General features: G+C 44.2%; 3 protein-coding genes across 5 annotated transcripts in view; all 3 read left to right on the top strand.

The window, feature by feature from the left end:
- LOC129865231 (caprin-2-like) overlaps window positions 1-6,264 on the top strand; it is a 7,515-nt gene extending 1,251 nt beyond the window's left edge. Inside the window, 18 exon segments of the mRNA XM_055937836.1 lie at window positions 72-158; window positions 752-981; window positions 1,129-1,211; window positions 1,359-1,499; window positions 1,615-1,655; window positions 1,796-2,029; window positions 2,179-2,217; window positions 2,298-2,426; window positions 2,625-2,709; window positions 2,802-2,854; window positions 2,979-3,107; window positions 3,219-3,338; window positions 3,441-3,578; window positions 3,706-3,856; window positions 4,134-4,310; window positions 4,582-4,622; window positions 4,744-4,810; window positions 4,916-6,264. Coding sequence (XP_055793811.1) covers window positions 72-158; window positions 752-981; window positions 1,129-1,211; window positions 1,359-1,499; window positions 1,615-1,655; window positions 1,796-2,029; window positions 2,179-2,217; window positions 2,298-2,426; window positions 2,625-2,709; window positions 2,802-2,854; window positions 2,979-3,107; window positions 3,219-3,338; window positions 3,441-3,578; window positions 3,706-3,856; window positions 4,134-4,310; window positions 4,582-4,622; window positions 4,744-4,810; window positions 4,916-5,496 — 2,526 coding nt within the window. The 3' untranslated portion in view covers window positions 5,497-6,264.
- A 26,813-nt stretch (window positions 6,265-33,077) lies between these two features.
- On the top strand, window positions 33,078-45,263 carry LOC129865230 (importin-8-like). 3 transcript variants are annotated; one of them, XM_055937835.1, is made up of 25 exons: window positions 33,079-33,301; window positions 34,294-34,375; window positions 34,672-34,828; window positions 35,088-35,246; window positions 35,493-35,649; window positions 35,776-35,865; window positions 35,980-36,074; window positions 36,197-36,281; window positions 36,422-36,556; window positions 36,915-37,014; window positions 37,174-37,250; window positions 37,421-37,537; window positions 37,636-37,725; window positions 38,399-38,564; window positions 38,671-38,831; window positions 39,409-39,534; window positions 40,313-40,379; window positions 41,381-41,506; window positions 41,680-41,777; window positions 41,870-41,965; window positions 42,187-42,407; window positions 42,733-42,935; window positions 43,719-43,946; window positions 44,170-44,299; window positions 44,705-45,263. In XM_055937835.1, coding segments are annotated over exons 1-25 (3,051 nt in total). In that variant the 5' UTR covers window positions 33,079-33,217; the 3' UTR covers window positions 44,706-45,263. The 3 variants fall into 3 exon arrangements, with proteins under 3 accessions (XP_055793808.1, XP_055793810.1, XP_055793809.1); XM_055937834.1 differs by having other exon boundaries at window positions 40,313-40,388; XM_055937833.1 differs by lacking the exon at window positions 44,705-45,263 and having other exon boundaries at window positions 33,078-33,301; window positions 40,313-40,388; window positions 44,170-44,303.
- Window positions 45,264-61,118: 15,855 nt separating this feature from the next.
- The window catches only part of LOC129865227 (protein O-mannosyl-transferase TMTC1-like), a 100,392-nt gene continuing 89,421 nt past the window's right edge, over window positions 61,119-72,089 (top strand). Inside the window, exons 1-2 of the mRNA XM_055937829.1 lie at window positions 61,119-61,553; window positions 65,690-65,867. Of these exons, the coding sequence (XP_055793804.1) occupies window positions 61,261-61,553; window positions 65,690-65,867 (471 nt within the window). The 5' untranslated portion in view covers window positions 61,119-61,260. The remainder of the gene's footprint in view (window positions 61,554-65,689; window positions 65,868-72,089) is intronic.

Below are 72,089 nucleotides of genomic sequence, written 5' to 3'. Positions count from 1 at the left end.
GGTAATAAAAGCAGTACATTTCTTTCAACCAGACGTTTGAGATGTTGCCTTTTGGACTCTTTCAATGTCAGGATGCAGTGGAGAAGTATGATGAAGTGATCCACAACCTGCAGTTTGCCCAGGAGCTGCACAAGACCCTTGGTGGCCTAACGCAGGAAGTAAGGATCTCTGTTTGCCACTGCTTATCGTTGTGCCGCTGTGTGTATGAATGGTGATGGGCAGAGCAGCAAATGCATTCCTTTTGGTAGACCAGGCGTAGTTTCTTAAGCGTAGTCAGAACGGCGCATGTCCATTCATTTCAAGTGTCTGGTAATAGGTCAATGATGGTAGAAAGGGTGTGACGGATTGGATTGGAATCCAGCCTCGTCAATGGATTGTACACTGGAGGCTTTAGCCCATTGCACAGCTGAGTTGGGAATTAGCACACTGCTGTTCCATTCTCCTGCTTGAATGCCTTGATTGCTTTCCTGGTTAAGTTTGACATTCCTTGCTTCTGTGTATAAGTGCATGGTCAGATACAGTGTCAGTAATGTAGAACTGTTAGCTGGTCAACAGATCACTTGTTTCTCCAGATTCATGATGAATCCTCTTGTATTTTTGCAAGACAACATAATGGACTTTAACTTCCACCCATTTCAGACATTTGAAATCCACAATAGCAAGTTGACTGGCCTAGGTCTAGTGATCAGGCCTAGGTGTCGGAGTATTTTTGGGATTGGTCCGTAGAATCCATCTAACCACCTCCCTTTAGCTGCTAAAGGCCCAGAAGAAGGCGTTGAGGAAGGAGCAGATGGTCAAGCAGGAGGTAGAGAAGAGGAGGCTGTGCATAGTACTCCAGGTTAAGTTCCTCCTGCAGACCCTGCTGCAGCACGAGCACATCAGGGAGGACCTCCTCTCTGCCCGCAAGCTCCAGGTTGCAGAGCTACAGAGCCTGCTTGAGCTTGCTGAACTACTGGGGGTGAAGAGGGACAACAATGTGAGGTACTGGGGAAATAGATGTGCGCACCATACACCCCACACACACACATTCTGTTGGACTTGAGGGACAACAGCATAAGTTACTATGAAACACACTCTCAGACGTCTGTTGATTGAAGACTAGTCTGATCCCTATCTACTGTGTCCCAGTTTGGAGGATCAGATGGAGAGAGCAGCCCTGGTCTACCTGGACCTGCTGGAGGGGACAAATAAAGCCGTAGCCGGAACCACCTGTGGGTTTAAACACTACCTGTCCTGTACCTTTTTAAACACCTGCACAGATACTACATTTACCATGACTGGTATCCTCAACTTTATATGCCATTTGCTGAACTACTTTAGCTGCCATGTTTAAAATGCATGCATTTGAATGTTTGCAGACAAGGTCCTGAAGGCTAAGTTGGCGAAGCTGATGGATTGTGGGTACTTTGATTGTGTACCGCCGCCTCCGAGCAACAGTCCCAAGGAAGTAGAGGATCCGATGACCAAGAAGACGGTGTCTCAAACAGCCAGCCTCTCTAGTAACTCTACAACTGTGCAACTATTCTTATTCAAAAGCTACTTATCAGACTGGGTATAGAACAATGAATGTATACAACATTTTGTAATTTAGCTGGATGTTATTTTGCCTTGCAGCCCTAATGATGTCAAACAAAAAAGACGTGCCTAGCAGAGAGGTAAGAACCACTAACATGCATTTACTGCAAGTTGTGTGCCACTACTTTATCAAGGTTCAACCAGCGTTCTCCTTAAGCTATTTACCTGAATGCACTGTGGATATCGTACTGTTGTGCTGATAGTCTGTGGGCGATGCCAGTTTCTTAACAGACACTACCTGCCTGACACAGACCCCAATGGGTGTCGAGACACTCCCATTACTCAGAACTGGAAGGCTGAGTTCCAGGCTATGAAGGAACAGGAGCCACCGGACTCATGGGATATGGAGTCCGACTCCACTCAGCCTGTAATCCAGAAACCATGGAGAGGGGCGGCTGTGTTAATCTCCAAAGTTCCAGTTACCTCCAAGAAACAAAATGCCGAACCCAAACAGGTGAGCTATTCTCTTATACCTGAACTCTCAGGGCAGTTGGAACTTGAGACTAGTTGTGACCTCTAATAATGGTCAAGGTTAACACTGGGATTGGGCTAGCTGATCTTAGTTCAGATCAATCATACAACTCAATGACTCTGTTTCCCCAGAGAAGAGCGAAGTCCAAAAGGGAGCGGGACGCCACAGCTGTGAGTAGACTCTTATCCTTGCATCTCTTAGGTTTGATGGACCTGTCCATATTACGCCATCACATTGTAATTTCCATCAGGCACTTCGTGTGGACACCCCTGTGGAGGTGTTCAACTCCCAGTCTTCCTTGCCCAAGGACCCCATCCTGCGCAAACAGCAGCTGGAGGACCTGATGACCAAGATCAGAGGCTCCTTCAGCTTCATGCAGGTACAGTACTGCTCAGAGGTCATTTCCAGGTGAAAAGCCATCGATCATTTCCAAAGTTCCACCTGGGTCGGGTTTACCACGTCACACTGCGACGAAAACCAAAAATAAATGATAAGTGTATGTAGACCCTCCCTGTTTAAGTCTGTCTTTTGTTGGGGGCCTAATAAATACAATCCTGGATTAATCCCCTGTCTCCAGGATTCTCTTCTGGATGGAGAAGGATCGCCCACTAACGGCCATCCTAGACTGGGCCGGCATGCCTCTGGATCCTCCTCTCCACTCGGTAGCCCACCACATCAAAGTTGTTATTTAAGTGGCTGACTACTAGCAGAACAGAGAATATTCAACATATGTTTTACCTCTAATTCTCAACAGTACAGAGAGATTCAAGGAGAAGCCCAGTGGACCTTCTCCCCAAAACACTGCATGTAAGATCTGGAGAAGTGTGTGAAATGGCACCACATTCTAGTGCACTAATTTTGACCAGTGCTCTGTTATTTAAGCTTTTGACTATTGGAGTAAGTATTTTGAGAAATCCTTTTGTCCTCTCAGTCCACTCCATTGCCTTCTAAACTCCTCCCTGTTGATGACGAACCCAGTCTGACCAATGGAGATGGGGGTTGCCTAGAGAGCTGTGACCTGGACCTAACTACGGAGGACCTGGCTCAGGTCATAACCATTGTAAGAACTCCCGTCTGTTAAATGAGACCCATTAAAACAGTGACATTTTCTTCTTTTAGATCCACAATTGTTATGAAGCTTTTTATAAAGCACAATGGTTGTCCTCTCCAGGATCCATGTCTGCTGCTGTCCGAGAGTGAGACTGCCTGCCCCTCTCCTCCAGCTCCTCCTCCCCTCTACCGTAGGGAGTCCTCCATCTCCATCACCCTGGACGAGAAGACTTCTTCTCGGGTAAAACAACTCATTCCCTGATCATGTAGGATTGGCAAGCCTAAAGTGCATACTATACTGATTTTTAAGTCTCCCCTGACAGTGTTCCCTCTCTGTACCCAGACTCCCACCGGTAAGCAATCCCCCTGTAACGGTGTGGTGCCTCCTTGTACCTCCACCCAAGGGCAGCCCTTTTCAACCCCTCCCAGCAGACGTACACTCACCATGGCCCCCCCTGTTCCCTTCCAGACCATGCATTCGGTAAGTCTACGCTACCATACTTTTAACGTGGTCATAGAATGGGCAAGAGGCTTTAGTCTGAATACACTGCCAGTTAGTCTTTGAGAGACGTTTTAGTATGAGCCTTGGGTCCGTTATGTCGTTGAAGGTATTCAAGGTGAACGCCCCCTTACTTCCGACTGGAGACTTTAAATCTGATATTATCCCCTATTCGGACTCCAACGGCCTGTGCTATGTCACCACCAGCACCCAGACCCCACCGGAGTTTGCTCCGTCGGAGGACGAACACCTACAGTCGGGTATGCCGGAGTTGTGTTCATTAGGGCAGGAAATAGAAAATGTTTTGCAACGAAAAACTCAAATTAGTTCATTGGGCAAGTCCAGGAGTGTATTCGATATGCAGGAAACAAGAGTTTCTATTGGACAAATTCAGTTGGGTGCCTCCCCTTTGTCATCCGGTTTGGTTCTTATTGGTAAACGGTTTCCATTGCAAGACGTAATGAATACACCCCTGTTTGTCTGTTTTCTTCCTAATGAATACGACCAAGTCTACTCTTATTTCTCTCCCTTGGGCAGTGAACCAGTCTGAATGTCTGGTGGGTAGTGGTGGGCAGATCTTCCTGTCCCCTGGCCAATCAGGTGGCACCATGGGGCGTTCTGACCAATCATACTACAGAGGATCTGTTAGAGGTATTGCACGTGGTGGCAAGGGGTTGACACACTCCTACTTTCGCTCTTCTGGTGGGCACAGAGGTATTTATCCTCTTCTCTCATCCCTCAATCCCATCTTTCATCCTTTCCCTCTATCCTATCTTGTTCTGCTTATGCATGTCTCCTACTGATTCAGATTGAGCTTCTAAACCTTAATGGATTATATCACGTGAACTCCATTCCCTTGCCTCACAAGTTTCCACATGACATTATCATAATAGTACAAGGTTTTGAGTTAACCTTCACAGTCCAATTTTCATCTGTTCCCTTCCCCTTGGGTTTGATGGGTTTCGGGCTGGTCTGTTCTCCCCAGGAGGAAGCTTCATCCCCCAGGCTCACCTGTACGGAGCTCGGGTAAGACACTGCTTCCCAAATCTGTGTGCACAATCAGATATTGTATGTACATTAGTATAGATTGCTGAAGTGATGGGTTTAGAGGTTTGGACTTGTGTAATGGTGTGTTCTTCACCATTAGGACACTGGCTACCAACACAGCTACAGGCGCGGTGGAGGCAATACAGGACAAAGGCACAATAATAGTGGCAAGTTCACTTCATTCTTCTGGCTTGATACAAAACACAATCTCTGATTGGTTGGGTATTTTAGGGGGCTTAGTTAACTGGCTTTTGATTGGTCCTCCGCAACAGGTTGGAGTGACTCCTCCCAGGTGAGCAGCCCAGACCGGGAGGGCAACTACTCCCTGGTGGACTCCGCCCACGGCGACTCGCTGCAGGGTGTTGGCATGGACCTCACCCCCCAGGTGACCCCTCATGCCCCCCACACCCTGATGCACGTACCCATGTACCCACTCCCCCAGCATCCCCAGCCCCTCCGCGTGGCCTTCACAGCAGCCCGCACAGCCAACTACACCCCGGGCACCCTGGACCAGCCCATCGCCTTTGACCAGCTCCACAGCAACCTGGGGGAAATGTTCAACACCAACGTGGGTCGTTTCACCTGCCCAGCCAACGGCACCTACGTCTTCCTCTTCCACATCCTCAAGCTGGCGGTCAACGTGCCGCTCTACGTCAACCTGATGCGCAACGACGAGGTGATGGTGTCTGCGTACGCCAACGACGGGGCTCCGGACCACGAGACGGCCAGCAACCACTCCATCCTGCAGCTGTACCAGGGAGACCAGGTGTGGCTGCGGCTGCACCGCGGCTCCATCTATGGCAGCAGCTGGAAGTACAGCACATTCTCTGGCTTCCTGCTCTACCAGGACTGAGCTATTGGGGCCTCTTGAGCCAACATGGAGGATACAGGTGGAGAAGAGACTATTGCTTTGCACTAAACAGGAGAAACTGACATTTTCCATTTCATGTGGCAGACTGCATACCCACCCAGTGCTGGGTTCATTGCCTACCCCAGTCCTGGAGTGTTTGGGGTGTGTTCATTGTTCAAACCTTTCAGGGTCACCCTTTTGTTTACCCTGTAAATTGCAACCACTAACTACTTCCGGGTCACTAAGGGGCAGAGGCGAAGACTTCCTGCTGGCTTGACCTTTCATGACCCATAATGTGAGAATTTTCCCATTATTGTTTGGATTTTGGTTGTGGTGCTTAGAGACTGACACTCCGTTTTCTGACTAAAACTGTTAGATTGTGAATAGCTGCCTCTACTATACACTACTGCTGCTGTATTGGGTGTCACACTTTTAGTTCTAGTAGCAGGTCCGCTTTAGTTACAATGTGTCAGGTCTCTGAGACCTTAAATGAAATGTTATGAATTGGGGGCTTTTTGTTTGTTTTCTGAATGACTGAGTAAATTCATTGAATGGCTAATGTATGGTTGGTGAAATATTAATTATAATGGACTGTACTTGACAATGCTAAGCACTTTAAATGCATTCTATGCTACCTTGCTGTGTGGGGTGATCTGGGTGAAATGTTTGGTTAGGGGGGTATGGTGTCTGATTCTGAACACTAAAGGCCATATTGCCTATGGAGATGTGATCCCTCAATGTGCCTGAATAAAACATGTTTCAGCAGTTGAACAGAGTTGTCTTCTGTTTTTGCATGGCACTACCTCTTCACTTGTAGTGGTTGGTCCATCCATTGTCAGCAGTAGGCTATGCCTACTAAAATCTGTAAAGTCTTCCATAACAAGCCTTGGGTATCAAATCCAAAATCACTACTTAACCGGAAGTCAGTTTATGCTGAGGGTGATAGACAGTCTTTGAGATGTACAACGTGAGATAAAAAGACAGATACTGGTGGACAAGGAGGCATACAAGCAAAGGGTGGAGGGGACCCTCAGGAAACTCAAGGGTGGCCTGGCAAGGGATTAAATCCATGGCTAGTGCCCCCCCACAAAGGCAGGGAGAACCAGTGCTGACCTTGGGAGACATGAGGGCCAGAACATGCCTAATGAACTAAATGTTTTCTTCAGATTTGAATTGGACAACTTTGTCAGAGGTAAAACAAATTGAAGCATTACAAATGTTTGAGGTTTGTTAAACAGACTGAAGTTCAGGGGATGTAACACACAAAAGCCCAGGCCCAGACAAAATAAGTAGGCATGTGTTAAAGCACTGTGCTGAACAATTGGCTGGTGTTTTTACAGACATTTTCCAATCCTCAGTCGACCAGCAACACGTGCCAGTATTGTGGGAAAACTCTCTACCAATTCCTAAAGCATCTAATCCCTCTGTGCTGAATGACTACCGCCCTGTTGCCTTGACATCCTTAGTAATGAAATGCCTTAAATTGTGAAGTCATATTCTCAGCGTCACCCAGAAGCTCCTCGACCCATTTCAGTTTGCCTATAATTCCAGCAGAGGAGTTGATGCCATTCTTACTCTCCTCAATATGGACTACAGACATCTAGAGGGTGCCAAATCCCATGTATATTTGACCTTTAACTAGGCAGGTCAGTTAAAAACAAATTGTTATTTCAATGATGGCCTAGGAACAGTGGGTTAACTGCCTTGTTCAGGGGCAGAACGACAGATTTTTACCTCGTCAGCTCGGGGATTCGATCTTGCGACCTTACGGTTACTAGTCCAACGCTCTAACCACTAGGCTACCTGCCACCCCCATGTCAGGGTTTTGTTTGACTTCTGCCTTCAACACAATCCAGCCTTACATTCTGGCAGAGACTCATTCGGGACTTCTCCTTAGATGGGGGGCTGGTTTTGTGGCTGTTGGACATCCTGAGTCAACGGTCACAGCGGGTCGGACATACGCAACACCAACACAGGCTCTCCTCGGATGTGTTTTGTCCCCACTCCTATACATCTTGTACATTAATAGTTGTACTAGTTCCCATCCTGACAGATACCTCGTTAAGTTCGCTGATGACACTGCCTTGATCAGCCTGTTGCACGATGACGAGGCACACCATGGCCCGGTCCTAAATGAGTGGTGTGACGAATCAAATCAAAATCAAATCAAATGTATTTATATAGCCCTTTGTACATCAGCTGATATCTCAAAGTGCTGTACAGAAACTCAGCCTAAAACCCCAAACAGCAAGCAATGCAGGTGTAGAAGCACGGTGGCTAGGAAAAACTCCCTAGAAAGGCCAAAACCTAGGAAGAAACCTAGAGAGGAACCAGGCTATGAGGGGTGGCCAGTCCTCTTCTGACTGTGCCGGGTGGAGATTATAACAGAACATGGCCAAGATGTTCATAAATGACCAGCATGGTCAAATAATAATAATCACAGTAGTTGTTGAGGGTGCAGCAAGTCAGCACCTCAGCAGTAAATGTCAGTTGGCTTTTCATAGCCGATCATTAAGAGTATCTCTACCGCTCCTGCGGTCTCTAGCGAGTTGAAAACAGCAGGTCTGGGACAGGTAGCACGTCCGGAATCACACTTGGTCCTCAATACCAATAAGACCAAAGAGTAGAGGTCGGACGATTAATTAGGGCCGATTTCAAGTTTTCATAACAATCGGAAATCGGTAATTTTGGATGCCGATTTTGCATTTTTAGCTAAAAGAAATCCAGGGTGGCAGGCAATATTAACCAGTGGAAATTGTGTCACTTCTCTTGCGTTCATTGCACGCAGAGTCAGGGTATATGCAACAGTTTGGGCCGCCTGGCTCATTGCGAACTGATTTGCCAGAAGTTTAAGTAATTATGACATAACATTGAAGGTTGTGCAATGTAACAGGAATATTTAGACTTATGGATGTGGACCGTTAGATAAAATACGGAACGGTTCCGTATTTCACTGAAAGAATAAACGTTTTGTTTTCGAGATGATAGTTTCCAGATTCAACCATATTAATGACCTAAGGCTTGTATTTCTGTGTGTTATTATGTTATAATTAAGTCTATGATTTGATAGAGCATTCTGACTGAGCGATGGTAGGCACCAGCAGGCTCGTAAGCATTCATTCAAACAGCACTTGCGTTTTGCCAGCAGCTCTTCGCAATGCTTCAAGCATTGCACTGTTTATGACTTCAAGCCTATCAACTCCCGAGATTAGGCTGGTGTAACTGATGTGAAATGGCTAGCTACTTAGCGGGGTGCGCGCTAATAGCGTTTCAAACGTCACTCGCTCTGAGACTTTGAGTAGTTGTTTCCCTTGCTCTGCATGGGTAATGCTGCTTCGAGGGGGGCTGTTGTCGATTTGTTCCTGGTTCGAGCCCAGGTAGCGATGAGGAGAGGGATGGAAGCTATACTGTTACACTGGCAATACTAAAGTGCCTATAAGAACATCCAATAGTCAAAGGTATATGAAATACAAATTGTATAGAGAGAAATAGTCCTATAATTCCTATAATAACTACCACCTAAAACTTCTTACCTGGGAATATTGAAGACTCATGTTAAAAGGAACCACCAGCTTTCATATGTTCTCATGTTCTGAGCAAGGAACTTAAACGTTAGCTTTCTTACATGGCACATATTGCACTTTTACTTTCTTCTCCAACACTTTGTTTTTGCATTATTTAAACCAAATTGAACATGTTTCATTATTTATTTGAGGCTAAATTGATTTTATTGATGTATTATATTAAGTTAAAATAAGTGTTCATTCAGTATTGTTGTAATTGTCATTATTACAAATAAAAAAAATCGTCCGATTAATCGGTATTGGCTTATTTGGTCCTCCAATAATCTGTATCGGTGTTGAAAAATCATAATCGGTCGACCTCTACCAAAGAGGTGTGCGTAGACTTCAGGATGAGTACAACAAATACCTCTGCAACATCTATCAGAGGTCAGAACAAATATCTGGGTGTCCTCTTGGACAATAAGCTTCAGTGGAGTAAATGTACAGACCTGATCTACAAAAAGAGTCAACCGAGACTGTACTTTCTCATAAAGCTGGCATCTTTTAATGTCAATTGTACTGTACTGACTCTGTTTTACAAATCTTTCATTGAGAGTATTTTAACTTTTTGTATTGTTTGTTGGTTTGGCAATGCCACTGTCAGCCAGAGAAATATGCTGAGAAGGATTATCACCACAGCAAGCAAGGCACTTGCCTGGATAAGATCTTTAAGGTCAGGGCCCTCCGCAAGGCTCACAAAATCATTTTAGACCCAAGCCACCCCCTGTACCCGGACTTTGAACTACTCCCTTCTGGGCGCAGGTATAGGGCACCCCTCGGCAGGAAAAACAGAACTAGACAGATGTGATATCCCTCCTAAATAGCTTGGGCTAATGTTCCTATTGACCCAGTAAGGCCAGCAGGCTAGTCTCTTTTCATTGGTATGTAACTGTTATGAACGTTGTATTGTCGATTTGTTTTGTATTTAAACGCCACTTTAAACGTGTACACGACACTGCAACAACATTTCCCCACGGGGACAATAAAGTCAGTAGAGTAAAAGTAAAGAAAAAATGGCATTTTATCTCAATTGTTAAATGCAATTTAGATGCTGTACAGTTCTACTCAACGACAATCATCTTCTTGAAATGTATAGTCCATGCGGAAAGGTAAGTGTATTAGTTTATTTTTCCAAAGGATGTATTGTCATCTCTGCATGGTTTGTCACGTTTGTCAAATTCTATCACTCCTTGCATTAGCACCTCAGCCTACAGATTACAGTGAATTTATTGCTGTCTAAGAGTAGTTGGCTATTCCTACAGGTATAATTACACCGATAAACTAATGTAACAAGTGTGTAACATCACTAGCATATCCCTTGTACGTTAAAAGTACAATAGCTTTGGTGAACTCTTGCAGTACTTCAGAGGAAGTGGTCAAGCGACAGGGATAACTGGTCCCAAAATCTGTCTTCTGCAGCAGATGGCTTTTTAAAATTGTATGCTCACCAAAGCAAGGAGTTTTTGTATGGAGGTCAATCAATCAATCAATTTTATTTTATATAGCCCTTCGTACATCAGATAATATCTCGAAGTGCTGTACAGAAACCCAGCCTAAAACCCCAAACAGCTAGAATGCAGGTGTAGAAGCACGGTGGCTAGGAAAAACTCCCTAGAAAGGCCAAAACCTAGGAAGAAACCTAGAGAGGAACCAGGCTATGAGGGGTGGCCAGTCCTCTTCTGGCTGTGCCGGGTGGAGATTATAACAGAACTATGCCAAGATGTTCAAAAATGTTCATAAGTGACAAGCATGGTCAAATAATAATCATGAATAATTTTCAGTTGGCTTTTCATAGCTGATCATTAAGAGTTGAAAAACAACAGGTCTGGGACAGGTGGCGGTTCCATAACCGCAGGCAGAACAGCTGAAACTGGAATAGCAGCAAGGCCAGGCGGACTGGGGACAGCAAGGAGTCACCACGGGCGGCAGTCCCGACGCATGGTCCTAGGGCCCAGGTCCTCCGAGAGAAAGAAAGAGAGAAGGAGAAAATTAGAGAGAGCCAAGATTTTCAAAATGTTCATAAATGACAAGCATGGTCAAATAATAATCAGGAATAAATCTCAGTTGGCTTTTCATAGCCGATCATTAAGAGTTGAAAACAGCAGGTCTGGGACAGGTAGGGGTTTCGTAACCGCAGGCAGAAACAGTTGAAACTGGAATAGCAGCAAGGCCGGGCGGACTGGGGACAGCAAGGTGTCAGCATGCCCGGTAGTCCTGACGTATGGTCCTAGGGCTCAGGTTCTCAGAGAGAAAGAGAGAACGAGAGAATTAGAGAGAGCATACTTAAATTCACACAGGACACTGGATAAGACAGGAGAAGTACTCCAGGTATAACCAACTGACCCTAGCCCCCCGACACATAAACTACTGCAGCATAAATACTGGAGGCTGAGACAGGAGCGGTCAGGAGACACTGTGGCCCCATCCGAAGAAACCCCCGGACAGGGCCAAACAGGAAGGATATAACCCCACCCACTCTGCCAAAGCACAGCCCCCACACCACTAGAGGGATATCCTCAACCACCAACTTACAATCCTGAGACAAGGCCGAGTATAGCCCACAAAGGTCTCCACCACAGCACAACCAAGGGGGGGCGCCAACCCAGACAGGAAGTTCACGTCAGTAACTCAACCCACTCAAGTGACGCACCCCTCCTAGGGACGGCATGAAAGAGCACCAGCAAGCCAGTGACTCAGCCCCAGTAACAGGGTTAGAGGCAGAGAATCCCAGTGGAGAGAGGGGAAACCGGCCCTGGAGAGACAGCAAGGGTGGTTCGTTGCTCCATGAGTGTCAAATTTGGAGTTGTGCCTGGTCACACACATATCTGCCCTCTCATTGGCTAGAATGGTCCCACGTGATCCCGCCGCCTCTCGACTACCTACCATTTTTGAAGACATTTCTTTCCATTGTTAGAGTGGCCACTTGAGTATCTGGTTAATATAATGGATAATCTGTGCTTCAATAGACTTTCTTCAAACTTGTGTTGTCTTATTTCAGTGCATTTATATGGTGTTGAGCACATTACATTGCAGTGTATTTGTAATACTAAATCACACTGGGGTATGAATAACACGTGACATTGGCACACTTCTGTTGTACTTTCTACTTGAAAAGCTTTCTGTGTCACAATACATTTTAATAGTGTATAGAGTATATCTCAAATGCTGTTGTTCCCCTGCTCAGACGTTGATGCATTCCAGACTAAGGAAATGACCTCTAACATCAATTTGGGCAGTTAAATGTAACAAAACATAAAATGCAATCTGTTTTTTAACACTATAGTTTGTTTACTAGCATTATCGCTCTACTTTTAGTTCGTGGTTGACGCAACTTGTTGGCCATTAGCTAATCTGCGTTTCTCAATGAGTTCAAAGCACACGAATGCATCCAACTGGTACTTACGACTTCACAACCGGTAATTACCGCCTTCCCACTTGGTTTAATAAACGCTGCATAACATATTGGTCGTGTTCCCCTGCTTAGACGTTGCATGCATCAACCAATGATTGCGCGCAACGCATCATTGACTGTGCCATCGACTGACAGATTGCTATAACATATGCGGTTAGCTGATACGTAAAATACCTATCCAGGTGTTGTAAGATCTGGCATGCGTCAGCAACATCTGGGCAGAGGGACGTGCCCAAAATGTGGCACGCTTGCACATAAAATACCTATCCAGGCATTGAAAAATCTGGCAGTGGTCACCCTACATACCACTGCTGGCTTGCTTCTGAAGCTAAGCAGGGTTGGTCCTGGTCAGTCCCTGGAAGGGAGACCAGATGCTGCTGGAAGTGGTGTTGGAGGGCCAGTAGGAGGCACTCTTTCCTCTGGTCTAAAAAAATATCCCAATGCCCCAGGGCAGTGATTGGGGACACTGCCCTGTGTAGGGTGCCGTCTTTCAGATGGGACGTTAAACGGGTGTCCTGACTCTCTGAGGTCATTAAAGATCCCATGGCACTTGTCGTACGAGTAGGGGTGTTAACCCCGGTGTCCAGGCTAAATTCCCAATCTGGCCATCAAACCATCAAGGTCACCTAATAATCCCCAGTTTACAATTGGCTCATTCATCCCCTCCTCTCCCCTGTAACTATTCCCCAGGTCGTTGCTGTAAATGAGAACGTGTTTTCAGTCAACTTACCTGGTAAAATAATGGATACAAAAATAAAAAAAAGTCTAAGCAGAGTGTGGTAGGAGAATCAGAATTAGCTAATTAACATGGATAATTAAAATGTCTTATCTGCTGAATATGCTTATATGATTTAACTGTTGAAATCTTGTTGTCAGAATGTCTCCCTTCAGACTCTGGTGTTGGCAGCTGCACTTCCTCCCTCATACGGGCCTCAGTCACCTGGGGCCCAGAAAGGGGAGAAGTCAGGCCATTCTATCACATGTCCCTGTTGCTATGCAGAATATTAGAAAGAGAATAGGGCAAAGGAGGTCAGAAGGGAACATTGTTTCTATAGGTGAATGTGTATCTAATATGAACCATGTGAAGGTATGGTGTGAGTAATGGGGAACCAATCACTTGTCTCCACAATGTCTGTGCGTCAGTCACCCCCTCCTTGGGCCTTGGGGGAGATTATACTCTCTCCTGGTTTCCTTGTTAGCAAGGTGGAGACTAAGTAATGAAATAGGTATTTTTGAGTTCTTAGTACTGAACAAAACAACAAGTTCTATGTACTGGAGGCCAAGTGCTGGCACAGGATGTGTGGGGTTGGTGTTTGGAACCGTTGTACGTCACCTCTGAGGTTACACCTATCTCGAGATGATATATAACCCAGAGGCTCACTCCACTCAGTGGGCTCTCACTCCATTCACTTTGTAGGTGGTGTGACCAGCTCCCTTATCGATACGTTTTTAATAAAGTTAATATCTTGATTGGTGATTGACCTTGTCTCTCCTCATTATTGATTAAAATATCCACTACAAGAGATATGTGCCCGTTGCATGCATCAACTAATGGTTGCATGCCATGTCATCAACTATGCCGTCGGGAACCAGATTGCTGTAACATATGATGTGGTTAGCTGATATGTAAAATACCTATCTAGGCGTTGTAAGATCTGGCATGTGTCAGCAATGTCTGAGCAGGGGAACACAGCCAAGTACTGCAGAAACATCTCACTTACTCCCTACCCTGGAGGGGAGCCTGTTCCTTATTGGCCACCACACACCATCAATAACCAATAACAACCACCTGGAAAGAGGCAGGCCATTCCAATAGAAGGTTTCTCACCTGCATTGATTATCCCTCTTTCCACAAAAAAAAAACTAGTTCAACAGAGTCCTACAGATTGTATACTGTATAACGTAAGTAATGTATTATTGTGTCAATGTTAGGTCAATGTTAAGTATATCCCTATTGTAAATGTATATATTGTTTGTAACAGAACCTCACCTAGCAGACACTAGCTAGCCCTCCAACCCGGCCTTGCAAAATTGTCTTGAGCAAGATGAAAAGCTAGCCATCCAGGTAAATTAGCCCCTAGCTCTTGGATAACTATTCTCAATATGAAGTGTCCCAGTTCAGTTATTGTTTCCCTGGAGCAGGTCTTCTGGGGCCCTGGAAATCGCAGGGGGGCAAGCCTACAGCAAATGGGAAGGCGTAGAGATGGCTGCTAAGATCAATGCTATGCTGATGGCCAAGGGGAAAACTGATGGTTCCTCTGCAACTACCTGATAAGGTGAGCAAGGGTTAATGTAACTTTCTCTTCCTCTGTCCTGGTCCTGAGGAACCACTGCCCAGGCTTTTGATCCAGCCCTAAGGGTCAATTATCCATTGAGACTCAAACGCCAGACTAGATTTTGTTCATACTTGTATTTGAAAACTATAATTATTGTCAAGTACAACACAGTGTACAAAACATTAGGAACACCTTCCTACTATTGAGTTGCACCCTCTTTTGCCCTCAGAACAGCCTCAATTCGTCGGGCATGGACTACAAGGTGTCAAAAGCATTCCACAGGGATGCTGGCCCAAGTTGACTCCAATGCCGGCTGGATGTCCTTTGGGTGCTAACCCATTCTTGATACACACAGGAAACTGCTGAGCGTGAAAAACCCAGCAAGTTGCAGTTCTCCACACAGACACAAACCGGTGCACCTGGCACCAACCATACCCCATTCAAAGGCTCTTAAATATTTTTGTCTTGCCCATCCACCCTCTGAATGGCACACATACACAATCCATGTATCAATGCTTAGAAAACCTCCTTTAACCTGTTTCCTACCCTTCATCTACACTGATAGAATCAGTGATCAATCAGGGATCATAGCTTTCACTTGGTCAGCCTGTCATGGAAAGAACATGTTCCTAATGTGTTGTACACTCAGTGCACAGTATGTAGCCAAGTCCCATTGCTGGTGGTAATAGCTGAGGTCAGTTGACACCATGAGACCCTCACTTATACCACCTCCTATAGTAAAACAGCAGAGTGAACGACCCAGACACACCAGGGTTACTGCTGCTGCTCAAACGCTTCTCTCTGCAGCCAGTCTCTAACGCAGTGTTGTTCCTGGGGACCGTGCAGGCTTTTGTTCCAGCCCAGTACTAACAAACATGACTCAACCGATCAGAGGCTTTAGTAGCCCACTGGGCAAGAACTAAAGCCTGGATGGTTTCCCTGGAGTGTCTAACACTGTAACTGCATGATATTGTATGGCCATGATATAAGATCTTTAGTGTATGTATACTGAGCAAAAATATAAACTCAACATGCAATGATTTTACTGAGTTACAGTTCATATAAGGAAATCAGTCAATTGAAATAAAGGAATTACGCTGTAATCTTTGGATTTCACATGACTGCACAGGGGTGCAGCCATGGGTTGGCCTGCAAGGGCATAAGCCCACCCATTTGGCAGCTAGGCCCACCCACTGGGGAGCCAGTCCCAGCTAATCAGAATGAGTTTTTCCCCACAAAAGGGCTTTATTACTGAAATAAATTCTCCTCAGTTTCATCAGCTGTCCGGGTGCCTGGTCACAAACTGTGACAACCCTCCCACTCTGTCTGCCGAATTCTTTCTCTCTGCTCTTGTTTTCCTTCAAAGCATGTCGGTGGGCGGAGCCAGGAGGGTCATCAGCTAAATGGGACACACATGGGCTCGGGTGTGTCCTGGGGATAAATACACCCCCCCCCCCCAATTCATTGAAGAGACTCTCTCCATGCAGAAACACTGTTGGATTTTGCTTGTTTCGTTGGCAGCTTGCAACACCCCTCATTATCACATCTATGCATGCAAACACTCACTTACGCACCATTGTTACTTGTTTATAGTTTACTTTAGTTAATAAATATATTTTTGTTACTCCTTGATCTCCACATTGTCTCCATTTTTGTTTTACGAGCCGGTTTGTGACGTGGGGGATCATCCGGGATCAAAAGGTGTGTTCTTAAACATTTTGGTGGATAGTATTTTGTTGCATTATGATGGGTTAATGGTATTTGGGATGTGCTGGTTGGTATTCACTGCCAAGTCATAAGTCTTCAGTATAGTGCCTTAGAGACGTATCAGTGTTTTTGGTTGTCCGGTGATATCCATACAACACACCGTTTTGATGACCGGTAGACCCAGTACTAGGGTTATTAAGCTAACTGGTGTGAGTCATTTTGTTTGGGAGAAAATGTGGAGCTAAACTCTGTCGGTGTTTTGTTTCTTTTGTGACAGCGTTTTTGAATTGCGTCGTTTGGTAGGCCTCGTGTCGGCAGTTTTATATTTATTTATTTTTCTTTTGACCACTAGTGGATAGTTGGTGGTCTGCGTTTGGAGAGTAACGTTGGTTAGTTTCCAGGCCCCTGCCTACACTGGAAACTCTTGTACCAACAGCAATTAGAGCATCGGTCTGAGTAGGTGAGTACAATCTGCTGTGTACCTCAGTGGGAGATTTGGTTAGGATAATGTCATTTGTTACCCGGAGCTATAGCCTGTCTTTTCCCCTGTTAGGCTTAGCGGCGTGTTCCACTTTGGAATATGTTGGGCATGGTTATTGTTTTGTTGGTGTGGTGTCCTGGGGTCCTTGGTGGTCCCTGGTTTGATGGGGGTGATAACCCTCCCACTCTGACAGTCTCTTTGTTCTTACTTTGTCTTAATATGATGTCGGTGGGTGGAGCTGGGAGGGTTGTCAGCTAAATGGGACACACATGGGCTCGGGTCTGTCCTGGGGATGAGTACACCTTCCCCCATTCATTGACTCCCGTGTGGCTCAGGTGGTAGAGCATGGCGCTTGCAACGCCAGGGTTGTGGGTTCAATTCCCACGGGGGGACCAGGATGAATATGTATGAACTTTCCAATTTATAAGTCGCTCTGGATAAGAGCGTCTGCTAAATGACTTAAATGTAAATGTAAATGACTCTCCACGGCTATGCATACACACTGATGGATTTTGGTTGTGGCTGTTTGTTTGCTTTGGCACCTCAACACCCCTCATCACATGTATGCACGTAACCACCCACTTACACTAAAGAATACACACACACCATTGTTACTTGTTTACATTAGTTAAAAAATATTTGTTATTCCTTGATCTCCATGTATCCCTTTTTGTTACGGGCTATGAGCTGGTTCGTGACAGACATCCCGCAGGTGAAGAAGCTGGATGGAGGGCCTGGGCTGGCGAGGTTACACACGGTCTGTGGTTGAGGATGGTTGGATGTACTGCAAATTCTCTAAAACGATGTTGGAGGCAGTTTATGGTAGAGAAAAGGAAATTGCATTCTCTGGCAACAGCTCTGGTGAACATTCCTAGAGTCTGCGTGACAATTGCATGCTCCCTCAACTTGAGGCATCTGTGGCATTGTGTTGTGACAACTGCACATTTTAGAGTGGCCTTTTATTGTCCCCAGCACAAGGTGCCCCTGTGTAATGATCATGCTGTTTAATCAGCTTCTTGTAAACCACACCTGCCAGGTGGATGGATTCTCTTCGCAAAAGAGAAATGCTCACTAACGGGTTTGTAAACAAATTAAGAGATATTTTAATTAACTGTTCAGCAGACTTACGGCTTAGGGGTAGAAGCTGTTAAGGTGCCTTTTGGTTCCAGACTTTGCGCTCTGGTACCGCTTGCCGTGCAGCAGCAGAGAGAAGTCTGACAACAGTATCCTCACTGGAATCGAATAATTATCCACCTTTGAAAGCAGCATTAATGATGAGATTCTGATTTTAATCACTGATCTGATTAGCTTGAAAACAATAAGTTGGGAACCTGGAAACCAACAGTTAAATTAAACTATAACTTTGTTGGTTTCCCTGTCTTATCTTTTTGGATGTTTTATATTATGCACTTGGATATTATTCAGTAATGAAAAGTGACTTACAAATAATTTTAACCATTTATAACTAAAGCAAAAGCCTCAAGGTTCCAGATAAACCTAGAGGTCAAACAGGGAAATGGTTCCAATTCATTTTTCCCATAAGGGATTTTAGGAACACTTAAAATAAGGGCTGTGTTTCGTGTAGGCTTACCCTGGTGTGACCTTTTGATAACCATGTAAATCTCTCTCGGACAAGGTGACTTAATATATTCGTCCTCCAACCTGTTCATGTCTGTACAATCTGGGTGTTTCACACTTCAGGATTACATTTATGCTTTTGTGAAAAAATTTTTTTTTTTGATAAATTGTAATATGAGTTATATTCTGATATCTCATTTTAACCAACATTCTTTGTGCCAAGTACAGTGATAACCCTCCTACATTTGACATTTTAGTCATTTGGATGCTCTCATCAAGAGTAAAGTTTCTTGCTCAAGTGCACATCGACAGATTTTTCACCTAGTCGGCTCGGGGAGTCAAACCAGCAACCTTTCAGTTACTGGCCCCTCTCTCTCAATGGGGGTCCAATGGACTAACTGGAGAGGCCCATCCTGACTATCTTACAGTACACATGTAGGCTATGCAGCTCAGCCTCAGAACAGCTGTGTTCTCCAGGGTTTTTTGCTCACCAACTACTGAATACTCTAATAAACTCATCCATGTCCGGGAACTTGGCTCTCCTTGACTCAACGCTGGGTGGGAGAACTACTTTGGCCGGGGTAGGCCGTCATTGTAAATAAGAATTTGTTCTTAACTGACTTGGCTATTTAAGGTTTAAAATGTTTTTTTTAAATAGTGTCAAGGACTGGATAGAAGATATCCTTATCTTGCTCATTCCTGCGCTTATCAAAAGTGGCTGTGACTAGTCTTCTGTTGCCTTCTGTCACCTTGTCAATGCTGAGATTGCACTGTTGCGCAATATAGATGACCTTTCTCCTTAGCTCTGCAAAATAACTAATCTCTAGTGCTGAAATGTATACTGACGTGCTTAGATAGTCCACAGCTCTAGCTAGATCAAGTAAAGGTGACGGAAGCATGTCAGAAATACGCTGCTCAAAAAAATAAAGGGAACACTTAAACAACACAATGTAACTCCAAGTCAATCACACTTCTGTGAAATCAAACTGTCCACTTAGGAAGCAACACTGATTGACAATAAATTTCACGTGCTGTTGTGCAAATGGAATAGACAAAAGGTGGAAATTATAGGCAATTAGCAAGACACCCCCCAAAACAGGAGTGATTCTGCAGGTGGTGACCACAGACCACTTCTCAGTTCCTATGCTTCCTGGCTGATGTTTTGGTCACTTTTGAATGCTGGCGGTGCTCTCACTCTAGTGGTAGCATGAGACGGAGTCTACAACCTACACAAGTGGCTCAGGTAGTGCAGTTCATCCAGGATGGCACATCAATGCGAACTGTGGCAAAAAGGTTTGCTGTGTCTGTCAGCGTAGTGTCCAGAGCATGCAGGCGCTACCAGGAGACAGGCCAGTACATCAGGAGACGTGGAGGAGGCCGTAGGAGGGCAACAACCCAGCAGCAGGACCGCTACCTCCGCCTTTGTGCAAGGAGGTGCACTGCCAGCGCCCTGCAAAATGACCTCCAGCAGGCCACAAATGTGTTCCCTTTATTTTTTTGAGCAGTGTACATTTGGTGTCACCCAGCACTTTCCTAAATGTCGCTAGGAGCCCAATAAAGGTTATGTCAATCTGGTTAAGTAGGCCCTGTGCCTTCCAGACCCGTTCTCATGGCCTACATCCTCAAGGACATGGAACACCGCAGCTAGTCTGTCCATCAGGTTGCGGCAGGCATTGTGCCTGCATGTCCATCTGGTGTCACTGAGCTTCCGTATGTATAGCCATTCAAGTAAATTTGTATAATAAAAGCTACAAACACTCAGGTTAGCTAAAATGGGAGTTCGTCTTGAATTTTTATAAAATATTTTACAGTGACTTTTGCTCAATTAAATGTCCTTAACCATTTGACCTAAACAAAGCTACATTTGATAGCATTATATTCTGTAATGTTACTGGGAGAACCACCACAGAAATTAGCAAGCAAGCTAGCTTGCAAACTAGCCTCTAAGTTTGTCTGACAAAGTTAGCTAGCTAGCTCGTTTTTAAAAAGCAGCAATTATTTTCAGCGGGTGAACCAGAATAAATGCACCGTCTTTTCCAATTGGCGGCAGGTAGTCTAGCAATGAAGAACTTCCAAGGTGGAAAAATCTGCCCTTGAGCAAGGCAGTTAACTCCCAACAACAACTACTCCCCGGGCGCCGTTGACGTCAATTGAAGGCAGGCCCCCGCACCTCTCTGATTGAGGGGTTGGGTTAAATACGGGAGACACATTTCTGTTATGTATTTCGTTGTGCAACCCCTCCAGCTTAAATATAAATCATATGAACACAAGGTTGCTGGAGTTTGACAGGGTTTCCATCTTCCCCAAGCCCTGGAGCTTTTCTGGGAGTTTCTCTTTTTACCACGTGGCCTGATTAGATCAACTCTAGTTCCATCATAGCCCATATTCAACCTTTTTACAACAGTCTAATCCCGTCAACGTGTAAGGTCCAGCGTTTTACCAGGTTAGGCTACCAGATCAGGGAAAAACTAAAGGCCCCAGGAAAAATCATTTGCTTCACCACTGGGACCTGTGGTGTGCCACCTCTGCTCTGTATGGTTGCAATTAATTCTGCCTGTTACCCTCTCAGAAATGCCCAGTTCGCAGTGTGTAGGCTAGGCTTACAGGGCGCAAAAAGCCTGTGTCCAACGCATATCTCCTGGGTTCTGGTTGAGAGATGCAATGTTCAACTGACTGGAACAATTTTGAAGTTGTCTTGCCAAAATCAATTCAAGTAGCCTATAAAGGTTGTGTTGCTATATTGATTACATAGCCTATGGCCAGACGGGATGATATTAGGTATATTGTCATTTCAGTAAGTTACTCCAATGACTGTATATATGAATGGTGACACCAATCATTCCTATGAAGCCTTAAAAGCACATTGAACCAATAGCTACCCAGACTATCTGCATTGACCCTATTTGCACTATTTTTTAAACTCATCACATACACTGCTCTGTTTACCTATCCTTTTGCCTAGTCACTTTATCCCTTCTTCCAGTGCATTCGGGAAGGATTCAGACCCCTTCACTTTTTCTTAAATTGCAGCCTTATTCTAAAATTGATTCCATTTCCTCACCATGTGGAACATTTCTGGGATCTTTTATTTCAGCTCATGAAACATGGGACCAACACTTTACATGTTGCGTTTTTATATTTGTGTTCATTGTATGTAGCCTTAGAAATAAGGTTTATGAAATCAGTAACATTAATATATTGGCCACCTGAGTCTCACTATAATAATCCGTTTGACACAGCAGTAGCAATAGCGGGATATAACATCTCGAGAGCAGACAGGAATGCCTATGGTTGAGTTGTGCATTTTCAGAGTCATATTCTTGTGAAGTTTAGAGGATCTCGTGTCTAATGCTGTTGAAGTGTTGTGGTTGCACGTTCACCTGCCTCATCTAAAGCCTCTTCTTTAGGGTGCTGCTACAGGCCACCAAGTGATAACTAGCAATAGTTGATCATGCAAAGGATGACCTGAATATAGACTGGTTTTTATCATACTGTCTTCTCAAGATAACTGCTCACTGTAACCAGCAGTGCCTGTAATCTGGTTCAGGTTATTAATCAACCTATGATGGTGTTTAAAAATGGTACAGAAACGATATAAATCGACGTGTATTGATCACATTTTGACCAATGCTGCATAACTCTAAAGTTGTATCCAGACCCTTTGGCTGTACAGATCTAGAAAAGCCAAAGGTTGGGTCTAAAATGGTGTGAGATCATACAAAACGTTTTGTACTGATTCCTATGTTGGAGATACAACAAATATTTGTGGTGTAATGAGGAGCATCCCAGACACTTCACTTGATGCATTTACAAAGTAGTTTATTCCAGTTATTGATAAGCTTGTCCCTAATGAGAAACTGACTGTTAGAACTTAAAGCCCTGTGGATTGATAAGGAATTTAAAAGCTGTCTGGTTGAAGGACGAGGCAAAAAGTGATAGATAAGTCTGGCTGTACATCTGATTGGCAAACTTACTGTATTGAGAAATGACTAAACAAAAAAAATTGTATTAAGCGAAGATAAATTACAAGATATGATAGAAAAAAGCTTTCAAATACTTTAAATTAAATTATGGACAGACTAATTCAACTATTTTGCATCGAATCAGATTGCTCATTTATCACAACCGTTTGATGGTGCCAATTACTATTTCATTGGCAAACGTAGTCATGAAATGCCCACAACAAACTTTGTGCCATCCTATTCATTCATGAAATACCTTATGAAAGAAAAGCATTGTAATTTAAAATTCTGTAAAGTTAGGTTGGGTGAGGAGGAAAAATGTATTGTCCATAAATGAGAAACCCCTGGTTTTGACATTTATTTATTTTTTAATATTTTATTTTAGCATTTTCAAATTAACAACATTCAAGACAAAAGTGAAAAGATATTAGACAACAATAGGACAAAGTGACAGTAACAGACGAGCGTAACAAAGAAAGAACAAATAATAATTATATATACAAACATACAATAAAAAAAATAATGAGACATTGGATCATATGGTCACATGCCGTAGGCTACATATTATACATTACGTGTGAAACATATAAGGATAATATAGAGATTCATTCAATGTGATGTGGGGAGAGATTCTCCATATAGTCAATAAAAGGTTGCCAAATTCTGTAAAATGTCTAACTTATTCCTCAAGCAGTAAGTAATCTTCTCCAGTGGGATACAACTATTAACTTCTGATAGCCACATTGCAACTGGCAGGGAGGAATCCAATTTCCATTTCAAGGCAATACATTTCTTGGCAATCGCTAGCAATATTTTTGTTAGCTTTATAGTATGGCTTTGCCTAAGATTGGTGTTAGTAAAGTTGCCCAGTAGACAGGCCTCCGGGTCTAAAGGGAATGCAACCCCGTGAATTGAGGATATGGTATCGCATACCCCCTGCCAGAAACCGTGTAGTTTTGAACAATGCTAAGTGGAATGGAGGAATGTTCCTTCATCTGAGCCACATCTAAAACATAGGGAGGAGATATCAGGGTTGAACTTGTGCAGTCTAGATGGGGTGATATAGAGCTGATGGAGGAAATTAAACTGGATCAGTCTGTATCTGGAGTTCAATGTGGATGTAACGCCATCCCTGCATAGGTCACTCCATAGACCCGCATCAAGATCAATACCCAGATCTTTTCCCCATCTAAATCGGGGTTAATCTAGCCCAGGCAGTGTTAGTCCTGACATAAGAGCATCGTAAACACGGGAAATGGTCTTGAACAGTGGTTGATCTGCGTGGCAGAGTTTTTCAATAGGTGACATCTTAGGTAGGTTCCATTGTCCCTTGAGACACCCTAATAAAGTTTTGTAGGATTAGGCCACCGTCTGTGGCAGCAGATTGACGAGGGCGGCCTTTTCTGAGCTAAACTGACCAAGACTCACCAACAACACACAACCTCACATAATTCTGACCAAAAACAATCTCTCAACCAGTGGCATATGGGCTTTTTAGGGGATTTCTGATGCCGCCCTTTAATAAGCAGTGCCCACTTTGCGGGGATGCCAAATATTTTGCTTGTCCATTCCCAGCGCGCCTCTCCAGAGACGCATCTCTGCAGCGCTCCACCAACATGCCGTCCAAAAAATGTACATAAATCATGTAGCAGATATAGGATATGGAAAAAAGTATGTGGCCTTTTCTGTAGCATACAGGCTGGATTTAAAATGTATGACAATTTAATGAGACGGACACTTTTTACATCATGAAGCTTTCTCCGATCAAATAGCCTAACCTAAATGGCCCTCAATCAAAAAAAAAAAAAAAAAAAGCGCTGTCATGTTAATTAACAACGTATCCTAAAAATACGACGGGTCAAAGTAAAATGGACAATCACTGTTGTCCAGGAGTTTTACCCCATTGGCATGATTAGTGGTTTCAAGTTTGTGTCTGTACATTTTTTGACAAGCTGATCATAGTGAAAAAGAGAATACTATTGCATTTTCCACTATGTAAACACATTGCAAATAGGCTCCCGATAAAGTTGGGTAGCTGATATTCAGAGCTTAAATAGTCAAATTGATTAGTCACAGCAAACCAGGACTAATAAAGCCAATGCAATGGCCTGTTTTACAAACTGTGGACCTACCACGTGGGTGTGCATTCATAAAATTCCATTGCTGGCCGACATTGTAGGCTACACCCCAGTAAGCACGAGCAAACATCTTTGTTTGGCCCTGTCCGGACATAGTTTTTATGTTTTGCAAACTGCATGCTTACCACATAGATGAGCATTCATTAAAGGCAACACTCTAGTCTACACCTCAGTAAACACGGACCGACGCTGATGCCTTTTGGAAGCCTTTTTTCATGCAGTTCCAGAATGGCCTTGACTTCTACATCAACTGAACATTGGTTCATCTTTGGTCCGGAAGTACCAAAAACCAATCATAGACGTCTATGTTTGGCTCAGATTTGGTGCTGTCCAGGCCGGCCTTGATTTCAACATCCACGGATAATTTTGAACCAATCATAGCCTTGATGTCTATAAATGACTTATTTTAACTTTCATTCAGAACCAAAAATGTGCCTTATTTCAACATCTGGAAAATACATATTTTCAAGGACCCCAGGCTGTGTCACAACCAGCCGTGACCAGCCGTGGGAGTAGCAGCAGTGAGACAAGATCGTAATTGGATATCACAAAATTGGGGGGAAAAAGGGAGTAAAAAAAAAATATATACACACAATAAAAGATTGTGGGAGCTGTACTGTTAAATTTCAGTGCAACCTTTTGATATTATTGACCACAACGTGTTGAAAAATACTTATGACATTTCAACCTCTGCCATATCATAGATTCAGAGCCATCTATCTAATAGATCAGAGGGTTCTCTAATGGATGCATTGCTAATGTTAAACATGTAAAGTGTGGTGTGCCCTCTACTCTTTTCTATTTCTTACTAATGACCTGCCACTGGCATTAAACAAAGCCTGTGTGTCTATGTATGCTGATGATTCAACCCTTTACGCTCAGCATCCACAGTTAGTGAAATCACTACAACCCTAAACAAAGAGTTCCAGTCAGTTTTAGAATGGGTGACCAGTAATAAACTAGTCTGGAACATCTCTAAGAGTATTGTATTTGGTAAAAATCATTCCCTAAGTTCTATACCTCAGCCGAGTCTGATCATTAATAATGTTTCTGTTGAGACTAAATTACTTTGTTACCTTGGATTGTAAACTGTCATGGTGAAAACATTGATTCAATGGTTGTAAAGACTGGGAGAGGTCTGTCTGTGAGAGACGCTCTTCTTTTTCGACACCACACTCCACAAAGAGAGTCCTGCAGGCTCTAATCTTATCTTGATTATTGCCCAGTTATATGGCCAGGTGCTGCAAAGGACCTAGAAAAACTGTTGCTGGCCCAGAACAGAGGCACATCTTACTCTTCAGTGTTATCAGAGGGCTAATATCAATACTATGCATGCCAGTCTCTAGGCTAAAAGGTAGAGGAGACATTGACTGCATCACTTCTCTTTCAATTGGGAGTGTTAAATTCCCAATTGTTTACATAGTCAACTCTGACTCACACACTTATACCCCACCAGACATGCCACCAGGGGTCTTTTCACAGTCCCCAAATCCAGGACAAATTCAAGAAAACGTACAGTATTATTTAGAGCCATCATTGCAAGGAACTCCGTTCCATCTCAGATTGCTCAAGTGGACAGCAAACGTGGTTTAAAAAACCCCAGATAAAGCAACACCACATTACACAATACTGCTCCTCTATTTAACCTAGATTATTCTGTGTGGGTATATACTGATATGTAGGCTGTGTGATGTGTTAAATGTATTGACACTAAACATAAATATAAGTGCAACATGTAAAGTGGTTGGGTCCCATTTTTCATGAGCTAATAAATATCCCAGAAATGTTCCATATGCACAAAACGTATTTCCCTAAAATGTACATCCCTGTTAGTGAGCATTTCTCATTTGCCAAGATAATCCATCCACCTGACAGGTGTGGCATATCAAGAAACTGATTAAACAGCATGACGTAATGTTTTAGCCATAAATCATTAAACAGGTACACCTGTGTACATAAATCGCTTCCATCACCGTTTTAGAGAATTTGGCAGTACATCCAACTGGACTCACAACTGCAGACCACGTGAATGGCGTTGTGTGAGCAAGTGGTTTGCCGATGTCAAAGGTGTGAATAGTGTCCCATAGTCGAAGTGGGATTATGGTATGGGGCAGGCATAAACTACGGACAACAAACACAATGACATTTTATCATTACATTGTTAATTCACAGACATACCGTGACGATATCCGGTGGCCCATTGTCATGCCATTCTTCCGCTGCAATCACCTCACGTTTCAGCATGCTAATGCACGGCCCCATGTCGCAAGGTTCTGCACACAATTCCTGGAAGGTGAAAATGTCGCAGTTTTTCCATGGCCTGCATACTCACCAGACAGGTCACTCATTGAGTATGTTACGTACTGGTTGTCTACATTAGTATATGCTGTATTATGCTAAAGTTTAATCGCGAACCACCATTCTGTTTTACAGGCATGTATAGATCGGTTCCCCAAGGACCACGCTGTCGTCAAAGAAAATGTCTCAATGTATTTTAATGTTAAGGACTCTTGAAAGATGAGTCCGAATGAGGATTAAAATATCCTAATAAAATGTGTTTTGTGAAGGCTACCCATGTTATACTAAGTGTAGCCTACTTATAATTAGGGCTGAGCGTTGACTGGAAGCCCGACGTTAAATTGTATTGAATTCTACCTCAGGCAGAAACTAGCGTTTGAATCAGGAAAGTTTCTTCTCGCGAACTCTACAAGCCAGAATAGAATGTTGAATAAAGGCTGAGAGAATTTCGCAGGGGCAGAGAGGAAATGTGCAAATTGTATAGCTCATCTCATGTTCTACATATTTTGCGCTTAGAGAATTTAGCATTTTTAAAGCTATAAACTAGTTGTTAACTGTGATAAGGGCACAGGATTATTTCCCGTCTTGTTCGCTAACTGCAGACCAGCCAACTACGCATTGGCAGTGAGACACGCATTTCACCCTCTTCTCACCGCACACCTTATCACGCATTGAAAAGTACTGATTTTATTTAACTATTTCGTCCATTGTATAGTCGGCGAGTTAACTTCTCATCTATGCTCCAAATTGTTTTGAGATCGGAGCATCTGCGCCTGCAATTTTACATCATGTGCGTAACCTCTTGTCTTGTCTTGCCACAGTACTGTGAACTGCGGCACATTGAAGCATACTATTGGTCTAGTTTTGTAAGGGATTGGATGGATGCTTTAAAGAAACGCCCCTCAAGATTAGAGTCGAATGGATATCAAGAAAGTTATCCACTCAGTTGATAAACTGTGAAAAGAGTAATTCTGTTTATGTACAATATTGTCAAAAAAGTTAGGTTGTTTTTTACTCCCGTCTCCATTGCATAAGGCAACCTTTTGACAGCATGTACTAAAGTCGATTTAGAGATTGGCATTTAGGCTCTAACAGCGAAAAGGCAGCAGCAGACCTACAGTCGGTTTTAGCAGGGACGTTTGGTAGGGTGACCTGATTTTTAGCTATGCACATTTTGTTAAACAGATTTTGAACCCAAAAGTGTAAGTTTGATTCTAGAGGGGAGGGAACAATAAATATATTTTTAAAATGGTTTGGGTGTAGTGGCAGATTTAATGTCTACTTGTTTTAAGGAGATATTATCTATTTATTTTAGTATGATCAGTGGAACCACAAGCCACACCCCCACCCCAACCAATCAACAGCCCCCAAACCACACGACCAACAACATTGGACACTTTATGGAACACAAAGCCTTCATTATCTCCTCCTGGAATATCCAAGGCCTGAGGTCATCTGCCTTTGGCATAAAGAGCAGGAAGCTGGATTTCACCAAAGAAATCAGAAATACAGACATTGTCATCCTACAAGAAACATGGTATAGAGGAGACGGACCCACTGGTTTCCCTCTAGGTTACAGAGAGCTGATAGTCCCATCCACCAAACTACCAGGTGTGAAACAGGGAAGGGACTTGGGATATGGTAATTTCGTATAGAGCAGACCTAACTCACTCTTAAATTAATCAAAACAGGAACATGTTACATTTGGCTAGAAATTCAAAAGGAAATGATCTTAACAGAGGAAAATGTCCTCCTGTGTGCTACCTATATCCCCCCACTAGAATCCCCATACTTTAATGAAGACAGCTTCTCCATCCTGGAGGGGGAAATCAATAATTTCCAGGCCTAGGGACATGTACTAGTCTGTGGAGACCTAAATGACAGATTCGGATAAGAACCTGACACCCTCGGCACATGGGGACAAACATCTGCCTGGAGGTGACAGCATTTGCTCCCCCACAGTCTACATTAACAGATCAATACTCAATAATGAGGCATTAAAGCCAAAGGATCTGAATAATTTTAAGAAATGCTATAGATGGAAGGAATGTAGTGTGGAAACCTACTAAAAAACTATTAGGCAACAACAAATTCAATCCCTTTTAGACAACTTCCTGGACAAAACGTTCCACTGTAATTGTGAAGGTGTAAACTTGGCAGTAGAAAATCTAAACAGTATATTTGAGCTCTTAGCTTCACTATCAAAACATTTCGAACAGAAAACCAAAGAAAATTTATAACAATGACAAATGGTTTGATGAAGAATTCAAAAACCTAAGAAAGAAATTGAGAAACCTATCCAACCAAAAACATCAAGTCCCAGAAAACCTGAGTCTACGCCTTCACTATGGTGAATCACGAAAACAATACAGAAATACACTTAGAAAAAAGAAGGAACAGCACATCCAAAATAAGCTCAATGTAAGTGAAGAATCCATAGACTCTAACCACTTCTGGGAAAATTGGAAAACACTAAACAAACACAGAGTTATCTATCCAAAAATGGAGATGTACGGGTAAGTCTTTTTGGCCCTATAACAAAGGACAAACAGCAAAAACATATACATGATCAAATACAAATGTTAGAATCAACTATTAAAGACTACCAGAACCCACTGGATTCTCCAATTACATTGAACTACAGGAGAAAATACAAACCCTCCAACCCAAAAAGGCCTGTGGTGTTGATGGTATCGTCAATGAAATGATAAAATATACAGACAACAAATTCCAATTGGCTATAATTAAACTCTTTAACCTCATCCTTAGCTCTGGCATCTTCCCCAATTATTGGAACCAAGGACTGATCACCCCAATCCACAAAAGTGGAGACACATTTTGATCCTAATAACTACCGTGGGATATGCGTCAACAGCAACCTTAGGAAAATCTTCTGCATTATCATTAACAGCAGACCCGTATATTTCCTCAGTGAAAACAATGTACTGAGCAAATGTTGAATTGGCTTTTTACAAAATTACCGTACAACAGACCATATATTCACCCTGCACACCCTAATTGACAAACAAACAAACCAAAACAAAGGCAAAGTCTTCACATGCTTTGTTGATTTCAAAAAAGCCTTTGACTCAATTTGGCATGAGGGTCTGCTATCCAAATTGATAAAGTGGTGTTGGGGGAAAAACATATGACATTATAAAATCCATGTACACAAACAAGTGTGCGGTTAAAATTGGCAAAAAACACACTAATTTCTTTTCACAGGGCCGTGGGGTGAGAGGGATGCAGCTTAAGCCCCATCCTCTTCAACATGTATATCAACAAATTGGCAAGGGCACTAGAACAGTCTGCAGCACCCGGCCTCAACCTACTAGAATCTGAAGTCAAATGTCAACTGTTTGCTGATGATCTGGTGCTTCTGTCACCAACCAAGGAGTACCTACAGCAGCACCTAGATCTTCTGCACAGATTCTGCCAGACCTGGGCCCTGGCAGTAAATCTCAATAAGACAAAAATAATGGTGTTCCAAAAAAGATACAGTCGCCAGGACCACAAAGACAAATTCCATCTAGACACCATTGCCCTCGAGCACACAAAAAAACTATACATACCTCGGGCCTAAACATCAGCGCCACAGGTAACTTCCACAAAGCTGTGAACGGGCTGAGAGACAAGGCAAGAAGGGCCTTCTATGCCATCAAAAGGAGCATAAAATTCGACATACCAATTAGGATCTGGCTAAAAATACTTGAATCAGTTATAGAACCCATTGCCCTTTATGGTTCTGAGGTCTGGAGAAGGGTCCCCTAAGCAAGGTGGTACTGGGGCTCTGTTCACAAACACAAACAGACCCCACAGAGCCCCAGGAAAAGCAACAAAATTAGATCCAACCAAATCATGAGAAAACAAAAAGATAATTACTTGACACATTGGAAAGAATTAACAGAAAAACAGAGCAAACTAGAATGCTATTTGGCCATAAACAGAGAGTACACAGTGGCAGAATACCTGACCACTGTGACTGACCCAAACTTAAGGAAAGCTTTGACTATGTACAGACTCAGTGAGCATAGCCTTGCTATTGAGAAAGGCCGCCGTAGGCAGAACTGGCTCTCAAGAGAAGACAGGCTATGTGCACACTGCCCACAAAATGAGGTGGAAAATGAGCCTCTTCCAAACCTGACAAATGTATGACCATATTAGAGAGACATATTTCCCTCAGATTACACAGATCCACAAATAATTTGAAAACAAACCCAATTTCGATCAACTCCAATATCTACTGGGTGAAATAGCAGTGTGCCATCACAGCAGCAAGATTTGTGACCTGTTGCCACAAGAAAAGGGCAACCAGTGAAGAACAAACACCATTGTAAATACAACCCATATTTATGTTTATTTATTTTCCCTTTTGTACTTTAACTATTTACACATCGTTACAACATTTTAAATGTCTTTTATTTTGAAACTTCTGTAAGTGTAATGTTAACTGTTCATTTTTATTGTTTATTTCACTTTTGTTTATTATCTACTTCACTTGCTTTGTCAATGTTAGCATATGTTTCCCATGCCAATAAAGCCCTTGAATTGAATAGAATTTAAATTAACATTAAATTCTCTGGCAACAGCTCTGTTAGACAAATTTATGCACAAAATTGGAGAGAAATAAGCTTTTTCTGCGTATAGAAAATTTCTGCGATCTTTTATTTCAGCTCATGAAACGTAGGACCAACACTACATGTTGCGTTTGTATTTTTGTTCAGTATAATTTTGTAGCCATTCATGGGCAGTTTTGAATAAGTCTTACAAATAAGCATTGGATGTGAAATCTGCAGGAATCAAATATAATTTTTTACATTTTAGTATTGTGGGCATTCTAGGCAACTCATAAACACATATTTTGTAGAGTAAGATGATGGCAAGGAATTTCAACCAGTAGGCATAAACCACCTGAATATTGATATTCATTAGATTTCTCTTGAAGGTTTGGTGATTTTGAGAAATTAATTGTTATAACAAAAACATTTTCAAACACCCAGCAATTGGGAAACACAGATCAGGGGTGGCCAACCCTCCTGAAGAGTAAGCAGGATTTTTCCCCAAACCTATTTTAAAGTGATATTTCACCCAAATTACAAAATGATTCTGTCCTTACCCTGAAAGCAGTATTTGGACAAGGAGACCCACTGCCATCAACCATTATAATGTCCTGGCCAAAATACTGATGTAGCGGTAACACCCTGCCACATGTTGCACACTACTTTCCACCTGAGAACAGGGATTCATCCCTGCTTCCAACCTTCCCACCGTTTCTAGCATTGGCCTGTCTCCCTATCTCATTTCATTACTGTCTGAATAAAGTGTCAAACCACCTAAAAAGTGTTTACATTTTTTTTTGCATACTTTACATGTCACCCACCAAAAATTGAAAAGTTGCAAGTCGTCCAATTTTGAGTGTTCATTTAATGTTCAAAGCATTCTGAATATACCTGACCTGTGTTTAAAAAATATATATTTTCTACCCTGGTCATAGGCCTAAGCCATGTCAAAATACATAGAATTGCATGAAATTAGCTTTAAAATAGTAACATTTCCCCCTGTCTAGGGGTTGTGCCAGGGGGCAACGAAACTCACATAGCAAATCTGACTCCAAGCTTTCTTCAAAAGTTGGCAGCTGTGTCAACTGAACAAACAAAGTAGGCAGTGGCATGGTGTATTTAGCCATAGAAGCACAGTGACATGCCTCAATGCAGTCATATTGGTTGGTTATTGGGGGTGTGGCTTTCAGTTGGCTCTTTTTGGCCACCCATCCCGTGAGTTAATCTGTTCTGTTATATTTCATCAAATCGGACTAACTCAGTGCACTGCTTGCTATGAATTCTATATGATGGTGTTTGCATGTTTATGTAAAAAGATGAATGGCCTGTTTGAAACACTGACAAGTAAAGAGCAGTTTTGATGTTGTTGCTAAATCTAATTTGGTGGGCCTGGCTCCCCCAGTGGGCCCACCCTTGCCTACGCCTCTGGTTAAGAAACATCACGTCAAATCTAAGGTTACCACAAATGACTGACTGAAGAGATATTTTTTCAGTCATGACCACTCCAGCTCTTAAGGTGGCAGTAAAGTCTAATCTCTGCACTGTCTATACCTATTAAAGAGAGAAGAAGAAAGAAGTGCTACCGTAAATTGCCACTATTTACATTGCTTTGCGTCCACCGCCTGCTGATTGCCGGTAAAATGGGGCAGGGCTAGGGCAGCTTCGTAACGCTTTGCCTAATCTGGAGCAGTTCATATATGTGATTGTGAAACATAGAAATTACCACTCGATTAGACCTGGATTTGACATTATGGATCCCAATCGGATAATTCAAGCCCTGAAAGGGACGATAGATCCCAACCTCCGGATAGCGGCTGAAAACGAACTCAATCAGGTGGGTGGATGCCCAAAATAACTTTGTTGTTTTTGTTATCCGGTCAGCATGAACCAATTTCCAGAAAGGGTTGACCGTGTTTATGATTTGGATCGCAATAAGGCCGTGTTTCGGGATCAATGATTAGTCCTTCTATAACTTATGTTTGCATCTCTCTGTTTATTGTGTAGTACACGAAACTGTAGATTGACATGTGATGTAATTTGCAACACAAACTGTTGCACCGGAGAACAATAGAAATGTGAGGGAGTGTGCGCACACTGTGCAGCAGTCCGGAGATGGGGCTGTTCGTGAAACAATGTAACTAGCAAGTGTCCGATTGGATTGGATTGGATTGTAATTGTAGACGTCACGCGCCAGTTGAAACATTGAAACAATTGTAACAATTGCAGCAATTTCAGCCAGCGATAGTAAAAGTTTACAATTTTGATGGTTCATTGGATTTGACCGGTGAATTCTAATCAGGACAAATGATTGGTGTGTCTGTATGAAATGCCTGTCAGTCAGTGATGCAACCAAGTGAAATTAGGAGCATTTGCTGGAGACAGAACGCTGACTGTTCTGCAGCGGAAGAGCAGTTCTGACAGGGAGAGGAGGAGGGATAGAGGGAGATAAAGAAAGAGCGAGGTTCAAAATATCCCTCCTTTTTTAATTGTTGTTTACTGGTTATATCTTTGACAGACCATGGCTCTTTTTTACTACCATAAATCTGATAACTGGTCTGGCAAGATTGATGTGAGAGCGAGTGAATAGGCTACATGCTTCACCTGCTCTGTATTTTCCTTGTTCTTCAGTTAGTATTGACATCAACAAACAACCTGGGAATCCACCTCCTTACACTCTGCTCTGTCATCATACAATTGTTTGACCACTGTGCTCACTGTGTGCTGTAGATGTGAAGCTGACAGCTGAAGTAGTCAGGCGCTTGACTGTATGTGGTCCGATTTGGCTTGAGCTCGTTTCAAAGCAGTATCTTATTTTGTGTGTTCCAGTCGTACAAGATCATCAACTTCGCCCCCACTCTGCTCCAGATCATTGTGTCCGAACAGGTGGAGTTCCCTGTTCGCCAAGCAGGTAAGAACCCTGCCTCAGAACATTACATAAAGACCTGCATCTGGCTGTTTTTAAAACATCACTGGACCAATGCAACAACTATAAACAACACTGATAATAGCTTCACTTTGGGCCGGTGTCCCGGACACAGATTAAGCCTAGTCCTGGACAAAAGATCAAAGATTCTTCATTAAGCAGGCTTTTTAGTCCAGGACTAAGCTTAATCTGTGTCTGGGAAACTGGCACAAGAATGAATAAATTAATTGTAAAGCAGAATTGTGTCAGTCTTGCCAGTCTGAGTGATCTCTGTTTGCTAGCGGCCATCTACCTAAAGAACATGGTGAGCCAGTACTGGCAGGACCGCGAGCCCTCTCTAGGGGAGGTGGTGTTCCCCTTCAACATCCACGAGAACGACCGGACGCAGATCAGAGACCACATCGTGGAGGCCATCATCCAGTGTCCCGAGTCCATCCGGTGAGTCCTGCTGTCCTAACCTCCTTTACCGCCCTTAACCCGCTAACCCTTACCTCTTAGCCTGATACTCAGGGCAGGTGGTGCCCTGCTCCGGTCCTCTGCTCTGCTCTACCTAGAGCCTTTGAAACCGGGTCACTTGACTGTTTAGATAATCTGTGACTACAAGTGCCCAATGAAGAGGGATGGGAGGATCATTTAGTGATGGCATGTTATAGAAAGAATACAATGCTGATGTATGTGTGTGTATTCTCTCTCCCAGGGCCCAGTTGACAGTGTGTTTGCGAGCCATCATAAAGCACGACTTCCCCGGGCGCTGGACGGCCATAGTGGATAAGATTGGCCTGTATCTGCAGTGTCAGAACAGTGGCAGCTGGTACGGCAGCCTGCTGGCCCTCTACCAGCTGGTCAAGACCTACGAGTGAGTCAACCAACCGGCGCTGTTTGTCCCACCTGAGGACCCGTCACTCTCACTGGTGATCAAGTCGTAACGGTGCTGTGTTATGAGCCACCATTTTCAGTCCTAGTTTAGTAGTTCTAGTGTATAAGCGGAATGATATAAATGAATATTCCATTCACATTTTTCAGTCATTGCACCCAGCCTGTTGTCGATGATATCACGTCTGCGTGCTGTCTCTTGCTGACGTGCTGTGTGTGTGTGTGTCAGGTATAAGAAGGCGGAGGAGAGGGATCCGTTGCTAGCAGCCATGCAGATCTTCCTGCCCCGTATACAACAGCTCGTCACCCAGCTACTGCCTGACGGCACCATCTTCTCTGTCCTCATACAGAAACAGATCCTCAAGATCTTCCACGCACTCGTACAGGTGAGAGAAGGGACTGTGTGACTGACTGACTGTGCGCGCGCAAGTGTCTGTGACTGACTGCATGTGGCATGCGTGTGCACGTTTGTGTGATACTAATACCAGTGTGTCTCTATTCTGCTCCTACAGTACTCCCTGCCTCTCCAGCTGATTAATAACACAGTCATTACCCAGTGGATGGAGCTCCTCAGAGCTGTTATGGACAGAGATGTCCCCCCAGTAAGTTTTATTTCATCCTTCATTGTGTAGGCCTGTCTGCCTTCTGCGAATTCTTCGACCTACGTTGTCTATTGAAGGGGAGTAGCGAACCTCTGTTGTGTGTGTGGTTGCTAGGAGACGTTGGAGGTGGATGAGGACGACCGTCCCGACTTGGTGTGGTGGAAGAGTAAGAAGTGGGCCCTACACATCATCACCAGATTGTTCGAGAGGTGAGGGGGCACGGGAGATGTATTTGTGTGTTGATGAATTTGGATGTATGTTGATGTGAATGTGTTTGTGGATCGTAGCCTTTTTTTCAGTCTAACCATGTTGTTCTATACTTGTGTGGTAGGTACGGAAGCCCAGGCAACGTGACAAAGGAGTACGTTGAGTTTGCAGACTTTTTCTTGAAGACGTACGCTGTAGGGATCCAACAGGTAAGAGTTTGTAACATTATGTATAGATGTCTGTTAGTCCACATCTACCAATGTTGTGTGTGTGTGAGCAGCAGTAGTCTTCTGTTTAGTCTGACCCGGTTCCTTCTGTTGTGACCTCGTCTCTGGGTGGTCTCCTTCAGGTCCTGTTGAAGGTGCTGGACCAACACCGTCAGAAGCAGTATGTCACGCCTCACGTCCTCCAGAAGTCTCTTAACTACCTGAACCAGGGCCTGTCTCACTCCCTCACCTGGAAACACATGAAGCCACACATGCAGGCGGGTCAGACAGACACCACTACACCTGTCCCTCTGTGACACGTCAATAATAATGGATTTGATTTATATATATAGTGCTTTTCCATCACAAATGTGGGATTATGTGTGAAATTAGACATTGTTATACCGGTGGTGTGTCTGTCATAAGGTTGTGACATTACAACTTTGGATTGAGTTACAGTATGTGGCAGGTGATGATCAAAGTTAAATTTGTCTAATCTTTATGTCAGCATTTAGATCTGCTGTTTTATATACTTAGTAATTGAGCTAATCAGAATACTGCTATGCTTCTGAAAACTATGTTACAATTCCACTTTTAGTAGTTAACCTGAGTGTGTGTGTACTGTGCGTTCCACAGACCATCAGCCAAGAGGTGATCTTCCCTCTGATGTGTTACAAAGACGAGGATGAGAAACTGTGGCAGGAGGATCCATACGAGTACATCCGCATGAAGTTCAGTGAGTAGACACACGTTCCATAACTCAATCAGTTAGTAGTTATGGAGGTAGAGGGACATTGAATGGTCAGTATACATAATGGCATGGTAGCTTGAAAATGTATGGCTTCCATAGAATAGAGATGTTGTGATCTTGGCTGGGTTTCATTCTCTGTTCCAGATGTGTATGATGACCATGCCCTCCCTGCCACCGCCGCCCAGAGCCTCCTGTGTAAAGCAGCCCGCAAGAGGAAGGAGGTGAGTGGAGAACCACACTAGAACCTAACAAAAACTACCCAACAGTCCTAAATAGATTACTTTCCTCATTTCCCTTCCTTAACTGAGTCTTCTCTGATATGACTTGCATCACTGCTCTGTATGACTTGCATCACTGCTCCCCCCCCCCCCCCCCCCCCCCCCCTTGCCAGGTTCTTCCCCAGATGATGGAGTTCTGCCACCAAATCATGATGGAGCCCTCTGCTGACCCCCGCAGGAAGGATGGGGCGCTGCACGTCATCGGCTCACTGGCCGAACTCTTATTGAAGGTCAGCAAGTGTGGCTGTCTCTGTACTTTCCCCCCTTGTTTTATTACCTGTTTAGTCTATCTGTGACTGAGTCTTCTCTTCCTGTTGTCGTCCTGTAGAAGCGGGTGTACAGGGAGCAGATGGAGCTGATGTTACAGAACTATGTGTTCCCTCTACTCAACTCCCCTCTGGGATACCTCCGGGCCAGGGTGAGACACACACACACACACAAACACACGCGCGCGCGCTTTCACTCCAGGGACCCTCTAACCCAACACTTCTCATGGAGCTGAGAATGGGTGTGTAAGAACATGTAGGGTGGAAGGTAGCCTAGTGGTTAGAGCGTTGGACTAGTAACCGAAAGGTTGCAAGATCGAATCCCAGAGCTGACAAGGAACAAATCTGTCATTCTGCCCCTGACCAAGGCAGTTATCGCACTGTTCCTAGGCCGTCATTGAAATAAGAATTTGTTCTTAACTGACTTTTCTAGTTAAATAAAGGTAAAATAAAAATAGAAGAATGTGTGTGATTGTGTGTTAGCAGTTCTTTGATCTTTAAAATGGCTCCTTCCCTCTTTATACCTACAGTCCTGTTGGATGCTACAGTCCATCCATGTGAGTCAGAATGGTCTGTCAGTCCTGTTCTATATAGATTAAACATCCCCCTTCAGCTTTCTGCATATCTTTACCCTCCTCACCCCTGCTATTTTACTTACTGGCCATCTTCAGGCTGGTGATCGTGTTGGGAAGCACCACTGCACATTTTGGTGACTGGAAGTGGACAGTGCTGATTTGTACATAATGTGGATCGGCTCCACACTGATAGTGATGCCCATCCGTGTGGTATTTAGATCACTGATTGTGACCCTGTGTTTGTCTTCAGTCGTGCTGGGTGCTGCATTCGTTCAGCCCGCTGCATTTCCATAACGAGTTGGTCCTGAGGAATGCGGTGGAGCTGGTCAAACAGGGCCTCGTAGCAGACAAGGAGATGCCCGTCAAGGTGGAGGCTGCTATCGCCTTGCAGACACTGGTCAGCAACCAGGAGCAAGGTCTGAGGTTCACACACACGCATGGACGTGCACACATGCATACACAAATGCACAAGCGTCGCTAGCACACACACACACTCTGAACCCTCTCTCTCCCTCTCTTTAGCTAAGGTCTACATCAGGCCCTACATCCGGCCTGTCATGCAGGAGCTGCTCCACGTCATCAAGGAGACGGAGAACGATGACCTCACTAATGTCATTCAGAAGATGATCTGCGAGTACAACCAGGAAGTGGCTGTCATCGCCGTCGACATGACCCAGAACCTGGTACGCCTCCACTGGCCTGCTCTACTGTTTACCTGTGTGTGTGTGTGTGTGTGTGTGTGTGTAAGAGTCTTTGTATGTATACGATCTTCACCAGTATGATCCTACATAAAGAGTGAGAAGTAAGAGTGCATCTAACCTTTGTGTCTGTCTCTCTCTCTGTGTCTGTCTCTGTGTGTGTGAAAAGGCGTCTGCATGCTTCCTATCTGGAACAGTTTGTGCATATATTATGACAACATTTTGTGATGTTTTTGTTTGATTGGTCTTCGGCTAGGTTTTTTTTTTTGGCTGTTCGTGAAAAGTTTTCTCTCGAGGCAAGCCGAATTCGGTGGCGGAGAAATACTGCACCATACATCTTAGTTAGATGTAAAATTGCGTGACTAAGATCTCCTCGGCATGATATAGATCAATTCAGACTATTTTGGCTACGGCGTCTCAAGATGGACAAACAGTACTATTGTCGATTTTAATTTTTATTTCCCCCCCTCGTTTTTCAAGCAAAGGTCTTTTTAAGCGTGCACAGCCACACCGAAACACGCGAAAGAAAGCCTTAACACCCCCTGCATATGTGTCTTTCCAGGCTGAGATCTTCACCAAGGTGCTACAGAGTGAAGAGTATGAGGAGAGTGAAGACAAGACGGTGATGGCTCTGGGGATCCTCAGCACCATAGACACCATACTCACTGTTATGGAGGACCACAAGGAGGTGAGACAAACTGTATACTCACTCACACATTCTACAGATGTGTACACACACACACACACACACACACGCGCGCTCACCCTATTCCAAATCTAGTCCTCTGAAGCTCCAGTTGAATGTGTGATGATTGGTGATTGATTGCTCCCTCTCCCCTGCTTTGTTTGAACACACGGTGTTATGGAACGTGCGGTAAGTGTTATGTCAGACTAGGGCTGTGACGGTCATGGAATTTTGGATGACGGTAATTGGCCAGCCAAATGACTGTGCTCTCCGTAATAACCGTTTTTCCTCTCCGCTCGTGACTGCATGTGCCGCCATAGAAATAGAACGAATAGAACGGGCATCCCCATTCAAGTCAATGATGGCATGAGGGGTGGACTGGCGGCCATTTGAGCCACATCAGTTCATTCGAATGAACAATGTACATTTCAGCAAGGAGCAACAACGTTTCATAACGTTGTTAAGAGTCCACGTTACCGCAGAAACACTCAACCGTACGGATGCCCTGCCGTTCTGTCTTGAGTCTGCTGTTCGTTCCACATTTTTTCCTTCCACATTTTACGGTTATGACTGTTATTTTATCCATAACCGTTGGTTCTACGGTAATTGTACCAGTCCTATGCCAGACAGATATTAGCCTGTTATCAATAGATATTTGACTATTTGATATCTCTCTTTCTCTTTCTGCCTGTATCTTTCCTCTCTCACCCTCTTGACTGCCTCCCGTTCTTTCGTTATCGTGTTCTCTCTCTTCCCCTCTCTCCATCTCCCTCTCTCTCAGATCACTCAGCAGTTGGAGGGCATCTGTTTACAGGTGATAGGCCTGGTGCTGCAGAAGCCCATCATAGGTATGGCAGGTGTGTGTGCTCACGTCACTGTCTGTTTTTGTGTGTACACACATACTCATTTGTTTGCTGTGTGTGTCTGTGCTTTTCACACACACAATAACCATATTAATCTCACTTTCCTGTTCCATTGAGCTACCCCCCTGTCTTGTATAGCACCTTGTCCATTTCCGTCTCACAATGAGCACTGTCTAATTATCAAAAGATGTTCTCCTTGTGCTTCCCAAATCCCAGATAACCAAGCACCATTCATGCCTGTAATTGGCGTGTGTTTGTGTGTGTGTGTGTGTGTGTGTGTGTGTGTGTGTAAGGAGAGAATACAGCTCTGTTAATTAATGGATTATGTGATAACTTGTATAATGGTAGTTTCCTTCAAGAGTGGGGGGGGGTTCACTGTGGAAGATTGTTTATTTCTCAGAGGGAAACATCAGTTCTATGATCTGTTTCTGTTAGTTGAGAATTATCCTTTTAATTGAATGATTAGAATATTCCGCCCTGAAACATATAATTGTATGGAATTGATTATAATGTATAACATCATAATCAATAAATGTGTAGTCTTAGTCAGAATTAGGGTAAAGACAATATGTCTTTATGGTATTATAAACACAGACTGTCTGAGCTCGGGGCCGACCTGACTAGAGATTTGGGAGAGAACGGGGAGTACGTCTCAAGGACAAGGTCTCCCTAATCTCTGTCGGCTGGGTAGTGAGACAGTGTGTGCGTCGCAGGACATTGTGTGCGTCTGTTTGGGTGTGTGTGTGTGCGTGTGAATGTGTGGGCGTGAGAAGTCAGTATAAAATGAATTGTTTTGTATTCTTGACTTTAGAACGTTCCCGTGAATAAACCTTTTTGACTATTTTAGCTGGGCCTCCGTCTGTTTCATTTGACCAGGATCTTACAAATTCTGGTTTGCAGACTGAGTAATATATAAATTAATTGGGTTATGTACCTGGAGAACATAATTCTCTTATCAGTTTCTTCCTCATCTCTCTCCCCTCCAGAGTTCTACGAGGAGATTCTGTCCCTGGCGTTTGGGCTGACCTGCCAGTCTATCTCCCCTCAGATGTGGCAGCTACTGGCGGTGCTCTACGAGGTCTTCCAGCACGACTGCTTTGACTACTTCACGGGTACAGTACTGAGTCCCTGGTCAACAGTCACCTGGGCCTGTTAGTGGGAATATTGGGCTTACACACCTGTCTAGGTGAACATTGAATATCACAGTGAACGTAGTGTCGACTGGCATGATGGTGACGCCGATACTGGCCAAACGCGCTGATGATCGCGGTCTGTTCTCTTTCAGATATGATGCCTCTTTTGCACAACTACGTTACCGTGGATACAGACATGCTCCTGTCCAACCCCAAATATTTAGAGGTCATATACACCATGTGCAAAAAGGTGAGCGTGAGCATATATGTGTGTGTGTGTGTGTATTCAGGTAGAGTTTGATGACGTGTCTGATGTTCGGACCTTTGACTCCTGTGCTGTAGGTGCTGACCAGTGATGCGGGTGAGGACGCAGAGTGTCACGCTGCTAAGCTGCTAGAGGTCATCGTCCTCCAGTGTCGGGGGAGGGGCATCGACCAGGTGAGAGGAACCGCGAAGGCTTCTGGGTAGTATTTAAGGGGTAGATGTGGTCCCAGTTCAGCCCAAATCAGTTTGCACGGTATTTCCTTTTCATACCCTCAATCTCCCGTTGGGAGGGATGATTGCTATCAATATTGTATTGATTCTTCTCTCTCACCCGCATGTGATTTGGCACAGTTCTATCTCTTGTTTGCTCTCGCTCTCTCCCCCCCTTCCTCCAGTGTATCCCGTTGTTTGTGGAGGCTGTGTTGGAGCGGCTAACCCGAGGTGTGAAGTCCAGTGAGCTGAGGACCATGTGTCTGCAGGTGGCCATCGCTGCTCTCTACTACAACCCAGCCCTGCTCATCCACACGCTGGACAACATGCACTTCCCCCACACCCCACAGCCCATCACCGCTCACTTCATCAACCAGTGGATGAATGATACTGAGTTCTTCCTGGGGTACGTGTATAAACTAAGCCATACGCCCTACGTCCTACGCCCTATACACTACCCACTATAAAGTACACAGTGGATAAACAACGTGCCCTAAACCATGTTCCCTAAATACTACTAGACCCATACTGTATACGGTCCACTTCAACTATATTGTTAGTCATCACTGAGTCACACTGTGTTCTTCCTATAGCAGTGTTTAAACATAAGGGACATGCAGTACTTGTACCTACTACAGTACACTCTACAGGATTTATTCACCACCTACCTGGAGTTCATTGTCTCTCTCTCCACTCCTCTCTCTCCCTCTCTCCACTTCTCTCTCTCCCAGGCTCCATGACCGTAGGATGTGTATCATCGGACTGAGTGTTCTGATGGAGCTACCCTCCAGGCCACTGGTGGTAGAGGGGATAGCGGCTCAGATTGTCCCCAGCGTCCTGCTCCTCTTCCTGGGGCTCAAACACCTTTACTTCTCCCGCCTCAACAAGCCAGACCTTCTGGCCTGCACTGGGGTACCGGAGGAAGACCAGAACGGTGAGAGGGGGAAAACGGGCGACAGAGGAGGAGAGGAGACAGGACAAATGAGAGGGGAATGGAGAGAACAGGCAAGAGAGGAGGAGAGAAAAGGAAAGGAGAGATGCTAATACTGTTGAATCATACCCGCTTCTTGGAACCCATGGGGTAAGGCCAGGGATAATGTCAATGGTAGAAGATTAAGCCACTACTAAACATTGCTATGGATGTGGTAGGAATCAGTCCTCAGCTGTTCATGTGTGTTGCTTTACACATCTATGGCCAGGTTTCAACACCTCTGGACCTCTCTCTCTCGCTTGACTTCTCACTCTGCCTTCAGGTCATATTAGTTGCACTACATTTCCCTACATGCCGCAGGGCAGCTGTGCTGGCATTCCTCAGTCAAGTGTAAAGAACCTGGAGTTCCAGAATATTCAGAGTGCTTCTGGGGGTTGTAGTGTTGTTGTGCAGTCAGACACAAAGGTAGTAGATGAGACTAGCTCAGAGGGAATGACTTGGAGTGTTCCTCTGTCACATTTAGTCTCCATATTCGCTCCATTTAAGTTAATTTACCTTCTGGGAATATAGGAGTGTTATTGGGAACAGCAGGGTGCAGGGGAGGTTAGGACGAAGGAAATTGATATGCATGTTAGCTTAGCAGCTGTTACTGTAATTTGGCATATTTAAAATGGCATTAAGAAAAATTGTGCTTTTCAAAAAGGTGAAAGGGTTATCTTTTTCTATTCATTATGTTTGTCTGTCTGTCTGCGTGTCTGTCTGTCTGCGTGTGTGTTGCATCCACAGAGGAGATCCCTAGTGATGAGGACGAGGTGAATGAGAACTGTAACGCCATGATGCAACAGCAGACCTGCACACGCGTAGGCCACGAGGACGACGATGAGGAGGAGGAGGATGATGAAGACTACTGGGATGAAGAAGGGCTGGAGGGGACACCCCTGGAGGAGTACAACACGCCCCTGGAATATGACAATGGAGAGGACGAGTACCAGTTCTTCACCGCTGCCCTACTCAGTAAGTGGTTACACATCTACACACACCAACTCACACACAAACGCACACACAGTTACTTGTGCGCACACACAGGAAAAACAAATATGCATGCATACACGTACGCACGCATGCGCGCGCGCACACACACACACACACACACACACACACACACACACACACACACACACACACACACACACACACACAGGCATCTAACCCTTACTCTATCCTGTGTGTACTATAGGGGTCCAGAACACTGACCAGCCTTGGTACCAGTCTCTAACCACGCCCCTCAGTGATGACCAGAAGAAACAGCTGCAGGAGATCTACAGCCTGTCCCAGCAGAGGAGGAGCACCGCCGCCAAGGGCCAATGGTGAGGCAGAATAGTGGACGGGGTGCCAATGGGGAGAGAGAGGACGGGGGACCAATGGGGAGAGAGAGGACAGGAGGCCAATGGGGAGAGAGAGGACGGGGGGCCAATGGGGAGAGAGAGGACGGGGGACCAATGGGGAGAGAGAGGACGGGGGACCAATGTGGAGAGAGGACGAGGGGGTGAGGGCTAATTGGGAAAGAGGGGAGAGGGCCAATGGGCGGGAGAGAGAGGACAGGAGGCCAAGGTCCATTGGGTTGGGAGATGGTGAGGCTGAAGAATAAGAATGCAAGGTGAAAAATACAAAATACAACAACAGTAAAATGTTATTGATTTAAACATGTATTTTGACAAGCATGCTGTATTTTCCATTCCGTTGAGTCCTAACACTGTGTCATGTTGTTTCAGAGCTGTAAGGGACATGGCTGCAGGCCTGGATGGAAGGAGGAGTAGCAGCAGAGTTCTGGCCTGATTTGAAGTGGATTTAAAACACACCAAGAACTGTTTCAGACCAGATCTATCTAGACTTTACTGATCCCACCAACACCGGGCCATCTAGAACCGTAACTGAACTTGGTGGAGACCCACCAGGACTTTACACTACACACTTTACGGTTCACATCTCAGACCGTAATTGGACCACACCCACCCCAGAGAGAGAGAGAGAGAGCGTGTGTGAGATTGATGTCCTGCTCTGTATCACTGACCAGCGAATTCATCTTCTAGTACAGTGCAGTCCTTGGGTCTGTGATTCCGTAACTGTGTGAATGTAAGTATTGTACACAACATCTCTGTTTCTCTATAGCCTGACTTTTGTATGGTCTCGAGAGGACTGGGCAGATGTCCTTGGTTGCCATGGCATCAATCAGAACCATGTGTCAGTCTGAACCAAGGCTGTGGTGCTAATGGACGGACGGACAGACAGGCTTGTTTGGGGTGAAGGGTTAGGGGTCAGTGACCTTTGACCCACGGGGGGGGGGGGGGGGGGGGGGGGGTTCCTGTCACACTGATGAATTGTAATAGGGGGCAAGATGCTGGGATGAGAGCTTTTGTTTGTCTTTGTTTTGTTTTTTTACAACTGTTTTCATTTAACTTAAGAAAATCATAAACGTTCATGTAACATCTAGCCCTGTGCTTTTTCCTGTTATGTTACTATAGTGTGTGTTTGTAGGTTTGTGTGTGTGTGTGTGTGGGGAGGGGGGGGGGGGGTTAAGATTTTATATTGATTTCACACAGAGGATACTGCAGTAGCTGAAACATTCCGTCTTTGTACATCTCTTCCTGCTCTGTTGAATCAATACTAGGTCAGAGTTCACTACTGCGACCAATCCTCATTTATAAAACATCCAGCTCAGTAACACACAGATGGATTGAACAACTACTGTAACATCATGCAGGTTAACAGTATCAGCAGGAGTAAATGTGTTTTCATAACATAATTTATAGGCTTCTCCCAGGGCCCTGTTCAAATACTTCAAAAGGGATTCCTCCCTTCCTCCATGGTTCTGACACAAGACAGAGGGCATAACATGGTGGAATCTGGCTTTCACCAGTCTATCAACTATCTGGACTTGGGTGTCAAATTCAAATCACAGCTGGGAATCTCTCCATGCCCGACAGTTCTTTCTCTCATGTCCCCAGCTGTCTAGAAAGAGGAGCCAACTGTGAAAGGAGTTTCCTCTGGAATGTTAGAGATGTCCAAATACCACAGGGCTTCTTTTGGCATTTTATAGTCACTATTTGATTCTCTAGTCAGAGGGCTCTGCTTGCAGGATTGGTAGTCAGATCCCGGTGTTTCAGACGGGACGCTTGGATGGGTTTTGGTGCGGCAACTGCGATCTCGCTCTCCCTCTCCCGGTGTTAGTATTCTGTGTGTGTTCGGCTGCAGTTTGTATGTTCTAGCCCACTGCAGTTTCTACTGAAGACTGTGTGTGTGCAGGACAGTAAGGAGCAGCCAAGCGTTGAAGAGCTGTCGAACTCTGTGGGCGGTGAAACCAACATAGGGTGTGTGTTATTTGTTGTTGACTAGTGTCCTGGAGTTGTTTCTCTCCAGAAAATGTTCTGTTGCAGTCTGCCTCTGCAATTAAGCACTGCAGTGAATTATGTTCTCAAACAAACACCCTCCCCCCCCTCTCTCTCTTCATTTCTATTGGTCTGTATGACAGTTTCATGTAGGTGATGTTGCGTGTACCTGACGCTTCCAGGCCATGCTAGGATGCTGTTCCACTAATCTGTGAGAGAGAGAGAGAGACAGAGTTAACTCTAGTCTACTGCCCTGGTAATAATGGATGTCATTCTCTGGCCCCTGTGTCCCAGTCAGGGTGCCTCTCCTCCAGCCTGCCTGGTGGCCTCTTTCCCCCTGGGGAGCAGAGTGGAGGTAATGATGATGGTCATAGACAGGGGTGTGCTGGGCAAGGCTAATCAGATCTGATAGTATAGTCTTACTAAAGCGGAGTATGAGAAGGGCAAACGAGGGCGGAGTCAAAGAGGGAGACCTCGCTGCAGTTCAGTAACCAAATAACTTCAGCTCACAGTTAAAAAGTGAGCTGAAGTCTCCAGCTAACTATTGAGTGGAGTACTGTGATGTGTGTTTGTTCTCTGGGGCAGCTAACTGCCTGTGGTCTCTGCAGTGTGTGCCTCTGTCAGAATCACTTACATGGATGGATGGATGGATGGATGGATGGATGGATGGGGGTAGGCAAAGTTCAGGTGAAGTGAATTTTGTGTCATGTGGCAGTTCCCTGCCCTTTATAGCCACCCAAAAACACACTCACACAGAGAACTCTCGTGTGTGTGTGTGTGTGTGTGTGTGTGTGTGTGTGTGTGTGTCCAGGACACACAGGGACCGTCTCCACACGCCAGTGAAGCTGAGACAGAGATGCAGACTGACAGTGCTGACTGTGTCTCTATCGGCCCTGTGTGAGTCAGAGGTCCCCAGACTCCGCCACGGATGGTGAGGAGTGGAAATATATATTTATATATATTTTGAACAGTTCTCAAGTTTCCCAGGTGCTGGTCTCAACTTTAGGGAGCGTCCACAAACAGTGTAGCCTCCCTATGAAACTGGCCTCTGCTAAGAGGAGTGGACTTCTATGGCACAGGTTGAAGTGTGCTGCCTCGCATTGTAACAATACAGGGTCACTGGTTCAAACCCCATTCCGGCTGACTACTCCCCCTCCACCGCTGCATTAGTAATGGGATATTTGATGATTCCTAATGGGGGTCTTGGCTACTTTGCAACCCCTGCTCACACACCAGTTAATTGCATTTGCTTTGGTAATGAGGGAGTCTGATTGGATATCATGAATCATGCGCCACTCTCCTGCCCTTGTGTCCCTTCTACTTGAATCCCGAAGGGGTTTTGAAGGAGAGCGGTTCTCCAGTTGGGCTGGTCTGTGATTCACTGTCAACTTTCCCGTTCAGAGGAATAAGGCAACCTCAGAGAGCGTTCCACACACTAAAGAACTTTATTTCCAGAGGATATGAGATGGTTCTGTACAGAGAAGAGATGTGAATGAATATACGAATAAACCACATGAGAGAGAATCAGTAATGGCACAAGAGCAATAATAGACTCCAAGGGGATAGTGACATCGGCAAAGGACTAAGTAACACATAGCATCAACTACTATTAACAACTAGCAATAGTAACAACCAACGGTAAATGCACACGTTTCAATAACAACATCACTCACCGTTGTCCACTTGGAGAGAGACTGAGGAGACTCTGACCTGAGCAGGCAGGACTCTCTGGTATCCTTCCCCCTAGCAACCTATTGGTGGCCTGATGGCAGAGGTCACTGGAAGTTTGGGTAGACAGTTGATGATCCCCTAGTCTCTGGCACCATCAGGTGATGGATGGAGTGAGCTGCATGAAATTAGAAACCTCACAGGCAGGAAAATCCATAACGGGTTTATTCTGACGCTTCCATCCCAAAGCTCTTCATACCGGAGTAGTAGTACCATAATCATCTCTCCTCCTAATGAGCTACTCATCCTCAAGTACACCTGTGAGATTTAATACCACCTCGTGCTGCGATGGGCCTGGCAGTGGCATAACTGCCAGGCAGGCTTGTTTTGCGGCAATCAGCCGCTAAACAATAATGAAATCAAACGCTATTGTAGAAAGAGAGAGGCCCACACTCGCCTCGAACATGTAACCGTATCATTACCAATGGATAACGGCTATTGTGGTCGACATGCTCCGTCTCCCACAGGAATGTAGGCCTGCCTAGCCCTGCTGAGTGGTGCGGCAGTTGGTGAGTGCACCATGCATTCTGAAGGCAATTAGTGCACAGAAAGCCACCTTGAACACTCACAGATGCACCATTCCAATGGGGGGGGGGGGGGGGGGAAACAAGCAAATTAATGAGGCAAAACCGTTTCATTCTTTATAGTCAGAGAGACCACAGAGAGCAGATGTTTGATTTTTCTCCTGGTCCCAGAATGGCGAGGTGAATATACGGTGTGCAGCAATGTTCCCACCATTTTCTTTCCAGCGCTGAGCAAATTTCAGGTCTGCTGAACACAAACATTGAAAGTTCTGTACAACTTCCAGGGTGTTTACTGTGAACACTGAGGCTGTACCTTCTAAGTTTTAACAGTGGCCAAGTAGGCTACTTGATCAAAATGTAGGCCTACCAGAGTGGCCTGCCATAAAAAACTATGGAGAAAATGCATCCCATAACATTTTAACATGGCAATAGCTGTTCTATCATTCAGCCGACAGTAGCAGCTAATATGTGGTGTTGAATGTCGGCCTACATTCCATGAGACTTTTGAAAAAAAACACGCAGGGCTTGACATTAACCTGTTTATCCACTTGTTGTTCAGACAAGGTGACTGAAAATGCTGTTGTGTTGTTTGATGCAAGAAACCACTTTGCAAAATAAAATGCATTATTATTCTCATACCATTACTACAGAGAATCAGACGCATTATGCTACACTCTGCCTATTGGCTACTTAGCTTATTCAAACCTGTCTCAAAATACAACACTGCCCCTTTTAAGACAAAAGCAAAAGCTCTTTACCTGACTGGCTTTTCAAAGTTGTCTAGAAATTTACATGTTTTGTGCTCTTGTAGGAAGCAATCACTCCCCTATTGCTGACTACAAATAATCTATAACCAGGCTAATAATTCACTAACTAGCAGAGGATATGAACAAAATGTGCATGTGGCTACATGCAGATCTTGCTTTGATCTCACAAGTTCATCTACTCATGACTGCTCATGCTGTAAACATATTCCAGTTCAAAGTAATCAGCACAGATCCATATATGGAAATAGTCTATTTGCATATAGGCCTAATGCAACTCTGATTGTTTATGCTGCACCATACGGGTTGAGTATTGCTGTCAATGCAATAGAATCCTACTCCTATGCGTTCTGCCTACAACAAAATCTCTTGCATAGTTCGTTTTGTTTGAGTATGTTGCATTGAAAGTGGCTAGTGTTGAGTCGATCACAACTGCCACAGTAAAGGGAAACGTTGATAGTGTTAACAGGGAAAACTCTAGAACAGTGGTCAGCAACCTTTTCTGAGTCAAGATCAAAATGCAAGCCGAGATCTACCGCTCAGAATTTTTTTTTTAACATGACTTAAAAAACGTAAGCCTATGCAACATTAACCAATTAAAAACAGTACTGTAGCAATGAGGTTGTGCAGAAAGCTATAGGCCCAATACATTATCACTGCATATTGGCTTTGCTTGAATTGCCCTGCCAGTGCATTGTTGTTCCGGACATTTTTTTTAATAATAGTGAAAAAATCAAGGTAGGCTATATGATCACACTGGTAATAGATCCATTGTTGTATTACTTGTGCGGCACAGCTGAGTGAGCATACATTTCAATAATTTGCTTTTTATTTTTATTTTACTGGGCTGACGGTACCTGCATCCGATGGTCAGTCTCAGCTGAGGGAGAGCGCAGCAGACTGAAGGTCCGTCTCTCAACATCCCTCCTCTCTCTCTTTCCTCCCCTGACGCTGACCAAAAAGGGACAATGTCTTCCAGCTGACGACAACTCCAGTCGCACGGCATTATTTCTGCCTCATGCACAAATTCATGTTTTACTCCTATGAACAGAGAAAGTGAAATATTCCATGATATTAAAAAAGACCCAAACCACGAATAATAACGCAAGCCTATTAATACGTTCCTACTCATTCATTACTGGTGCAATGCTTGTTGTAGCGCTGAATACAGTTGACAGTGCTGAGTAGAAACTTAAACATTAACTCATTCATAAAAACAGCAGCTCTTTGCTGTATTTGTTGACAGTCTCTCTCTAGTCATGTTTTTAAACGTTTTGAAATCTCACAGTATCAATTTTGATGTAGCTTTTTTTGTGCCTGCTTCATTACTGCAGACACGGTCATCTGAGCCATTCGATTGGCCAGCGGTAATCGGGTTGGTGACCATTGAACATCACTCAACTTTCCAAAGCAATCTCTTGCTTCTCTCTGTGGACTGATATTTCTGCGCGGCAGTCTCGTGGCTACTGCGCAGTTTAGAGCGAACATTGGTGCGCAAAATGGATACTTAAACCCAGGTGAATAGCGAGCTGCTAATGGATGAAACAAATGGTCGAGAAGACGACCTTGATCCGTGTGGCCAGCTAGACGCCAGCTGCTGGGTAAAGAAATGGCCTGGAACAGCCTTCATGATGATGTGGATACAGCAACAGTATCATATGCATTTTATAAGTCAGGGATGGACAGCTGGCGGCCCACGGGCCCCACCACATTTAAAATGCCCTTGGATCAATTTCCACAAAATAAAATATTATTTTGAAACTCCTGTTGGGTCTCAACTGTTGCAAGTTAGAATATACAAGGTGCAATTTCGACACAAAACATCTCTCCACCCTATGGCAAAATGTGTACACTTGCAGGAAATTAGCTGTGAAACAGCTCATTTTCCCAATGGCAAAATGAGCAGAATTGCTTGAAATGAGTTACAAAATTGCTAAATCATGTGTCCCATGGCAAAAAAATGTGTAGGATTGCAGCAGTTGCTCTATAACTAACATTCTCTACACCCCGCGAGCATCTGTGGCTCTCATGAGTTCAGATTTGTTGTGGCCCCCCACCACCATCAAAGTTGTCCATCCCTGATAGGATATTCTGTCACCACACAACCCTCTGGCAATGACTAGAGAGCAAGAGAGGGGGAGGAAGGAGAGTAAGGGAAGGAGTACTTGACAACTTAGAGTTGTCTTGCCCTTTAGCATGTCTTTCCCAGTAGGCACGCCCCACCCCCTCCTTCTCCCCAGGTCCTGTCATGCTGGACTCAGGGCACAGGAGGTGGTTGTCTGCAGGTGTTGCACGCCAGTTTGTTTCCTGGCGGTGTGTACATGGTTCAGTGATCAGTGTGCCCCAGTGTACCCTTTGCCAACCCCCTACTGTGCCATCAGAGCCCCCTCCCTAGTACCCCCCACTAGCTGTAGTGACAGAAAGCTATTCTCAAGTAGTAGAAGGGCAATTGAAGTGTTTGTCAAACATGTTATTCGTACCCTATTAAAAATGTGCTTCACGGTAAAGTCTTCACTTGTATTCAGCACATGATTTGATTTAAAGCACATAGCCTGTGCGTTTTCATCACGAGTGGAAACACTTTTGTGTGTGTTTTGTGTAATTTAGCACGGTGCAGTGTTGCGTGAGTGTCTTGTAGGCAGTCATAGTTGTCAGTCTGTGTTGCTCTCACCGCCACTCATGTAGCTGCTGACTTGCCACATCCAGGGACTGTAACACACACTCTGCTGCAGTGAATGAGTGTTAGTAACAAACTCCTCATTATGGAGTTAATAAAGCTGCATAAAAACATAGTCTCTAGGTTGCTTTTTTGAGTAAGGCAGCTCCAAAATGCAGGTGTTTCAGCCTAGCTCAGTGCTTTCTGTGTTGGGAGTGGCCAGCGGAAAATATGGAGCGTAGGGGTTGGTAATGTTCTCCAGTTGTGCTGTGATTGGCTCAGTGTTGTGTTACTCATGGGGACAAAATTCAAGCCCCTTTGGTGCTGCCATAGAGTTACATTAGAAGGTCATTGGCCACAGATAAAATGACGTCAAATCACGTTATATGTACCGTAGCTTTGATTGGACTGATCATGTCAACATAATACTTTCTAAATCTTAGCTAGCAGTCATCATAATGAATCAAGTCGACAATCTGCAGGCAAATCCTTTTTAATCCTTGTCATATTAAGAGAAATAATGAAGAGAAATTATAGATAAAACGTATCGGTGCTCATCGGCCATGGGACATAAACATTGCACAACAAGTTGGAAATCGCAAATTCAACAATGAGTGGTTTGGAAGGAATCGGTGACAGTGACTAACTGCAAGCATTGCAAAGCAATCACTAGCCTGCTATTCATTGGAGTGCCTGTGTGGTCCCAAGTCTGGGATTAAGGGTCTCTTTTCCAAGCTTAAAATGATAAACATTCAACATTGGCCATGCTGTCAATGAAGCATGATTTGTGCCGCGCTCAAAACAACTGTTAACTTGGTACAGCGAAATCTGACTTCAATGAGTTCAAGACAACTGGAAACTCAGGAAAAACAAGCTCAGACTAGGAAAACATCCAACTCGGAATTGTAAATCCGGAACTCTGGCCTCTTTTTAGAGCTACGACCTGAAGATCACTGACGTCATCATGATTCACCTTGTTTTTTTTTTTTCAAGTTCCCAGTTGTCTTGAAAGCACCATAAATCCAGAGAATGCCAGACTTTGATGACAAAGTTTGATGACAACATTTGCCCACAATGGACCGCTGTGCCACCTTCCTGTTCAAGTGAGCACAGCACAACAAGGTGAGTCCAAAAATGTATTGTATGCTGCTGCATAAATTATGTAATATGCCAGGGAGATATGTATACTGTAACTAAGAAGGTAATACTAAATGTATGTTGTGTAGTAAGCTGTTAATAGCCCATGTGCCTCACCCTAATAATTTGGTCTATTTACCCCTCTTAATTTCACCTACTATTCTGACTTGGTGGTGCACATGTAGCCTATAACCTGTTTTAGAGAAATGTAATCATTGAATATTGTAAGAGCTTTCATTGTCTGCTTATATGCCCCCTCTATTTATCCTACGGTTCTGACTTGGTGTACAGGGAGAACACTGTAAGAACGGCCCATGTTCTGAATTCTGTCAATGTACATTTCAAAAGTGCTGAACAAATAGTTTTATTGACTACGTCCTAGCTTGCTCATTGATGTCTTAATCAAACTGATGGATTGCCTCTTGTCCGCTCGTCATCTCCTTATGCCATAGTTTGTACATCTCAATTGTCAGTAGAAACCACATTTGTTTAAGCAAGTCAGCCATATCAGCTATGTTTTTTTAAAGGCAGTTAACGAGGCTGAATGAACTGTTTCGTTGCCAGACAAGGCTCCGCTGATAGCCAGATATAGCAGTGGTAAGGTGTTGGGACTGCTGTTGGGACTCTGCTGTTGGGATAGCTTTATGTAGGCCCTAACAGTTTGTGGGTACCGTTTGTCACCGTTATAGTGCAATTAATGTATGGTTTATTATTGTGTAGTGGCTTTGCTGGCATGCATCCCATATTATTATTATGTTTTGCCCCAAAGAGATTTTGATGCTAAAATCGCCGCTGTGTGTGGTCAGAATGACTAACCTGATGGATTATGGGAAGCAGCTATATGGATGTCCGCCACACTGCTTGAATAAGACATTATTTAGTCTGGTCCATCTGTGCTTGTCCTTCAGTGCAGTTGTGTTTTAATCTCACAGCCCTGTCCTGTCCTGATGCCTCTAAAACAGAGACAGAGAAAAAACGTCCTACCCTTGGCTCAGTCTGTCAAGGTTGTGGCGCTGGATTTGCTCACAGCCTCACACACATAGAGTAGGCTACATACACACCACTGCCCTGCACTGACAGACACACACACATACAAACTGACACACACACACACAAGCTCTGTGCCCACCATCCCCACAGGGCACAAAGAGACCTAATTCTCTACCCTTCATATGTCTGAGAGCTAAAGTCGTCTCAGGCGTCAGACTGGAACTAACAGATATGTTAATGTGAGTGGGAACACTCTGGATATTTAAGGGAACTGTATGTGTGTGTGTGTCCATCCTCATCTGTGTTTCTCATATATATATATATATATATATATATATCTCAGTCTGTGTGAGTTGGATTCATCCTAAAGCACTGTTAGCATTATTAAACACCAAACCCAAACAAATTCATACTGGATGTGATTGTATTGGCATATTTCCCTCCCAACAGATGGTGGTAAAAAGAAATAGGCCATTGTAGAAGTATAACCATTCCTCTTCATCAACAGGTGATGATGCTGCCTTGCCAATGCAACTTTATGGAGAGGGTCATTGGCATGGGCACTGGTGGTCGGCTGGTGTTTGGCCAGGCATGGCAGGACAGGAATGACAATGAGTAGTTTTAACCACAAGAGGGACAACGGCTGTGTTTAACTGGACAGACATATTCGGACACACACACACACACACACACACAATTTTTAAGTGCTACATCATTTGGAAGTCAAGTACCTGTATGCAATTGTCTCCATTAGTCATATTGCGTCAGCGGGGATGGTTTTGACACTGGCTCTGAGCTATCTGAGAATAGCCACTGTCTCTGTACTGGGACTGGACGATTTCTTCACCTTTACCTGCTGCATATGAATGTAGCCCTTCATTACTTGCCATCTTGACTGTACAGGTTTCTGTGGAGGACAGCAGCAGGAGTGGTGTGGGGTTGCAGTGGCCAGCTGGTGTGCCTGTAGCAGGGCCCGCTGGATGGATGATCATCATACAACTCAACAGCCGTTCCCACCGACCAGGCTGGCACAATACCTGCATTCTGCTGCTGAGGGCAAACTCAACACCAGCCTATTTAGAAATGATTAAAGTAATGCTTTGAAAGAGGGTTTTTTATGTATGGTGTTTTTGGAAAGTGTAGATTTAACATACTGACCTAGTGGATGTTTTTTCAATGGATTGATTTTCAGTAGGCCTAGTGCAGTAGCCTACAACGAAGTGGATGGATATTAAATCTTATAGTCATCATAACCTGCTATGGTCAATATCCCACATCGTAACCATCATCATGGTTCATTGATTTATGGTTATCTCTCTGATAAACATGTTTATTACCAGTGTCTACACTGAGCTTACAAAACATTAGGAACATCTTCCTAATCTTGAGTTGCCCCCTTTTGTTCTCAGCACAGCTTCAATTAACCGGGGCATGGACTACAAGGTGTCAAAAGTGTTCCACAGGGATGCTGGCCCATGTTGACTCCAATTCTTCCCACAGTTGTGTCAAGTTGGCTGGATGTCCTTTTGGGTGGTAGACCATTCTTGATACACACAGGAAACTGTTGAGCATGAAAAACCCAGCGGTGTTGCAATTCTTGACACACGCAAACCGATGTGCCTGGCACCTACCACCAGACCCCGTTCAAAGGCACTTAAATATTTTGTCTTGCCCATTCCCCTCTGAATGGCACATGTACACTCTAAAAATGAGGTGTTCAACAAGGGTTCTATAATCCTCAACGTTCTTTGAAGAACCTTAGGGTTCTTAGCACTAACAGTTGGGCAGTTAAGGTCCTGCAAGAACCCCATAGGAGGTGGGGTTAATTAAGGAACCTCCTTAGTTGGTGGGGGTTCTTGCAGGAACCTAACTGCTCAACTGAAACATTTGGATTTGAATTCGAAAGGACAGCAGGTGCAGGCACTTAAATGAAAAATATAAAGATGTCCTCAATTTAAGGTAAGGTTTGTCCCTTTTATGATCTAAATTGATATTGTCTTTTCAAATTTGTGCAAATCTTTCTAAAACAGGAAATGGACACAATCCAATGGATATCAATCAACAGAGGTAAGAATATGCAGGCTATGAGAATATGTTGAAGGATAGCTGTATTGGGTGCAGATGACTGAACTGCTCACTTCTGTGTCTGCAGGAATACAGACGATGAGGCATACAAAGGTCTGTCTATTGGTATGTTATGGAGATCACATGTACCATCCTCCTCCCTTGCCTCTTCAATGAATATCTCATAGGCCTCTACATTATGGACAAGATATGTGAATGAAAACCTTAATCAAAACAGTTTTTTACCACAAAAAACAAGTTATGAATACAGTAGTGTGCATGTTTTGTATAACATCTGTATAATTACTATTTTTTGGGGATTCACAGACTTCACCCTCCCCACACCTCTGATGAAAATAACAGGAAACATGTTCAATCACCATGCACTGCTAAATCATTCTGGCTATGGATACGGAGAACATCAACACATTTACATCAACACGTCAGAGGGTATACCCATTGAACTTGAGGCTCACATTTTTATTTTTTTTATTTTGCTTTGTCACTAAAATCATAATAAACACTGACAACTAAAATATTGTGTTATTGTTGTGCATATTATTATTATTAATAATAATAATAGGGGAGGGGGGTTCGTTCAGATATTAACCCCAAAAGTTTCTTCAAAAGGTTCTCTGAGGATCTATTAAGAGGGGTTCTTTGAAGAACTTATAAGGGTTCCCCCACAGTTTCAATCTGAAGAACCCCTAAAGGATACTCCAGGAACCTTTTATTTTTAGAGTGTAGTTCAATGTTCCCCAAAAGGTTCTTCAAAAGGTTATTTGAGGATCCATTAAAAGGGATTCTTTGAAGAACCCTTTTAAATGGTTCTTCGAAGAATTTATAGGGGTTCCCCAACAGTTTCCATTTGAAGAACCCCTAAAGGATACTCCAGGAATCTTTTCTTTTTAAAGAGTACGCAATCCATGTCTCAATTGTCTCAAGGCTAGAAATTTTTTTTTTTTGGACCTGTCTCCCCTTCATCTACAAAATCAAACTCAAATGTATTTATAAATCCCTTCTTACATCAGCTGATGTCACAAAGTGCTGTACAGAAACCCAGCCTAAAACCCCAAACGGCAAGCAATGCAGGTGTAGAAGCACGGTGGCTAGGAAAAACTCCCTAGAAAGGCCAACATCTAGGAAGAAACCTAGAGAGGAACCAGGCTATGAGGGGTGGCTAGTCCTCTTCTGGCTGTGCCGGGTGGAGATTATAACAGAACATGGCCAAGATGTTCAAATGTTCATAAATGACCAGCATGGTCAAATAATAGTAATCACAGTGAACAGGTCAGGGTTCCATAGCTGCAGGCAGAACAGTTGAAACTGGAGCCGCAGCACGGCCAGGTGGACTGGGGACAACAAGGAGTCATCATGCCAGGTAGTCCTGAGGCATGGTCCTAGGGCTCAGGTCCTCCGAGAGAGAGAAAGAGAGAATTAGAGAGAGCATACTTAAATTCACACAGGACACCGGGTAAGACAGGAGAAATACTCCAGATATAACAGAATGACCCTAGCCCCCCGACACAAATGACTGCAGCATAAATACTGGAGGCTGAGACAGGAGGGGCCAGGAGACACTGTGACCCTATCCGATGATACCCCCAGACAGGGCCAAACAGGCAGGATATAACCCCACCCACTTTGCCAAAGCACAGCCCCCACACCACTAGATGGTTATCTTCAACCACCAACTTACCATCCTGAGACAAGGCCGAGTATAGCCCACAAAGATCTCCGCCATGACACAACCCAAGGGGGGCACCAACCCAGACAGGAAGACCACCCCTCCTATGGACGGCATGGAAGAGCACCAGTAAGCCGGTGACTCAGCCACTGTAATAGGGTTAGAGGCAGAGAATCCCAGTGGAGAGAGGGGAACCGGCCAGGCAGAGACAGCAAGGGCTGTTCGTTGCTCCAGTGCCTTTCCGTTCACCTTCACACTCCTGGGCCAGACTACACTCAATCATAGGACCTACTGAAGAGATGAGTCTAGAAATAAAGACTTAAAGGTTGAGACCGAGTCTGCGTCTCTCAATTGGGTAGGCAGACCATTCCATGAAAATGGAGCTCTATAGGAGAAAGCCCTGCCTCCAACTCTTTGCTTAGAAATTCTAGGGACGGTAAGGAGACCTGCGTCTTGTGACCGTAGTGTATGTGTAGGTATGTACGGCAGGACCAAATCAGAAAGATAGGTAGGAGCAAGCCCATGTAATGCTTTGTAGGTTAGCAGTAAAACCTTCAAATCAGCCCTTGCCTTAACAGGAAGCCAGTGTAGGGAGGCTAGAACTGGAGTAATATGATCACATTTTTTGGTTCTAGTCAGGATTCTAGCAGCCGTATTTAGCACTAACTGACGTTTATTTAGTGCTTTATCTGGGTAGCCGGAAAGTAGAGCATTGCAGTAGTCTAACCTAGAAGTAACAAAAGCATGGATAAATATTTCTGCATCATTTTTGGACAGAACATTTCTGAATTTTGCAATGTTACGTAAATTGAAAAAAGCTGTCCTTGAAACAGTCTTGATATGTTCATCAAAAGAGAGATCAGGGTCCAGAGTAAAGCCGAGGTCCTTCACAGTTTTATTTGAGACAACTGTACAACCATCAAGATTAATTGTCAGATTCAACAGAAGATCTCTTTGTTTCTTGGGACCTAGAACAAGCATATCTGTTTTGTCCGAGTTTAAAAGTAGAAAGTTTGCAGCCATCCACTTCCTTATGTCTGAAACACAGGCTCCCAGTGAGGGCAATTTTGGGGCTTCACCATGTTTCATTGAAATGTACAGCTGTGTATCATCCGCATAGCAGTGAAAGTTAACATTATGTTTTCAAATGACATCCCCAAGAGGTAAAATATATAGTGAAAACAATAGTAGTCCTAAAACGGAACCTTGAGAAACACCGAAATGTACAGTTGATTTGTCAGAGGACAAACCATTCACAGAGACAAACTGATATCTTTCCGACAGATAAGATCTGAACCAGGCCAGAACTTGTCCGTGTAGACCAATTTGGGTTTCCAATCTCTCCAAAAGAATGTGGTGATCGATGGTATCAAAAGCAGCACTAAGGTCTAGGAGCACGAGGACAGATGCAGGGCCTCGGTCTGACGCCATTAAAAGGTCATTTACCACCTTCACAAGTGCAGTCTCAGTGCTAGGATGGGGCCTAAAACCAGACTGAAGCATTTCGTATACATTGTTTGTCTTCAGGAAGGCAGGGAGTTGTTGTGCAACAGCTTTTTCAAAATGTTTTGAGAGGAATGGGAGATTCGATATAGGCCGATAGTTTTTTAATATTTTCTGGGTCAAGGTTTGGCTTTTTCAAGAGAGGCTTTATTACTGCCACTTTTAGTGAGTTTGATACACATCCGGTGGATAGAGACCTGTTTATTATGTTAAACATAGGAGGGCAGCTCTTTCAGAAGTTTAGTTGGAATAGGGTCCAATATGCAGCTTGAAGGTTTAGAGGCCATGATTATTTTCATCATTGTGTCAAGAGACATAGTACTAAAACACTTGAGTGTCTCCCTTGATCCTAGGTCCTGGCAGTCAATCTACATTGGATTTGTGGATTTAACAGGTGACATCAATAAGCTTTCATGTGGATTCACCTGGTCAGTCTATGTCATGGAAAGAGCAGGTTTTCCTAATGTTTTTGTTCACTCAGTGTACACTCTAAAAATAAAATGTTTCTGGAGTATTATTTAGGGGTTCTTCAAACTGAAACTGTGGGGGAACCCCTGTAAGTTCGCCGAATAACTACTTTTAATGGATTGCCAAAGAACTTTTTGAAAAACCTTTTGGGGTTAATTTTTTATCTACCCCCCTACCCTATTATTATTAATATTCATATTATTAATAATATGCATAGCAATAACAACAATAGCACAATAGTTTAGTTGTTAGTGTTTATTATGATTTTAGAGGCAAACAGAATAAAACATGTAAATATGAGGTAAACTCCCAGCAGAGCCCCAAGTCTAATGGTTATCTCCTCTGGCGTGTTGATGTTAATGTGTTGATGTTCTCCATATCCATAGCCAGAATGAATCCGCAGTGCATGGTGATTGAACAGGTTTCATGTTATATTCATCAGAAGTGTAGGGAGGGTGAAGTCTGTGAATCCTAAAAAATAGTAATTATACAGATGTTATACAAAACATGCACACTACAGTATTCATACCTTGGATTTTGTTCAGATACCTGCAGACACATAAGTGAGCAGTTCAGTCATCTGCACCCAATACAGCTAGCCTTCAACACATTCTCATAGCCTACATATTCTTACCTCTTTGTTGATTGATATCCATTGGATTGTGTCAATTTTCTGTTTTAGAAAGATTTGCACAAATATCATCCTAAAACAATATTAATGTAGATCACGAGGAGATCTTTACATTTGTCAGTTAAGTTCCTGCACTTGCTGTCCTTTCAAATTCAAATCCAAATGTTTCAGTTGAGCAGTTAGGTTCCTGCAAGAACCCCCCACCAACTAAGGAGGTTCCTCGATGAACCCCACCTCCTAAGGAGTCAATTGTCAGTGCCAAGAACCCTAAGGTTTTTTGAAGATCTTAGAAGAACCCTTGTTGAACCCCTAATTTTTTTTGTGCGTATAATAACCCGCTTGGCAGAGTAAGAGTCAGTGACCTCGAGCTCACAAGACAGACAAGGTCTTGTTTTCTCATCTCTCCCACTCAGACTGACAGGACACGGGCATGTATCTAACTCACTCTATTAGCGCGTCCCCGCATGGCCCGTCCTAGACAATCATTCGTTTATTGTTGTCCTAGTCTAAAGATAAAAGGTCATGTCGGCTGAAACAGTACGCCGCGCGCTATTGATTTTCGATCTAGATGGTGCTAATGAACCTCTCCAGCTCTGCGAAGGCCCGTACTGCGCCATGCGCATGCGTCAAGAGGAGGCTTCTCATTTCGCTGGCTGCTTCATAGTCAGTCCCCGCAGCCCACACTAGGCAACACAGTCGCTACCTGCCTGTCTAGCGGAACGGATATGGCTCCCCACTCACCCCGGCTTTTTCCCAGACCCAAGCGGCTTGTTGCCAGGCAAGGGCCGACATGACAGTACACGGACGAGAGAAGACCCCTGGCCGGCTCCGCCTGTCGGTCCCGTTGGAAGCGGGGAGAGGAGCGAGTCGATATGCCGTGTTGCTGGCTCTGTGCGCGCTGTGCTACAGCAACTCTCTGCACGGGGAGTTCGTGCACGACGATGTGTGGGCTATCAGCAATAACCCCGACGTCCGGCCCGGGTCCAGCCTGCAGAACATCTTCTCCAACGACTTTTGGGGCAAGAGGATGGCGGACAACACAAGCCACAAGTCCTACAGACCGTTATGCATCCTCACCTTCAAGTAAGTTCGCTCTCTCCCCTCTCCCCTATAGCTCTCTGTGGTTATCTGCCCAGCATCGGTTGCAAAGTCTCTGTAGTTAACTTGAACAGCTGGGTCTCGGGCTGGAATGAGAAACAATGTTGCAGACGTTGGTGGCAATGTCCAGAAGTGCGCTGGCCTCGTCAGCTATCCTACCTGTGATTGGATACAATTAATACCATGTACCCGTTCCCAGAAATAGGCTGACGTCATAGGCTAGCCTATTGTAGGTTACTTCTTGCTTTGAGCTGGGTTGAGCTTGGTCGATCGCCAGCGGTCATGGACGACGCACATCTACACTTACCATAAACAAACATGTATGTAGCCTAATGGGTTATAAACAGACTGCTACGGCGGTCCGGTTGCGCAGTTAGCTAAACTTGCTGAAGCGTGCCATGAACACTGCTCGCTCGCAAGAAAAGCCGATTTTATTTGTGCTCCTTGATCTTAGAATGTGCTACTTGAAACATGTTCAAATAGCCTAGTCGACATACAGTATGTTAGCTGGACCGGGCAGATATTGACCGTTTTTTGCCTACACACTTGTTGCTTTCTGTGGAATCCCAGAATTCGCACTCACGTTCACTTCAATGTATTTTGGCGGATATGTTTGACACTCCAGAACATTTATTGGCCACATTTTGGGAAATTAGTGTTGAATGTTGTAACAACTAAACATTCAAGGGAACTTTTCTAGCCAGTGTCAATTTAATCTCCGGGCACACACACTGGAGAGGGCGTGTCACAGGCAGCGCAATGGGACGCGGGAGGATTCTGGCTTTCGGCTCAAGCGTTAGTCAACCAGAAACATTAATAGCCTACAGATTTCAAAGATTGATGAAAAACATACTGCAGACTATTTGAAAGATGTGTTGATATGAAAACTACACACAAAAAAAGTCGACAAACTCTAGGCTCTGGTTCTATCTAGCACATGTAGGATTGATATTTAATCTTGATTTAACTAGGCAAGTCAGTTAAGAACAAATTGTTATTTACAATGGCGGCCTAGTAAACATGTCTAGCAGGTCTTTATGTAATCGGTGAGGGCACAAATTGCTTGGTTTTCTTCAGCAGGCAATACAGTTGAAATATAAACAATAGATGGAATACTAATATGAACCATCAGGCGGTAGACAACCACGGGATAGACCGATTCTCTGCCTGGTAAAGCTTTGTGCTTCTTTTTTGCACAGGGCTGTGGATACACACACACACACACACACACCATCCCATGTATGGGACTTATCTATTCTAATACTTTGATTGCTTAGTAAAACATCATCTCCACTGTCACTCTGTCGCTGTATCCTCTGACCTCTTCTCAGAGCCTGAACCGTCTGACAACCATGTGCTGCCCCCCCCCCCCCCGACACTGCACGATGCGCCAGAAAATACATTTCAAATAAGTGATTTTTTTTTCTCTGCGCTACATTCCTGTGTTGACGGTGTAGGTGTCAACATCGTCTTTGAAAAGGGCACATTCGGAGCTGAAGACGCGAGATGCTGATTATGACAACAGAGAGGTTGTCAGCTGCTGTGCGTGCTGAATACTTAGTGTGCTGGTTAGGGGGGAGAGGGAAGGCCGATGTGCTGAGGCTTTGAATGGAGTTTCTCGCTTTTGAGACGATGGATGGAGCATCTGGTTGTGTAGCGCTCTCCTTCTGGTTCTGCAGTTGGTTACCCACACACTGCTGTCAAGCCAGCTGAATCTCCATCTACACATAGCCCAAAGCTGGCCAGATGCATTCTCTGTGGTGTGTAAGCTCACGCATATACACAAGCTACTCCTGAGTGTCTGCCTGTCTCAAGCCTGTAGTCTAATACTGTGTGACGGCACAGAGAGAAGGGAGGAGATCAGTTGTCAGTGTCTCAGTGACACTACAGTACCTTGTCTGGTCTCCTCTGTGTTCTCTTTAAGTTCAGACTAAATGGGGCAAATCTGACTCACATTTGCATGTATGCTTCCTTATTATGGGAGGCTAAGTGCCTATTTACACACATGTACCGTATATGGGACAGTGGTACATATGGACACACACACACACACACCTATGCCCTTGAGGATCTGCTAGGTATATCTGTCATTTTGACATGCAGGGACTCACACCTCATACACACACACACACAGACGAACGCACACATACACACCTGTGCCTGTGGGGGCTCTGTGCTCAGTATAGCAGTGTGTATCTGTGTCAGGGATCACTGTCGGGCCTCCGAGACGGTCCTCAAGGTGAAGGACACACCCCCCTGAAGCACTCTAAAGTAGCCTATTAATGGAACGATGGCTTTGGGGAGAGAGCAGGAGGGGACCAGGAGGGGACCAACAACTGAGAATGACAGAAAGACAGGCTATGAGATCACAGCATACGGTCCAGCACCACCCCCCCCCCCCCCCCCCCCCCCCCTCTTGAATCCCACCCAGAGGACATAGTATAAACATGGTACAACAGTGTAAAGACACACAATCTGCTGAAGCCTCTGTCATATCCCCTGTCCCCTCCAACACAGCCAGGCTACAGGCAGCCTGGGAGCTGGATACCTGTCTGTTTCAGCATTGACCAGTGTAACCACTCTACCTGCACGTCTCAACACTTCTCTTCTATCACAATACAGGGACTATAGTTCTGCAGCTAGGCAACGGTGAAATAAAAATGACACCTATACAGTGGTGGGCCCAGAGTTTTTCCTGGTCAGGGGATGTGGTGTGGAAAACCTCCAGATCCTAGTCGTAGGGTATAAGAAAGGCCTTGTTTTTCCTGGTCAGATCACATTGACAGGAAATTGTCCACTGTCCAGTCTCTGGTCTCTAATTGAAATGCATTAGTTTTAATAACAGAGTGCACATCCACCATGACTCACTGAGAAGGCCTATAACAAGATCACATCAGAGGGCTGGCATACACATGTTAATACCCTCTCCCCAGGGCATCCTACAACATCCACTATGTATGATCTATGATGTAACACAGGATATAGGAGGGGTGGAGCCTGCTTTTCATCATCACTTAATGGATTGGACGTTGGCTTTTATGAGACATCCCCATTATCGCTTACATTTACATTTAAGTCATTTAGCAGACGCTCTTATCCAGAGCGACTTACAAATTGGTGCATTCACCTTATGATATCCAGTGGAACAGCCACTTTACAACAGTGCATCTAAATCTTTTAAGGGGGGGGGGGGGGTCAGAAGGATTACTTTATCCTATCCTATCCTTATGTATGACAATCAGCTCTATGGTCTTTCCCCCATTAAAACCCATGTTACGTTCTCTTCAGATTCCCTTCCTTCTAGTTTAGTTCAGTTTCAGATTCTCCAAGTCTTTCATCCTGGAAATGTGTGGGTTTCTTCACATTAGGAGTCAGACTGTGCTTGTTTAATGATGAGAGAAACAGGCTGTTTTACAGAGATGGTGTAATACTGTAATTGAATTCATAATGGAGGTTTGGGGTTGGGATTCTTCTCTTCTCTGAGACGGGGGAGGAATCGTAATTACAATCTCACGGAGAAATGCTTTTATATAACCTGAACAAATGGTTTTCTGTACCTGGGTGTGTAATGGAGATGTTAGTACTGTGTCATAACTCTATGTGGGTGGGAAAAATGTAATTTGAACAGACTGATATATGCAGATATGAGATATATTCTATGAAGATTCCAAATGGCTTATCTCAGCCTTATTACACCATCAAAAAGCTTCTTTAGAGGGAGATTATATGTGTTTCTGTGCTGGGATTCCAAAATGCTCTGCTTCATTCATGTGTAAAATAGTTAGGGTTAGGCTCATCCATTTAAAATCGGGTAATTAAGGGAAGGGAATATCCTCACCAAAAATGAATTTAATTGTATTCAATTCATGTAATTACCTTAAGTTAGATACCCGTCCTGAATTTAATTGACTCAGGTCAAATGGAATTGACCCCAGTCGTGATTGGACTGTAGTCATTGGTGATGGAGGAAACTGTAAAGGAGGGTCACAGTTCCTGACACAGTGTGGCTGTGATGCATTAGCAGCAAATGTTTCATATCCTGCAGTTTTAGTTTGAATAAGTCTCTTTTCTCTCTAATTATGATGCTAAAATGGGGATTACAATCTCTCTCTCTCCATCAGATTGAACATCCTCTTGGGTGGAACGACCCCTCTCTACTTCCATGTGGTCAACGTGTGTCTTCACTGTGCCGTGACCTGTCTGCTCATGCACACGTGTGATCGTTGCGTGTTCGACGACCCCCGTCTGGCCTTCCTCACCGCCCTCCTCTTCGCTGTGCACCCCATACACACTGAGGCTGTGAGTATGCGCACACACACACACACACACACACACACACAACCCCCTCTAGCAGACATGCTTCTTCTCAATGACTCACACCCTCACGTGTAAGACCAATGACATGGATTCCTTCACATATGGTAGAGTAGCACTACCTTGGGACACATGCAGTCATCCTCTGACATGGCAATCTGTGACTAACTGTGCTCTCACTCACGCGTCTCGCTACTGGTGAATCAGGTCCCTGTTCAATAAGTCCGGAAAAGGCAACCTTCCCGGTTTCATATTGCAGTTCCAGCTCCATGAATTTAGTTTTGAATGTTTGAAAAGTAGCGAGGCAAGTTTTACAATTTGGAAAATGTATGCAAATCCTGTGTGGAGGAAAATTATAATTCGTTCTCACAGGTGAAGGAAGAAGAAAGACTGATGTGTTAAAGTTAGAGCTCTGCAGAGACACTGAGGGGAACAGAGAGAGAGATGAAAAGGGCGAACGAGAAAAATGTGGAGAGGGCGAGGCAGAGGAATGTATGAGATGGTGGAGAGAGCGAAGAAGAAAAGGAGGAGCGGGCGAGGGAGGGAGAGAAAGAGAGCAAGAGGGAGCTGAATAAAGAGCAGCAGGGGTGAGAGCTGAGCTATACTATAGAGCTCTACAGGGTGCTCCCTTGAGCCCCTAACATAGAGAGAGGAGCAGAGAAGGGAAGATGAAAATGCAGCGGGGAGAGACGAGACCAGGGCTGCTCCCAGTCTGTGTCTAGTCTAGCATCCCAATCAGCCTTAGTCTCTGTAGTGTTAATCCTGCAATTCCCTTCATCCTTCCATCTGTCCCCAGTGTGAGCTTCAGCCCAGGCTTCATCGCCCAACCTTCTCCCTAAACCATAAACTAATCATGGACCAACCTCCAGCTCATAACCCCTGTCCACATCCACAGCCACTCAAATCAGTCTTTAGCTTCCTAGCTCATACCAGCACTAGCCTCACTAGCATACATTTTCAGGAGCTCCAGTCCCATTGCCACCCAGTGTCAGTCTGCTAGGCAGTAAGTAGTTAGTCAGTCATTCTGAGGGCTGGGGCTGATTCCGGGGCTGTGTAGTGGCAGGTCTTTGGCAGTGCTGTGTCTCTGCAGTGAGTGACTGTGCCAGTGGTACCAGAATCTGATGAACTCAGTGCAGTAAACCGGTTACGTCATTAGCCAGGGGACCAGCTGGAGTTCACTTCACTTATACTGATGAGGAGGGACACACACACACACCACAATAAGACAGAGATTAAAAAGTGGCTTATCCCTCACCCTCTCTGTGGAGCTCCTGGCATCACACAGTCCCGGTCTCCCTATCCAATATGGCCGCCATAAAGATGCAGTCATTCAGATCTGCAGCCAGTGAATGGAGGTGCTGTTCCAGGCTGAAAGCCCTCTATTCATCCCACTCTCCTCTCTTCTCAATGGCGGCTGCTGAGACAGACTGGTCAGGTCATGTGGGGACCCCACTGACCGTCTGTGTGTCTCACTGTCCACTTAGGCACACACATGGTTGGCATGGCGAAGTAGATGTTGTTGAGTGTCTTAGCTGTAGGGAAAAGACAGGCCAGACAGAGGTGAGGGACGCCATACTGTAGATAGAATAATTTTCCTCCTGACTTTTAACACCATGTTATTAAGGAAATGCATATTTTGAAGACTTGAGGGAGAGAGAGTGCGTGTGGTGTGTGTGATATATGTGTTTGGGTCTGCGTCCTTGGGCTGTATTGTATATTCTACTCCACGTGTTAAGTTTAGAGTGGGGGAGCTACAGCTGTGTTCAAATTCCTGCAAAATTGTGTAATTGGCTCGAAGGAGGTAGTCTGTGTTTTGTGTGTGTGCGTGTTTGTGCCAGTGAACAGAGCTCAGTGTGTGTAGAGCAGAGCAGGCCAGGAGACAGCAGTGGAGAGGTGGGAGAGTCATACTTACTATTACCGCAGCTCTGGTTAACACAATAGCTATTATTGAAACACCTTTGTGTCAGTCAGTTCAGTGTATCACTGTCACCATTGTGTCACCACTGTCAGAGGTACCGTCTATCACTATAGGTTTATGGACATGTTTGGTGCTGGGTTAAAGAGGATTAGTATGGTACTGACTAGCGTCCTGCCCAGGGGGTGTACTTGTACATCAAGCTGCCTCACGCTACAGAAACAGGATGGGCCCAGACCGTTCTGGCTTGGACAAGGCTAATTACTGACTACTGTAGTAGGGATGTGTGGTGGGGTAGTACTTTACTGTAGTAGGGGTGTGTGGTGAGGTAGTACTTTAAATCAAATCAAATTTTATTAGTCACATGCACCGAATACAACAGTGCACTGCTTACTTACGAGCCCCTAACCAACAATGCAGTTTCAAAAAAATACAGATAAGAATAAAAGTAACAAGTAATTAAAGAGCAGCAGTGAAATAACAACAGCGAGACTATAAAACAGGGGGGTACCGATACCGAGTCAATGTGCGGGGGCACCGGTTATTTGAGGTAGTATGTAGTTAGAGTTATTAAAGTGATTATGCATAGATGACATTGGCTACAGACAGCGGCATCACACAGTTTTCCGGAACAGCTGGTGCTCTCATATATGTTTCAGTGTTATTTGCCTCGAAGAGAGCATAGAAGTAGTTTAGCTCGTCTGGTAGGTTCGTGTCACTGGGCAGCTCTTGGCTGTGCTTCCCTTTGTAGTCTGTAATGGTTGTGTAGTACGATTTGATCTTAGTCCTGTATTGACGCTTTGCCTGTTTTGAAGATTCGTCGGAGGGCATAGTGGGATTTCTTATACGCTTCTGGGTTAGAGTCCCACTCCTTGAAAGCGGCAGCTCTAGCCTTTAGCTCAGTGCGGATGCTGCCTGTAATCCATGGCTTCTGGTTGGGATATGTACGTACAGTCACTGTGGGGACGACGTCATCGATACACTAATTGATGAAGCCAATGACTGATGTGGTGTACTCCTCAATGCCATCGGAGGAATCCTGTAACATATTCAGTCTGTGCTAGCAAAACAGTCCTGTAGCTTAGCATGCTTCCTCTGACCACTTTTTTTATTGATCTAGTCACTGATGCTTCTTGATAACATTTTTGCTTATAAGCAGGAATCAGGAGGATATAATTATGGTCAGATTTTCCAAATGGAGTGCGAGGGAGAGCTTTGTATGCGTCTCTGTATGTGGAGTAAAGGTGGTCCAGAGTTGTTTTTCCTCTGGTTGCACATTTAACATGCTGATAGAAATTTGGTAAAACTGATTTAAGTCCCCGGCTACTAGGAGCGCCACCTCTGGGTGAGCGTTTTCTTTTTTGCTAATGGCGGAATACAGCTCATTCAATGCTGTCTTAGTGCCAGCTTCTGACTGTGGTGGTATGTAAACAGCTACAAATAATAGAGATGAAAACTATCGGTAGGTAGTGTGGTCTATAGCTTATCATGAGATACTCTACCTCAGGTGAGTAATAGCTTGAGACTTCCTTAGATATCGTGCACAAGCTGTTATTTACAAAAATACGTAGACTGCCGCCCCTTGTCTTACCAGACGCTGCTGTTCTATCCTGCCGGTACATTGTATAACCGTCCAGCTGTATGTTGATGTTGTCGTCGTTCAGCCACGACTCCTTGAAGCATAAGATGTTACAGTTTTTAATGTCCCATTGGTAGATTAATCTTCCGTTTAACTCGGCGATTTTATTGTTCAAAGATTGCACGTTTGCTAGCAGAACGAGGGAAGTGGGGGTTTATTCAATCGCCTACGAATTCTCAGATGGCAGCCCGACCTTCGGCCCCTCTTTCTCCGCATCCTCTTCACGCAGATCATGGGGATCGGGGCCTGTTCCCGAGGAAGCAGTGTATCCTTCACGTCGGGCTCGAGTCGTGAAAGTAAAAATAGGATTCTGCTAGTCCGTGGTGAGTAATCGCAGTCCTGATTTCTAGAATTTATTTTTGGTCATTAGAGATGGTAGCGGCAACATTATGTACAAATAAAGTTACAAAAATAGGTTTACTGTAGTAGGGATGTAGGGTAGTACTTTACTGTAGTATGGGTGTGTGGTAGGGTAGTACTTTACTGTAATAGGGATTAGAGGTCGACCGATTATGATTTTTCAACGCCGATACCGATTATTGGAGGACCAAAAAAAGCCAATACCGATTAATCGACCTAAAAAAAAAGAAGTGATTTATTAATTTATTTGTAATAATGACAATTACAACAATACTGAATGAACGCTTATTTTAACTTAATATAATACATCAATAAAATCAATTTAGCCTCAAATAAATAATGAAACATGTTCAATTTGGTTTAAATAATGCAAAAACAAAGTGTTGAAGAAGAGTAAAAGTGCAATATGTGCCATGTAAGAAAGCTAACGTTTAAGTTCCTTGCTCAGAACATGAGAAAATATGAAAGCTGGTGGTTCCTTTTAACATGAGTCTTCATTATTCCCAGGTAAGAAGTTTTAGGTTGTAGTTATTATAGGACTATTTCTCTCTGTACCATTTGTATTTCATATACCTTTGACTATTGGATGTTCTTATAGGCACTTTAGTATTGCCAGTGTAACAGTATAGCTTCCATCCCTCTCCTCACTGCTACCTGGGCTCGAACCAGGAACACATCGACAACAGCCACCCTCGAAGCAGCGTTACCCATGCAGAGCAAGGGGAACAACTACTCCAAGTCTTGAAGCAAGTGAAGTTTGAAACGCTAACTAGCTAGCGATTTCACATCGGTTACACCAGCCTAATCTCGGGAGTTGATAGGTTTGAAGTCATAAACAGCAGAGCTGCTGGCAAAACGCACGATAGTGCTGTTTGAATGAATGCTTACGAGCCCGCTGGTGCCTACCATCGCTCAGTTAGACTGCTCTATCAAATCATAGACTTAATTATAACATAATAACACACAGAAATACAAGCCTTAGGTCATTAATATGGTCGAACCCGGAAACTATCATCTCGAAAACAAAACATTTATTCTTTCAGTGAAATACGGAACCGTTCCGTATTTTATCTAACGGGTGGCATCCATAAGTCTAAATATTCCTGTTACATTGCACAACCTTCAATGTTATGTCATAATTAAGTAAAATTCTGGAAAATTAGTTCGCAACGAGCCAGGCGGCCCAATATACCCTGTTGCATATACCCTGACTCTGCGTGCAATGAACGCAAGAGAAGTGACACAATTTCACCTGGTTAATATTGCCTACTAACCTGGATTTCTTTTAGCTAAATATGCAGGTTTAAAAATATCTACTTCTGTGTTTTGATTTTAAGAAAGGCATTGGTGTTTATAGTTAGGTACACATTGGAGCAACGACAGTCCTTTTTCGCAAATGCGCTTTTGTTAAACCATCCCCCGTTTGGCGAAGTTGGCTATCTTTGTTAGGAAGAAATAGTCTTCACACAGTTCGCAACGAGCCAGGCGGCCAAAACTGCTGAATATATCCTGACTCTGTTGCAAGAGAAGTGACACAAAGAAATTCATGCTAGCAGACAATATTAACTAAATATGCATGTTTAAAAATATATACTTGTGTATCGATTTTAAGAAAGGCATTGATGTTTATGGCTAGGTACCTTTTTCGTGAATGCGCACCGCATTGATTATATGCAACGCAGGACACGCTAGATAAACTAGTAATATCATCAACCATGTGTAGTTAACTAGTGATTATGATTGATTGATTGTTTTTTATAAGATAAGTTTAATGCTAGCTAGCAACTTACCTTGGCTTTTTACTGCATTCAGGCAGGCTCCTCGTGGAGTACATTGAGAGGCAGGTGGTTAGAGCGTTGGACTAGTTAACTGTAAGGTTGCAAGATTGAATCCCTGAGCTGACAAGGTAAAAATCTGTCGTTCTGCCGCTGAACAAGGCAGGTAACCCACCGTTCCTAGGCCGTCATTGAAAATAAGAATGTGTTCTTAACTGACTTGCCTAGTTAAATAAAGGTGTAAAAAATAAAATAATAATTATAGTAATAAATAAATCCGCCACATCGGTGTCCAAAAATACCGATTTCTGATTGTTATGAAAACTCGGCCATTCCGATTAATCGGTCGACTTCTAATAGGGATGTGTGGTAGGGTAGTACTTTACTGTAATAGGGGTGTGTGGTAGGTTAGTACTTTACTGTAATAGGGGTGTGTGGTAGGTTAGTACTTTACTGTAATAGGGGTGTGTGGTAGGTTAGTACTTTACTGTAATAGGGGTGTGTGTGATCAGGATAGA

The sequence above is a fragment of the Salvelinus fontinalis genome, chromosome 11 (assembly GCF_029448725.1).
Source record: "Salvelinus fontinalis isolate EN_2023a chromosome 11, ASM2944872v1, whole genome shotgun sequence".
Lineage (NCBI taxonomy): Eukaryota > Metazoa > Chordata > Actinopteri > Salmoniformes > Salmonidae > Salvelinus > Salvelinus fontinalis.
This window is presented reverse-complemented; position numbering and strand designations above follow the sequence as displayed.

What these genes read in the sequence shown, in the direction of transcription:
- LOC129865230 (XM_055937833.1), top strand. Translation starts at nt 33,218, where the DNA reads ATGGATCCCAATCGGATAATTCAAGCCCTGAAAGGGACGATAGATCCC. An exon ending in GGTCAGCAACCAGGAGCAAG is followed by an intron (nt 38,565 to 38,670) that starts GTCTGAGGTTCA and finishes CCCTCTCTTTAG; the next exon opens with CTAAGGTCTACATCAGGCCC. An exon ending in GGGGGAGGGGCATCGACCAG is followed by an intron (nt 41,966 to 42,186) that starts GTGAGAGGAACC and finishes CCCTTCCTCCAG; the next exon opens with TGTATCCCGTTGTTTGTGGA.